A 72,089-nucleotide genomic window follows, 5' to 3' on the forward strand; every position below is an offset into this window, starting at 1 on the left:
TGGGTTGAATCTGGGACAGGAAATATAGGAAATGAGCCTGGAAGTTTCTTGCCTTTCCTGCATGGTACCTCAAGATGTAAAAAAAGTAGATGAAGAAAAGTTCTTTATGGAAAAATTCTAATAAATGAAAAAGGAATAATAGAATTAGATTATCACCATTTTGCAATTTCTCAATGGACTAATGGAACTAGACAAAGTACAAAGTCAAGTTCTTTTGTTTCATTTTGCCTATTTTACTAGTTATTCTAGAAGGGAGGGAGTATAATTTTGGGAGCCTCCTTGTGCCAGTCTTTAGGGTGATCTGTGCCTTTTTCTAACACCCCTCCATCTCAGGTACTAAGTGGTCAGGCATAAGGTAAACATTCTTTCTTTCTTTTTTTATTTATTTTTATTTTTTTATTTTTATTTTTTATTTTTTTTAAGATTTTATTTATTTATTTGAGACAGAGAATGAGAGAGAGAGAGCACATGAGAGGGGGGAGGGTCAGAGGCAGAAGCAGGCTCCCTGCCGAGCAGGGAGCCCAATGCGGGACTCGATCCAGGGACTCCAGGATCATGACCTGAGCCGAAGGCAGTCGCTTAACCAACTGAGCCACCCAGGCGCCCATTTCTTTCTTTTTTTAAAGATTTATTTATTTGTTATTTGAGAGAGAGAGAGCGAGCATGTAAGGGGGAGGGGGAGGAGCAGAGGGAGAGAGAGAATCCCAAGCAGACTCCCCACTGAGCACAGAGCCTAACTTGGGGCTAGATCCCACGACCCTGAGATCATGACCCAAGCAGAAACCAAGAGTTGGACGCCTAACCAACGGAGCCACCCAGGCACCCCAAGGTAAACATTCTTCAGTGATTATAGAAAGGTACTAGTATCAGGTGCTGGTTCAGCCTTCATTTCAATGGAGCCACTCCTTCCTCAGAAACTCTCTTGCCAGGTTATTACTAACAACAAAATAATTCTATTCCAAGAGGTCTTTACCCTCTGGGTCTTTTGTTGCTGAGGTTTCATGAGATTCCCACGTACAATTAGTGACTAACCATCCCAACAGCTGGCGATGCTACCTGAAGGAGATTTGTCCTACCCCCTAGTTGGACTTTGATTCCTGATCTGCTGATTATTTTCCAGAAAGTTATAGTGACTGCCTGGCCAGATGCCAGCTCATTGTACCAGCTGAGTGTAAAAATGGGCAAATGATCAAGTAGTGTGCATATCAGGCCTGCTAGCACAGGACTCACTAGGAAAAACTTACAGGATTAGTCTCTCCTTTTCTGTCCTAGGTGGATCTGAACCCCAGAGTCCCTTTCTTGTGCCATGGGGCATTTAAGTTAAAAGATGGAGGAAGCACTGACTCCTCCATCATCAGGACTGGATGCCATTGCAATATAGTGAGGCATCTCCTAGTTCCTGGTCTGATCCTGCCACATCAGTTTTTCAGGTTAGGAGAATCACCAGCCCTCCCACAGTGATCAGGGGGCTGAGGTCCAAGCCATGTAGTTATACCTCTTGGAGGTGGCTTTCTGGCAGGATTTTCCACAGAAGTGTTCAGGATTGAGTTCCAGCCCTGACCCTGGCATCATTAGGATGGGGGGGATGGGTGCTGAGATTTAAGCTGACTAGAATTGATCACCTGAAGCACAGGGCCACAGAGATTTCCAGGGAGAGTCACAGGAGGCCCACTACTTTTCTGGAAAACTAGCCTGCAAAGGTTCGGTCTTAACCATGTTAATCCTTTCTCTCTCAGCATTTGGGTTGTTTCCAGGCTTTTGCTACTGGAAATAGTGAGGCAATGAATAGCCTTGTACTCACCTTCTTTTCAAAATTTACCATCATATCTTTGAAATTGAGTCCTGGAAGTAGGGTTCCTGGGTCAGAAGCCACATGCAAATTTTCTAGAAATTACTTATTCCCTTCTCAGGGGTTGTACTATTTCATCAGAATTTTTAAAAAGTTCTCTTAGTGATTCTAAGATACAGGCAGTATTGAGAAACACTGATCTAGAATAGATTCCCCCAAATTTCTTATATCATTTGAAAATTACTTGGGCTCTTCCATTTCTTGGTAAATCTCTAATTCCAAATCTTGGTAAATCTTCAGGTAAAAAAATCCCTGCAAGGCGTTAGCACTACAATTATGGGCCCTTAAATCCTGGCTGAATGTAACCATAATACCTTATATTCAGACAGCAGTTTCACTAACATCATCTCGTTTGGTCCTCACAGTATTTCAGTGATGTAAAGGAAACTGATGTCCTTATCTCCATGTTATAGTTTTGGTGCATAGAAGGGAGCCAGATATCTATACCACAGAGTTCAGTCTGGGGTTCATAAGTGGGCTTTGGAGGAGGACCTCTCAGCCCCTTAAATTATATGTGGCATTAATGTGGGCATATTGCGGTGGTAGTAATGGAGGGAGACTTGGCCCATAGTGTTCCTCAGATTCTCAAAGGAATCTGTTGCCCCAAACAGGCTAAGTGGAAAGAACATGGGATTTGAAATCAGAAGAAAAATTCTCCTAGTATTTCCTGGCTGTGTGATTGGATTTGAGGGAGGGCTGAGTGCTGCCCACTGCTCAGCCCAGCTGATTGAATTGACAGGGCCGATCTGGCTTTCCCATGCAGGGTACTTTTACTTCTTTTAAGGGTGGGGAACAGTAGGATCTAAAGGCAGGGTGACCAAGGTAGAAAACAACTCAGGCACTTAGTTCTTATTCTTTTTTTTTTTTTTTTTTTTTTATTATTTAAGACCTTTATTAACGGGTGCTTGCTGTTTGTGAATTTTTTGAAAAAATCAAGTTGTAAACTTTTTATTACAAATTAAAAATGAGGTTCTTAAAAATCTCAACTTGACCAGATATGAAACAATTTAAAAAACCTTTAAAGGTGTATTGAGAAAAACCAGTTTTGTTTTTTTTTTAAACACGTTTGTCATTACCAAGAAGAGACGTCTTTAGGTAAAAATAATAAAAACCCCATGCTACATAGATAATGCAGATGGTTCTATTTATCTGGTCAGTGGGCAAAAAGCAAGCACTTAAGGTCTTCAGCTCCAATCTTTTGTTCATTTCTTATTGCTGGAATTTCATCTTCATTTCTTCCTGGTGGATGACTAAACCGGATGATGGTAGAGATGGTAAGCCGGCATTTACTCAGCCCCGCCCTGCTCAGCCTTGGGAGCGGACGAATTCTCAGCTGGTGGATCGGCTGCTTTTGTCTCTTTGCCATCTTGTGGTTTAGGGTTTTCTGGGCGTCTGGGTCGGTAATTGAAGTTGCCGTGGTACCTACGTTGAGGTGGCTGCTGACCTTGGGTCTCGTCTCCTTGATTTTCCTTATCTTCCTCATTGCCATCCTCTCCAGGCTGTCTTCGGCGAGGAGGACCCCTGCGGAGTCGTGGTCTCTAACCCCGATACATATTCGGTCTCACTGGTCTACCTTGTTCTCCTGCACCCTGGTTGTCAGCACCCTCCATCACTTCTCCCTGCACAGGAGGGTTGGAATACGGTGGTCCGCGCCCATAGGGTCTCCGCATGTAGTAAGGTGGGAACCGTCACCCGCGGGAGGGCTGGCGCTGTTGGGCCCGGCCTTCGGGAGCACTTTCCGATGCCTCGTTCTTTTCCCCACTCTCACTCTGCTGGTGATTCTGCTGGGAATTGCGTGGAGGACCCCTGCGACGCGGACAGCGTCTATAATGGTTACGGTCTGCTGCATGTTTGCTGCCTTGCACTGGAACTCCCCCAGGGCCTGGCACATTTGCTGCCCCCGCACCCTTTTCTCCTTCAGCCCCATCAGAGTCCGCAGTCTCTCCATCTCCTACACTGCGAAGGTACTTCCTGGGCCTATTCTTCTTTACGGTGGTCTGGTGTGCAAATACATCCTCCTTGGTGTCATTCCCGTTGGTGAAACCAGATCCGTGTCTTATATTGAACCACTTTACCGTTCCCAAAACCTTCGTTGCGATGAGGTTTTTGTCCCCGCCGGCAGGCGCCGCCGATGGGAGGCCCCCCGGGCCGCTGCGGGGCTTGGTGTCGGCTGCGCTGACGGCGGGGACGGCGGGCGGCTGCTGGGTCTCGGCCTCGCGGCTCATGGTTGCGGTGACGGTGACTGGGGCCGGCGGCGGCAGCTGCGACTCGTCCCGGGGTGTGAGGGTAACTAGCCCGGCGGCCGCGGCGGGCCTGCTCGGGGCTCTCTGGGGTCCGCTCTCCGCTCCCGCTACCCCTCGAACCTACTCACTTCTTGTTCTTCACGGTGTTTAAACATCTTGGATTTGAATGATTTGGGTGGGAAACACTCCTGTATTCCACCACTCCTTGTTGTTCGCCAAGGTCGAGAGTCACAGCCCATCTTATGTGAGTTTCCCCCACGGTTCCCTCTTCCTGGGGAAGCCCATCTCTCAGATCTTCTTATGGTTAACTCTCTCATCACTGAGGTCTCTGCTTCTGAAAGGCTTTCCTTGGTCCATCTGGATCAGCAACATTCAAAGGACGTATGACGGGAGTCACAAATATGAGCCACACATGTAATTTTACATTACATTAAAAACAAGTAAAAAGAACCAGGTGAAATTGATTTTAATAATATATTTTATTGCATCCAATGTGTTTAAAATATCATGTCAACTTGTAATAAATATACAAATTATGATCGGGATATTTTACGTTCTTTTTTTTTGTGCCAAGTCTTTGAAATCCAGTGTGATTTTATACTTATGACATATCTCCATGTGGAGTAGCCATATTTCAAATGCTTAATAGACACATGTAGGCTAGACGCTCTCATAGCAGACAACCATAGGCAAAGTGCCTCCCACTCCCACTCAGAATGATGTTTTATTGCTTTCATAGTACTTATCATATTCTAAAATTATCTTTTTCATTTGTTCTGTATGAGCTTGTTATTTTCCTCCTCGAATGTGACCTCCATGAAGGCAAGGGTTTTATACATTCACTACTGCATCCCTCATCATCAATGCTCAATAAGTACTTCTTAAATGGATAAATGAGTAAATGCTTACTTGTTAAAGAGATAAATTAATGAATCGGTGATTGAAAAAAAAATGGATGAAACTGCCTGGTCTGTAGAGGCATTTGAATGTGACCCCTGCCTTAGGCAATCACTTGACTTTTCTCCGCCTCTATAAAGTGGGGGTAATATTATCAACTTCATAGGATTGTAAGAATTAAATAATAGCGTGAAATTGTTTCATAAACTGTAAAATCCTCTGTAAAGGGCAGTTATTAAGTGACTTGCCCAAATGTATATAATTAGTAATTGTGTGTAAGAATGTGTAAGAGCAGGACTTTGAAATCAAAGAGTCCTGGCTCTGCCATTTACTGCTCACATGACCTGAGCACACTGTTTACCTTTCATGACCTACAGAAACAGAATCTCCAGGGGCGCCTGGGTGGCTTAGTCTTAAGTATCTGCCTTCGGCTCAGGTCATGGTCCCAGGGTCCTGGGATAGAGCCCCGCATTGGGCTCCCTGCTCGGTGGGAAGCCTACCTCTCCCTCTCCCACTCCCTCTGCTTGTGTTCCCTCTCGCTGTGCCTCTCTCTGTCAAAATAAATAAAATAAAAAAAAAAAGGAACAGAATCTCCAGGGAAGGGGCCTGGCAAATTGGATTTTTAACAAACACACCAAATGATTCTTATTATCAAACAAGTTTGAGGAACACTAGTTCTGACGTGACTGCTCTGTCAGGATTGTCTGTGATTCACATTAAGACATAGTTATCCTGTTAAGCCCCTGTGTCTGGTTTAGCATTTTTGAGTGCATAGCTTTGGAAAGATTGGTGAGCAGCCATGAGAAAGTTGATAACACCTAGAGACGCGGTATCACTCTGGTGATCAGTGGGATGACAGATATCACTGCCAACTCTTTCTTTCTCATCTGAAGGCTGATGTCAGCTCTGGCATCCATTACCTGGTCATGGTGTACTTTACAGACAAGAAACCAAAATCAAGACCAAAGACCCTAGGAAGGAGCAGCAGTCTCTCTCTCTCTGTCTCCCTCTCTCTCTCAGTAGAAGGGTTAGTCATCAAAAAGAGGGACCCTTGTGGCCACCAAGAAGGCACTTGCCACCTGATGACAGGCCCCCAAATAGAAAGGATCCAAAGTAATAGCCTTGTGAGTTGTGCTAGTCCTTTTGGGTTAGAGTGTAGAAATGTCAAGACAGCCTGCAAATGGGTGCTAGGCAGCTATGATACATATAATATCTTTACGCTCTAAGATGAATTTTAAAAAATAGCCCTCTCCTAATTTCTTTTGACTATTCCTTAATATTTAGTAAATATTTATTATTTCAAAGTGTCCCCATTTCCCACCTAAAACATACAATCCTCAACTTATAATAAAAGACTTATAGTACTATCTTTTTATCTTTATCTTTTTTTTTTTTAGATTTTATTTATTTGAGAGAGAGAGAGAATGAGATAGAGCATGAGGGGGGGAGGGTCAGAGGGAGAAGCAGACTCCCCGCTGAGCAGGGAGCCCAGTGTGGGACTCGATCCCTGGACTCCAGGATCATGACCTGAGCCGAAGGCAGTCGCTTAACCAACTGAGCCACCCGGGCGCCCTATCTTTTTCTTTTATTTATCCAATTGGCAGATATCTAAAAGTCAACATACTGTGTTAGCAAGGATATAGGAATTAGATACTCTCATAGATTGTTGATGGGAGTATAAATTGCTACAAAACCTTTACTGCATTGTGAGGGAGTGTGTAGTTCAGCAATAGACATAAAAATTATAAATGTATACATCCTTAGATCAAGTGATTCTATTTCTATCCCATGTATGTGACTATACATGCAAAATACCATATGTGCATACATACAAAGGAATGTATGTTGTTCAGCCTTAAAAAAGAATGAAATTCTGATCTATGCTACAACATGGATGCATTTTGTCTCAGTGAAATAGGTGAAATAAGCCACAAGCAGCTTGTAAATAAATGGCTAAATGAAATAACCCAGATACAACAGGACAAATACGCTCCCACTTATATGAGGTACCTAGAGTAGTCAAATACGTAAGGACAGAAAGCAGAATAGTGGTTACTAGGGCCTGGTGGGGAGCAATAAATGGGGAGTTATTGTTTAATGGGTGCAGAGTTTCAGTTTGGGAAGAGGAAACCGTCTGGAGATGGATGGTGGTGATGGTTGCATGGTAATGTCAATGTACTCAATGACATTGAATGGCATACTTAAAATGTAAATTTGGTACTTATGTCCTATCGTAAAAATATATGTGAAAGTTATTCATTATAATATAGTATTGATAACAGTATTGTTGACAACAACAAGATTGGAAACAGCCTAAATATCCGTGAGCAGAGGACTGTTACATATAACTTTCTGGTATATTCATACAATGAAATACTATGCAGTCATTAAAAATTAATGTTTATACATTGACATGTACACTGGATAGTGTTTATTTTCTTCTCCAAATTCACTGTTTACCTTCTTTGCCCTGTTTTGTTCTCTGGAAGGCTACCCTTTCTGGAATGAATCGACTGGGCTCCATTGGCCTCTGGCTTCCATTGGTAAGGTCAGGAGGAAACACCAACAGGAGTTAGTTCCTTGGTTCTCTCTCCTCTAGGCCTCAGGTTGGCAGTGGCAGTGTTTGTCTCCTGTTGGACAGAGTTCTGGCAATATTGCTCCCCATCCAAGCCTAGGGTAGAGGTAGGTAGCTCTGGGGAACTTCACTGTGCTGTGTTGTATGTGGAGATATTTTACTAAAGTCTGGACTTCGTATTGACATATAATCACTGAGAATGATATGTTATAAGTTCCCTGGAATACTGTACAGAGAGAAGTCCAAAGGCTTAGGGAGAGAAAAATGTTTTAATTAATTGTTTATGTGCAAATTGCTATGTCCCCCTAGAAGGTCTGGAGGAGACTCATTTCCTGAGACATTAGAAAGTACATTATCAGTGAAAGGAGCACCAGCATCTTTGAACAGTCCTGGGGCGGCCATACTCTTTGGGTTGGAAGTGAGGGTAGGAGATGCTGCAATGGAGTTTCAATGGGAATAATGGAATCCTGGTGTGGTGGAGGCCAAGTGGCAGCAAGGGGCAAGGAGTACATTACTACAATAAGCCATGAGGGTTTCTGAGTGGAAATTAGCGATTTTGATCTGTAGGGCTCTGTGATGGTGGCTAATTGATCACAGAGTCCTTAGGAATGAAGTAGATGGGCAGACTTCTAAGGTTGCTTGAACTAGTAGCTTGACCCGAAAAGCAGAAAAATATTCTAGGGAAGGTGGGCAGAAATCTGACCTGGTGTCTTGTTCGGTTTCCAGATCTAAGACAGTACACAGGCTTGGAGCCCATTGATTGAGGAAGAGGTAAGACCCATTGAGGAAGGACTCTGCAGGACGCCTGGGTGGCTCAGTTGGTTGGGCGACTGCCTTCGGCTCGGGTTATGATCCTGGCGTCCCGGGATCGAGTCCCATACCGGGCTCCCTGCTCAGCAGGGGGTCTGCTTCTCCCTCTGACTCTCTTCCCTCTCGTGCTCTCGGTCTCTCATTCTCTCTCTCTCAAATAAATAAATAAAATCTTAAAAAAAAAAAAAAAGAGGAAGGACTCTGCAGTGTGGCCACAAACCTCCCTTGGAGGAACCTGTATTCATTTAACAGGGTGACTATACAGTAGAAAAAATTTATACCCAGACCTCCCTGGAGTTACCAGTTACTGGTTCTAATGCGATGCTAATTTCTGGAGACCCCCAAATGCCATTGTAGTTTCCTCTATTGAGAAAGGACTTAGAGAATTTAGGTAATAGATGAAGTCTTGTTCCAAGCCTATTGCAAAGTGGATCCTGGACCCATCTGTGCTCATTTCCCTTGTCCCAGATGGTAGTGACAACAGATATACTGTGCAAATTGATGAACCCTCATACTGGCTCCCTGACCCATGAAATGGCATTAGGTAGCAAGAGGTCAAATAGAAGCCCCTGGCACTGCCCTCATCTGACCTCCAACCCAAGATAGTAAACAAAAAGCAACACCACATCTCTGGGGGAATTATAGACACCAATGACTCACTCAAAGACAACACAGAATGGGTAATTCCTACCATATCTCCATTTAACTCACCTGTTTGGACAATGCAAAAACCAGAGCATCTTGGAGAATGTAGATTATTTCAAATTTATTTGGGAGTAGTACCAAGCTCAGCTGAGGATCTGAATATAGCATCTTAAGTGGCACAAATTAGCGCAGCCCCTCACTACCCTCTACTAGTATTCTGCTATTGATTTATCATAGATTTTTAAAAAAGGTTTTTATTTATTTACTTGACAGAGAGAGAGCACAAGTAGGCAGAGCGGCAGGCAGAGGGAGAGGAAGAAGCAGGCTCTCTGCTGAGCAGGAAACCCGACGTGGGGCTCGATCCCAGGACCCTGGGTTCATGACCTGAGCTGAAGGCAGCCGCTTAACTGACTGAGCCATCCAGGCGCCCCTATCATAGATGTTTTTGTTCATCGCTATCAGCAAAGATACCAAAAGCTGTTTGCCTTCATGAAGCAGGGAGATTAGTATTGTTATTATTTTACTTAAGGGCTAAGTCCGTTCTATTTCTGTCACAACATAGGCTAGAGGGAACTCGATCGTCTGGATATCTCACAGAATGTCACATTGTTCTGTATTAATAAAGTTATATTAACACCCCTGGTGAGTGAGAAGTAGCCAGGACCCTATTTGCCACAGTAGAAAGCATGCACGCCAGAGGATGGGAAATAAACCCAGCAAGGGGCTTGGCCACAGTGGGGGATGTATCTATGGAAATCCAGGGGACTTGGGCATGTTTGGATAGCCCCCCTGAAGTGAGAGAGAAGATTCTTCACTTTGTACCTTGTACCATGAAGAAAGGGGCACAATTGGTGGGCCTCTTCTGCTTTTGGAGGCAACATATACTACATTTGGGCAAGATGCTCTGATCTACATGCTGGGTCAATTGTAGGTGATACCCAATGAAACGACTCTAGCAAGTCAAGGCAGTGATGCAAAATGTCTGCCACTTATGTCTTACAACCCAGTAGGCCCAGTGACCTCTGTGGTTGACACAAATGCTTTGTGGAGCCTCCTGTAAGACCCAGTAAAAGAATCAGAACCCAGACTCCTAGGATTTCAGAATAAGGTCATGTTCTCCTCTTCTGACAACTATGCCCTCTTGGAATAGCAACTCCTGGATTATTACTGGGTCCTGGTAATGACTGAATGAACGTCTGATTATGGCATACTAATCAACTCTGTCCCAAATGACCCATCATGAACTGGATGTTATTGGACCCACAAAATCATAAAATTGGACACATGCAGCAGCATTCCAATGTTAAATGGGGATAGACTATCCAAGACCAAGCTGAGTAGGTCTGGCAGACACAAGTGACTGCATGATCAGGCAGCTCAGACTCCTGTGGCGTCTGTGGCTAATGCATTGCTATGTCTCACTCAACTTAGACTACAGGCCATGTGGGGATTCCCTATAAACAGAGGAGGAAAAGGCACAAGCCTGCTTTACTTCTGGGTCTATTATTTATGGTATGCTGGTACCAGCAAATGCAGATGGCCACTGCTTTTCAGCCTTACTTAGAGATGGCCCAGAAAGTGTGGTAAAAGGAAAGTTTTCCCAGTGGATAGAACATCATATGGATTGGTTGTCCACATCGGGTTGTCCACTTTGCATGGAAGGAGAAATGACCTGATGTATGGATCAATCCTAATTTATAGGCAGTAACTAATGGACTAATCTGCTTATTGGGGAGAGAACAAGACTGGAGAGTTAAGGACAAAGAAATGTGGTGGCGGTGAAGTAGGTAGATTGAATGGTCACAGAATGTGAAACTATTTTTGACCCATGTGAACGTTCACCAAAGGTCATGCATTGCAGAGGAGTTTCTTCGTAATTTGAGGACAAGAGGATCAGTCAGCCCCTCTTAACAGATTTCTTTGCTTGCTTAATAAGACACCGTGCAATATGCCCTCCTTGGCAGCAGTGATTTAACCTCACCCAGGTGATCTGGTTGTCAACACGGTTTTTTTTTTTAACTTGTATTTAGTGTAACTTTATTTTTTTTTATTAAGTTCAGTTAGCCACCATACAGAACATCATTAGTTTTTGATGTAGTGTTCAATGATTCATTAGTTGCGTATAACACCCAGTGCTCACAGTTTGAATGCTCAACCTATCAATAGCAGTGATCAAGGGTGACCTCCTACTGTGGCACCATTCCCTGGAGGGATCAGCCAAGCACCTGGTGGCAGGTTGATTACATGAGATCCTTTTATCATGAAGGGGGCAGTAATTTGTTCTTAACAGATAAATACATATTCAAGTTATAGATTTGCTTTCCCTTCCCACAGTGCTGTTTCCAGAATTTGTTGACTTGAAGAAGGTTTTTATCCGTTAGCACGGTATTCGCTTTGGCACTGACCCTGACCAGAGTCACATTTTATGACAAAGATGTTGTAACAAAGGGCTCTTGTTCTCAGAATTTGTTGATCTTACCATATGCCCCATCACCCAGAAGCAGCTACCTTGAAAAAATGGTGGGAAAATCTACTGAAAGCTGAAGTGCTTTTCCACAGAATGCAGTATATGCTTTCACGTGGGGACCACCCTGTGGTGGTATCTGCCTTATAGTCAGGATCCAGGGGTCCAACAATCAAAGGGTAGAGGTGGGAATGGCCTCTCATTATTCTTTTTTTTAATTATTTACATTTTTCTTTTTAATTAATTTATTTTTTAATTTAATTTTTTATTATGTTATGTTAATCACTATACATTACATCATTAGTTTTTGATGATGTGTTCTATGATTCATTGTTTGCATATAACACCCAGTGCTCCATGCAGAACGTGCCCTTTTTAATACCCATCACCAGGCTAACCCATTCCCCCACCCCCCCTCCCCTCTAGAACCCTCAGTTTGTTTCTCAGAGTCCAGTCTCTCATGTTTCGTCTTTTCCTCCGATTTCCCCCCTTTCATTCTTCCCTTCCTACTATCTTCTTCTTTTTTTTTTTTTTTTTTTAACATATAATGTATTATTTGTTTCAGAGGTACAGGTCTGTGATTCAAGTCTTACACAATTCACAGTGCTCACCATAGCACATACCCTCCCCAATGTCTATCACCCAGCCACCCCATCCCTCCCACCCCCACCACTCCAGCAACCCTCAGTTTGTTTCCTGAGATTAAGAATTCCTCAAATCAGTGAGATCATATGATACATATCTTTCTCTGATTGACTTATTTTGCTTAGCATAATACCCTCCAGTTCCATCCACGTCGTTGCAAATGGCAAGATTTCATTTTTTTTTTTGATGGCTGCATAATATTCTATTGTATATATATATACCACATCTTCTTTATCCATTCATCTGTCGATGGACATCTTGGCTCTTTACACAGTTTGGCTATTGTGGACATTGCTGCTATAAACATCGGGGTGCACGTACCCCTTTGGACCACTACATTTGTATGTTTGGGGTAAATACCCAGTGGTGCAATTGCTGGGTCATACAGTAGCTCTATTTTCAACTTTTTGAGGAACCTCCATACGGTTTTCCAGAGTGGCTGCACCAGCTTGCATTCCCACCAACAGTGTAGGAGGGTTCCCCTTTCTCCACATCCCCGCCAACATCTGTCGTTTCCTGACTTGTTAATTTTAGCCATTCTGACTGGCATGAGGCGGTATCTCATTGAGGTTTTGATTTGGATTTCCCTGATGCCGAGCGATGTTGAGCACTTTTTCATGTGTCTGTTGACCATTTGGATGTCTTCTTTGGAAAAATGTCTGTTCATGTCTTCTGCCCATTTCTTGATTGGATTCTTTGTTCTTTGGGTGTTGAGTTTGAAAAGTTCTTTATAGATTGTGGATACTAGCCCTTTATCTGATATGTCATTTGCAAATATCTTCTCTCATTCTGTCGGTCATCTTTCAGTTTTGTTGACTGTTTGCTGTGCAAAAGCTTTTTTTCTTGATGAAGTCCCAATAGTTCATTTTTGTCCTTGCTTCCTTTGCCTTTGGCGATGTTTCTAGGAAAAAGTTTCTGTGGCTGAGGTCGAAGAGGTTGCTGCCTGTGTTCTCCTCAAGGATTTTGATGGACTCCTGTCTCACATTTAGTCTTTCATCCATTTTGAGTCTGTTTTTGTGTGTGGTGTAAGGAAATGGTCCAGTTTCATTCTTCTGCATGTGGCTGTCCAATTTTCCCAACACCATTTGTTGAAGAGACTCTCTTTTTTCCATTGGACATTCTTTCCTGCTTTGTCGAAGATGAGTTGACCATAGAGTTGAAGGTCCATTTCTGGGCTCTCTGTTCTGTTCCATTGATCTATGTGTCTGTTTTTGTGCCAGTACCATACTGTCTTGATGATTACAGCTTTGTAATAGAGCTTGAAGTCCAGAATTGTGATGCTGCCAGCTTTGCTTTTCTTTTTCAACATTCCTCTGCTATTCAGGGTCTTTTCTTGTTCCATACGAATTTTAGGATTATTTGTTCCATATCTTTGAAAAAAGTGGATGGTATTTTGTTAGGGATTGCATTAAATGCATAGATTGCTCCAGGTAGCATTGACATCTTCACAATATTTGTTCTTCCATTCCATGAGCATGGAACATTTTTTCATTTCTTTGTGTTTTCCTCAATTTCTTTCATGAGTATTTTATAGTTTTCTGAGTACAGATTCTTTGCCTCTTTGGTTAGATTTATTCCTAGGTATCTTATGGTTTTGGGTGCAATTGTAAATGGGATTGACTCCTTAATTTTCTTCATTCTTGTTGTTGGTGTATAGAAATGCAACCGATTTCTGTGCATTGATTTTATATCCTGCCACTTTACTGAATTCCTGTATGAGTTCTAGCAGTTTTGGGGTGGAATTTTTGGGGTTTTCCACATAAAGTATCATATCGTGTGCAAAGAGTGAGAGTTTGACTTCTTCTTTGCCACTTTGCTGTGGCTAGGACTTCTAGTACTATGTTGAATAGCAGTGGTGAGAGTGGACATCCCTGCCATGTTCCTGACCTTAGGGGGAAAGCTCTCAGTTTTTCCCCATTGAGAATGATATTCGCTGTGGGTTTTTCATAGATCACTTTTATGATATTGAGGTATGTACCCTCTATCCCTACACTGTGAAGAGTTTTAATCAAGAAAGGATGCTGTACTTTGTCAAATGCTTTTTCTGCATCTATTGAGAGGATCATATGGTTCTTGTTCTTTCTTTTATTAATGTATTGTATCACACTGATTGATTTGTGGATGTTGAACTAACCTTGCAGCTCAGGAATAAATCCCACTTGGTCGTGGTGAATAATCCTTTTAATGTACTGTTGGATCCTATTGGCTAGTATTTTGGTGAGAATTTTTGCATCCATGTTCATCAGGGATATTGGTCTGTAATTCTCCTTTTTGATGGGGTCTTTGTCTGATTTTGGGATCAAGGTAATGCTTGGCCTCTCATTATTCTTTATGACTCACTTTCCGAATTTTCCTTTTCTATTCCCGTAACCTTGAATACAGTGATTTGGAGGCCCAGGTTCCCAAAGGAGGAATGCTTTTCCAGGTAAGACAGTCAGGCAGTCTTGTTAAATTGAAAACTAAGACTTACTCTCTGGCCATTTTTGGCCCCCCCTGCTTTTTTTTTTAGATAAATAGTTCACTGAGTGAACTATCTATCCTTATGCTGATAGCACAGTGTTTTGATTATTGTTGCTTTGTAGTAAGTTTTAAAATCAGGAAATGGGAGCCTTTCAACTTCGCTCTTCATTCTCTGTGTGTGTGCATGTGTGTGTGTTTCCCTCTTTGGGGTCCTTTTCATTTCCTTTTGAATTTTAGGATCAGTGTGTCCATTTCCACAAGAAAGACAAGTGAAATTTTGATAGGGATTGCATTGAATTTATAGAACCTGCTGATAATTTAAATGAAGAGCAATGTAGCAAGTAAAGTTTAATGATTTTGAAATATGACTGAATGATATTCCCTTATGATGGTGTGGTAGCTGGTGGGACTTTATGTTCCCGTTTTGAAGACACATTTCTCATCTAGACAAAGGATAAAGTAGGTGCTGAGAAGTAACATGAGTGGACAATGCTGGATATTTTCTTCAGATAAACTCTCCACCTTTTCCCATATTGCTCTGGACTCTAGGAGGCTGACATTTATGGATTGTATCATCCAGGCTCTCTTGTTATCTGGCTTTTGGTTGGATTCAGGAGGCACCAACAGAAGATTGAAGAATGGGAAGAAAGAGGTTAGTACATGCCTTGGGCTTCCTCCCCGATGAGGTAAATGTTGGCAGTGGCTATGTTTTCTTCTGGTGGGTCACCCTGTTGTGCAGCAACAGATTTTTCTGGGTTCTGATAACCAATTCATCTACTTACCTTTTCAGGCCTGAGGGTACTAGTGGCTTCCTTCTCCCTTACTGGTTTCTCCTAAGCCTGCAAAAATCATCATAAATAGTCCTGTTATTTTTGTAAATAGTCTTGCTATTTTTCTCTTGATCACCTGTTTATAGTGTGCCATCTACTTCTTCCCATCCCTGACAATACGTAAAGGAAAGATCTATAAGATATATTAAGTCAAAGAAGCAAAATACAGAGCTATGTAATAATTTATTATTTTTTTGTAAAAATAAGGGTAGGGAGAATGTATCTATGTATTTTCTTAGATATTGTACAGTTGACCCTTGAACAACAGAGGTTTGAACTGTGTAGGTCTACTTATACGTGGATTTTGTTGGAAAAATAGTATAGTGCTGTAAATAAATTTTTTCTTATGATTTTTAAAAATTTTAGAGAGAGAGAGTGAGAGAGTGCATACATGCGAGTGGGTGGGAGGGGCAGAGGGAGAGGGAGAAAGAATGTGAAGCAGACTTAGTGCTGAGTGTGGAGTGTGACTTGGGGCTAAATCCCACCACCCTAAGATCATGAACTGAGCCAAAATCAAGAGTTGGACACTCAACTGACTGAACCACCCGGGCACCCCCTTATGATTTTCTCAATAACATTTTCTTTTCTCTGGCTTACTTTATTTTAAGAATATAGTATATAATATGTATAACATACAGAATATGTGTTAATCAAATGTTTATTTTATCGGTAAGGCTTCTGGTCAACAGTAGATTATTAGTAGTTAAATTTTTGGAAAGTCAGAAAAGTTATATATGGATTTTCAGTTGCATGGGGGAGGGTGCCCCTAACCCCCAGGGTGTTCAAGGGTAAGCTGTACTAGTTAGGAATTAGGTTTAGCTTCAAGAGATAATTCCCAAAAAGAACAGTGACTTGAAAAAAAAAAAAGATTACTTCCCTCCGTAAATGTCTGGGTGAAGGTAGTCCAGACCTGAGATGGGCTCTGTTGCATGGTACACCCAGGGAGCCAGGTTCCTTCTAGCTCACAAGCCCCTTATCCTTAGGGTATGGCCTTGTTCTCAGTCAATGGAAACATCCACCTTCCAGGCAGTGGGATGGAGAATGAGAAGAAGAGGCAAAGGGCCTACACCAGGGACGTTTCCTGGAAACTGCCACATAGCCCTTCTCTTTATACCCCTTCTAGTCACACCTAGCTATAAGGGAGCCTGGGAAATATAGTTTTTATTCCTAGTAGCCTTATGCCCAAATTAAAATTCTAATACTATTTAAGAAGAGGAGACTTGATATTGGAAGTAATTAGCAATCTTTGTTACATATGTGTATTTAAAATAACTCAGGAAGAATATCAAGAAACTAAAAGCTGTGGTTTCTAGGGAGAGGGTTGTCAGGTGAGAATAGGGCCAATGAAGGATAACAGTGGCAGGAAGAGTTTTCACTATATCTTGTTACATATTTTGATTTGTGAAACCTGTATCTGTATTTTCTATTTACAAACTCGAATAGATTAATTAAAAATTCTTCTCTAAAGATAAGTAAATAAAAGAAGAAAAATAAAAAAATAAAGAAAAAATGTTTTAGCCAACTAAAGTTAGCCAACTTTGGTGAGGATAAAGGAACCCCAGAGTCCAGTGGACAAATGACCCCAGCAATTAGATGACCTACTTGAAAGAGGAAGGTATAACTTTGGGTGCATTAGTTTTCTATTGCCGTGTAACAAATAAAATAAATTAATCAGCTCAAAATCACAAATTTATTACTTCACCATTTCTGTGTGTCAGAAGTCTGGCATGTTTTTACTGGGTTCTCTGTTCAGGGTCTCATAAGTTTGCAATCAAGGTATTGGATGGCTGTATCATCATCAGAAGTTTCAACTAGGGAAATATCCACTTCAAGCTTATTTAGATTTATTTCCTTAGTTGTTAGCTCTCAGGTCCTAGCCACATGTCTTCCTCCATCTCTGCAACATACTTTTGTCAAATATTGCTCATGTTACTTTGCCCATGTGGCCAGTCAGAGAAAACTCTCTGCTCTTAAATGGCTCATGTGATGAGGTTAGACACACCCAAATAATTTTTCTTTCTTAAAGTTTACTGTGCCAATATAGAGCAATGAAATAGAATAGAGAGCCCAGAAATAAATGTTCATATATGTGGTCACATGATTTTCCCTAAGACAACTCAATGGGGAAAAGACAATGTCTCCAAGAAATGGTGCTAGGAAAGCTATATATCCACATGCAAAAGAATGAAATTAGACCCTTATCTTCCACCATATACAAAAATTAACCCAAGATGGATTAAAGGTCTAAATGTAAGACCCCAAATTATAGAACTCCTAGAAGAAAACAGGAAAAACTTTATGAGATTGAATTTGGCAGTGATTTCTTAGATATGATACCAAACATACAAGCAACAAAAGCAAAAAAAAAAAAAAAAAATATGTACCATACCAAGCTTAAAAACTTCTATGTGTCAAATGAAAAAATCAGCAGTGAAAAACAATGTATAGAATTGGAGAAAATATCTGCAAATCATATATCTGGTAAGTAGATAATAGCCAGAATAAAGAACTCCTACAACTAAACAGCAAAAACAAATAACCTAATTAAACAATGAGTAAAGAACTTGAATAGACATTTCTCCAAAGATGATATAAATGGCCAACAAGCATATGAAAAGATGTTCAACATCACTAATCATTAGAGAAAAGCAAATAAAAACCACAATGAAATATCATCTCACACCCATAAAAACAGAAAACAACAGAAAATAAAAAACAGAAAATAACAAATGTCAGCAAGGATGTGGAAAAATTGGAACTGTTGTACACCTTTGGTGGGAATGTAAAATGGTGCAGCTGCTATGGGAAATAGTAACGATAGTTTCTCAAAAAATTTAAAGGCAAATTTTAAATCAGAACTACCATATAATCCAGCAATCCCACTTCTGGGTATATATCCAAAATAATTGAAAGCAGCGTCTCAAAGAGATATTTGCACACCCATGTTCATTGCAGCATTATTCACAACAGCCAAGAAATAGAAGCAACCCAAATGTCCACTGATGGAGAAATGGATAAATAAAATGTGGTATATATATATACAATGGAATATAACTCAGTCTCAAAAGGAAGGAAATCTTGTCCAATGCTACAAAACACATGAATCTTGAGGATATTAATTGAAATAAGTCAGGTACAAAAAGACAAACACTGTATGATTCTACTTATATGAGTTGTCCAAAGCACTCAAATTCACAGAAACAGAAAATAGAATGGAGATTGTCAGGATCTGGGGAGAGGGGGAAATGGAAGTTGCTATAGAGTTTTAATTTCACAAGATGAAAAAGTCCAGAGATCTGTTGTACAACAATGTGAATATGCTTAACTTGACTGAACTGTACACTTTAAAGTTAAGGTGATAAATTGTACATAATTTTTTTTTTTACTACAGTTAAAAAAAAAAGTCAACTGTGCCATATAATGTAACCTAATTCTGGGAATGAGATCTCATCTATTCATAGATTCTATCCATACTTCAAGGAAAGGGGGATTACACAAGGGTGAACGTTATTTGGGGGTCACCTTAGATAGAATTCTGCCTACCTCATAGTAGGACTGAAGCCACTTTTTCAGAGACCTTTCCTATCTGGATTTTTAAGTCCCAGCTATAAGCTTTGGAGGTTCTGGATTCTGTTTAAGAGAGACAGGATTTCCTTCTTTTATAATATTCAATGATATCTGTCTGAGTATACTTCTGTTGGTGGGAATTTATTTTTTAGAGTGAAATGGCTGTTCATTAATGGTGTGTCCTTCATGTTAGATTGACCTGCTTGTGGCAACTTTGGGTTTGTCTGCCTGAGGTGATCATCAAAACTTGTCTGGGAAAACCTTATTTGTAGTGAAGAAATATTTTCCTGAGAGTTAATAGTTTGAACACACCTAGGAAATAGGAAGAGGTTAAGGACTTGAAAGTATTGTTTTCATCACATTTAACTTTGTCCCAGATCTGATGGATTAAACCATACTTGTGGAAAATCTGAGTTTGAATAATTCAGTACCTAAGAAAATATTCTTAATGGTTAGAAGCTTGAGAGAATTGTGAATACAGTATTTACACAAATGATACACAAATGAAGGCAGGATGGCTGGTTTGCAAAGAGAACTTAATGTAGTCATAGTACATAAAACATAATTTAGTTATAAGAGAGGTAGATGATAAATTAAGCAGTTAAAAATGTATAGCATCTAGCATTCTAAAGCAAAGGAAAAACAATCTTGTATATTTTTCAATATATAACTTGTACGCAGAGAGAAGATCCCTCTAAACCTTCTTCCTCTTAAATTAGAACATGAACTTTACATTTTTTTTAAGATTTTATTTATTTATTTGAGAGAGAGAATGAGAGAGAGAGAGCACATGAGAGGGGGGAGGGTCAGAGGGAGAAGCAGACTCCCCACTGAGCAGGGAGTCCGATGTGGGACTCGATCCCGGGACTCCAGGATCATGACCTGAGCTGAAGGCAGTCGCTTAACCAACTGAGCCACCCAGGCGCCCTAGAACATGAACTTTAAAGAGCATGCAAGCTACCCCCAATTTTTCCCATCTCAACTTCTCTTTCCTTAGTGTCCTCGTTTTTAGAAGTCAAATGACTGACATTGTTCTTGTGGGAAGGAAGTTTAGTGTATCCCCTTTAATGATTTGGATCATTAACCTGTTAGATGACCCTGAATTTTACTCAGCTTAATGTTCCCAAAATATCACAAGGAGTCTGAAGGGCCATTTTTCTCAGCAAATCAAAGTCCAGAGAGATTGTATCTTGGTGGTCTGCCTCCTCAGCTAGTGAGCACCAGAAGAGAATACCTGAGCTAGAAAGTTGAGGTAATGCCTCTTTTCCAGACAAGATGCCTTCAATTTTTTAGGAACACTTGGTGATTTTTTTTTTTAAAGATTTTATTTATTTGACAGAGAGAGACACAGTGAGAGAGGGAACACAAGCAGGGGGAGTGGGAGAGGGAGAAGCAGGCTTCCTGCAGAGCAGGGAGCCCTATGCGGGGCTTGATCCTAGGACCCTGAGATCATGACCCAAGCCGAAGGCAGACGCTTAACGACTGAGCCACCCAGGCGCCCCCAGGAACACTTGGTGATTTGTTGCTGAGAGCGTAACCTAGTTTCAAAGCTATTCTTGCCAAAGAACCACTTCAGTGTTTCCAAGCAGTATGTTGATGGGGCTTGTCAATGATAGCCTGTCCCATTTCAGACCAGCCTTTCACACCGAGAAATGGAAATATACTAAGGACCTGTCTTAATTGGTCACAATCTTGGAAGCTGCTGATGTGAGTTTCTCTTGGCAGAATTGTCTGCCTACATAATAAGCAGCCAGACTGTATGGTCTGTGGATATGGACGTTACAGGATAAGCCCTCTTCTACTCTGAATCCATCTTGGATAATATCATCTCTCCTTTGGCTTAATCTGAGGGCTCTTTGAGCAACCTCCAGATTCCAGGGACACTGTCTAACCTGATAAGCCCCTTAATGTTTTCTTCCCTCCCTTGGCCAAGGTTATTGTATAAGAAAGCAATGAGTCATTCAGATCAGCCTGGAAATTTTTCTAAAAACCATTCTCTCCCAAGCATCATTTGAAGCTGTTATCTGATTTCTCTGATTCCTATCTTATTACTTTTGTATTTAATGTTTTTTCCTCTGTCCCAGGTCTTTTCTGTTTGTGTTTGTTTGTTTTAGTTAATAGTCTACCAGGTTTTGGGATTCGACTTCTCCCTGAGGTAGTGTTGGGTAGCTGGGGACCCAGAGCATCCAGGTGTGGGCTGGTCTGGGAGGGAGGCCTGACACTTGTGGGATTTGTTTCTGGTAAATTGCTTCTGGAGGCTGCACTTACATTCTGTCCCTACTTAGAGCTGTGTCGAAAGCAATTCTCCATGGCATTCCTACACTTTTTGGATTATCTGTTCAAGGATATATGAAGAATAAATGACCTTGGAAGCTAGAGATAATAAAGCCTAGAAATGTCACCCTCCCCAGACACATTCCAGGGTAGTAAAATCCTCCTCCTCCCTCTGGAAAGACTTGCTTACATTCCAGAGGAAAGATAACTCCTTTCTCTCCGGAGAAGAGAATGGGCAGGTCACCGGCAGCTCCAAATAAATCAGTTTTTCCTAATTTGGGGGTTCTTGTCTTATGAGGAACCCCAGTACATTGGGCCCTCACTGCGTCACCGTATGGGACTGGGGCTTTGGGAACCCGCACAAGATACTGCCTTGGCAGCTGATTTTGTCGTGATTAATCAACGGTCTTTGTTTCTGATCTAAAGTGTGTGTGTTCTGTCAGTATGCAGTATTTGTATAAAACTATATGTAGCAGTCTTACTTATTAGCTTTCAAGTAGGGCAAAATCTTCAACCTTTCAGTTTCTGACTTACTAGTCTCCTGTAGTATTCCAATGAGATTCCAAATTCTGGAATAGAAGAACACAGTGAATGAAATCTCAAATTCTGGAATAGAATACAATTCAGGCCCCAGTTGAGATTTTTAAGCTATGCATGTTGACATGAGGAAGACTTAGCTATAATTTAACTACTAGAACTCTGGAACGTTCTTATTATTCTACATTACAAGGTCCAAGCTGTTTATGTTTCTCATTATCTGTAATAAGAAAGAGGTTTTATGGGAAATAACATCCCAGAAATAAATATGGTGAATGAAACAATAAGAAGAGATTTTCATGTAAAGTATGGAGGAAAACAGTTTATTTGTTCATAGAAATAGGTTAAACACAACACTGCAGTTTTGGAGATACTGTTCAGGGGATTATGTGAAGCTGAATTTAGTGAGTCTATTGGAAAAAAAAGGAAGTAAAACAGAAACAAGCAATAATTTAATGTGAAAATATGTCCAATTAAAATATAGTATACAAACTATAGAAATACTGTTTTCCTTAGAATAAAATAATATCAAAATTCCTGGAAAGTGACCATTTCTAGTCATAGAAATGTATTTTATACCATCAAATGAGGTTTGGGAGTAAAATTAGGGATGATAAAAAACAAGCTTCCTCCCATCTTTTTTTTTCTTTTTTAAATTTTATTATGTTAGTCACCATACAATACATCATTAGTTTTTGATGATTCATTGTTTTCATATAACACCCAGTGCTCCATGCAGTGCGTACCCTCCTTAATACCCATCACTGGGCTAACCCATCCCCCCACCCCTCTCCCCTCTAAAACCCTGTTTGTTTCTCAGAGTCCATAGTCTCTCATGGTTCCTCCCACCTTCTTAAGAATTTATATGTTTTTTGTCATTTAACTTCTTTGCAAAGTTAGAGCTTTCATTTTGCCTCAAGGTTTTGCACTTTGGTCCAAAGTGAGCAGCATGATATTCATGAAGCATAATTTTTAAAGCTATCTATCTACTTGCATTTGTTGCTACATTCAAGGAGAACAAAGGAATGCTTAATAGGTTGTAGGATCAGTAGCTCAGAGCTACAAAAAGGGGTGTTTTAAATCAATACAGCCCACCATTGTGTTCAGATATTTTTGGTAGTCACGAGAAGTCTTTTGCATGCAAAATAAGTACTGCACATAATATTTAGAGGTGACCATGACCTTGAAGACCATGCAGAGGAACCAAATGTCCATGGTTTAGCAAAGTTCCACAGCAGGATAGTAGTGTGACAAGAAGGGAAGGGCACGTGCTTCCTACACTGCCTAGCATCCCTGTATTTAATCTGTCCCCACTAACCATTAGGTGAAACACCCAGGTGAATATCAGCACTTACCTATGAAGAGTTTACAGAAGAGTTTAAGAATTAATGTTTCTTTTTTCTTTTTTCTGAACATAAAACTATTTATTGACCACTGTTTACCAGTATTTACAATAAAGTAAACAATATACACTTGGATAACATTCTGACTACAAAGTTATTGTTTTTCCTGGTTTCTGCTGAACCAGTAACTCAAATACTGAGAAGACTGAGCCTACATGTCAGGAACGAGTTGGGGTAAAGAAAATACATGCAGGTTAAGAATTTGGATTATAAAAGTCTGTCCACCTATTTATTCCAGCAGGTGCTAAATTGCCAACATCTCTAACCATCTGATTATGATTAGGTTTCCATGAACAAAGTCTTAGACATTCCATGAATCATGACCTTTTAGTCAATACAGCACAGAGATTTCAACTTCTTGAAAAGGAATGGTTCACTAGAAGGAAACTTTAAATGTCCATTTAACTAAGTTTTGCTTACCTAATTAAAACACACCAGGACTTGTCTAGTTTTGTCATTTGGGTGGGGAGGCTGTTGGTGGTGATAAAGTTTTCCTTTCAGGGATCTTGCAAATGAACTTGCATTTATGACTGTAGATATGAGTATGGATTCTGATATGGCTGCTTTTAAATTGTCCAATTTAAAAATTTGAAAGGTTAAGGCTTCAGGAAAAACTTCAGTTTAACTTTAAGTGATTTATTTCTTAAGTTGCTGAAAATGATAACATCCCAGAAACACGGGCTTATCCATGGTTATAAATGCTGTTTTTGTTTTGGTGAGTGTTAAAATAACAAAAACCATTTATGTATGTATTTTAAGTATACACACAAAAACCCCCTAAATAAACAAAAAATCCAGAATGGTCCTTAGGCATATAGGAGTTAAACACAAATTCTGACTGAGTAACGACTATGAAGATTTCCCCCTTAGAAAAGGTGTTCTCTAATGCAGGGGGATAATATACCATGGTCTCAAATATTTTTTTCTGATAAAGGAAGCAGCTACAGAAAGCTTTTATTTGTTCAAAGTAACCAATGCTATAGATGTAAAAAAATCCAACAACTCCCCAATACTACTTCAAAACAAACATATCAAACGTGATTTTCATTAGAATATTATTTCTTCACACTAATAAATCAAAAAACAAAGACCCAGATTATATATATATATATATATATAAAGCAATGCAAACAATTATTGAGCTTCATCTTCTGGACAAGAATGCTAAGTTAGTCTCTCTTCATAAAAAGCAATTACAATCTGAGGACACTTCATATTTGCCTCTTTTGCCAGCACCAAGTCTGCCTCATCTGAATCTTTCCATTTCATGAGAAACATTAATTCATTAATTCTGTGGCACCAATTATTCGTTCAGGATCAAGACCTCTGGCAAAACCTCTTGGTTTATCAGCAGCATCTCTTTTCTCCTTTGATTTGCTATCATCAGATTCATTGTCAGATAAAGATTTTCTTTTTGTACCATCTTTTTCTTTACCAGCTTTTTGAGAATTAAGAAATGCTTCAATTAACTCTGGACAATCTAAATTTTTCTTCAGGTTCCCAAGTATTGTCAGCATCTGTAAATCCCTTCCACTTCAGGAACTACTCCACCTTCCCATTCACTACACGTCCGCCCAGTACTTTTTCCACCACAAATTCTTCAGGCTCTGCCTCTTCTACTTTTTTACTCTTTGCATTTTGTTTCTTTCCCATTTTTTGCAATGTAGTTTTATTGGAGGCCATTTTTTATTGCAGACTTGAAGAGCTATTATTCACCACCTCCGAGCTGCTCCAGGTCCGGGTTTGTGGCGTCTCAGGCCCTGCGCGCCTCAAGCTCCAGCCACATCCGAGGAGGAGAAGGGGGCTGGGGAGCTGCGCGCCGGGCCACAGCTCGAGGTGGCTGGGGAGGGGGGGGGGTCTCTCTCTCTCTCTCTCTTTTTTTTTTCTTTTTAACAGTCTTGAGGTCTTTTATTTTCTTTACATTTATCATGCCATGAACTCATAGGGAATGGGTTGCAGCAGTTTAGGCTCCTTTCCATTAGTTCTCACAAACTGTGCTTCTCTGCGTGGGGCAGGCTGGTGCTTCACTTGAACCCAAGTACCTTCTCTTTGGCTTCCTTCTTTTTCTGATCATTTTCCTTCACACGCTTCAGGAAGCTGTCTCGGCTCTTTGAGTGTTTAATATGCTCAGTGCGTACATTAATTCTCTTGGCAAGAATCTTGCCCTTAACATGTTTGTTTACAACAATGCCAACAGCATGCTGAGTAACATTGTAGACTCTTCTAGTTTTGCCATGGTAACATCTGTGGGGCCTTACTTTTTGAACAGTGCCCATTCCCTTGATGTCCACAACATCACCTTTCTTATAGATTCGCATGTATGTGGCCAAAGGAACAACTCCGTGTTTTCTAAAAGGTCTAGAGAACATATAGCGGGTACCTCTCCTCTTTCCCTTTGTATTGGTCATTTTGGTGAACTACTGGAAGATGGCGGTTCTGGCCTAAAGGAACAAGAATTAATGTTTCTTTGACTGTTTTCTCTACTTGACATCAGGATGTTATCATGCCTAGGAGCTTGGGCTTTCATGTCATTTAAACTGGGACTTAAATCTTGGCTCTTCCACATATTAGCTCGTGATGGCAGATGAGTTACTTAATCTAAGTCAGCATTCTTGTCTGCAAAGGGCACATTAGAAGAATCTTATTTATAAAGAGAAAATGAGATGATATATGTGAAGCATTTAACACAGAGCTTGGCATGCAGTAGGCATGATATGAGTGATATTATTACAATGATCAGACGCATAGCACTGGACTAGGGACATCCTTCATATTCAACCTGCCTTCAATGTATACCTCAATATGTGTTCTCTTTTCTTATGCTGTCAGTTCATTGTGCCCCACTTTGTGCTTCTCACCACCCTCAGAGACCTACTTTATGTTCAATCCTGACTCTGACAGTACACTGAATTATCTATTGCATCCATATGTCATTTAATTAATTGCTATGTGCCATCATATATGCTTGTTCAGTTTCCCCAGATAGTAGATAAGCTTCTGTAAGTTTCCAGCCCTTTGTTGGACTGTCCTAGCAGTGTGAAGCTATCCAAGGAACTTGATAAATGAGTAATAGGTGAGTTGATATATTTTGCCAACAATGACACAAGCCAAGTTCAAGAGCAATTCATGATTACAAAGGCCCATAATTTTTTTTTTTTAAAGATTTTTATTTATCTATTCAGCAGAGAGGGACACAGCGAGAGAGGGAACACAAGTGGGGGGAGTGGGAGAGGGAGAAGCAGGCTTCCCGCCGAGCAGGGAGCCCGATGTGGGGCTTGATCCCAGGACCCTGGGATCATGACCTGAGCTGAAGGCAGACGCTTAACGACTGAGCCACCCAGGCGCCTCAAATTTCCATAATTTCTAAACCAAAATCAAGACATGTGATTTGGCAAGTACAGGTTGATTTAGGGGAAAGTGGAGCAGACAATTTGAAATTGGGACTGTCCCAGAAAATACAGGAGTTCTCATTACGATTCAGCTAGGGAATACACATCAAAGTAGGAGATTATTTTTCTCAGTGATTCTTCCTGGAATTCAAAGTGTTTTTAAAACGCTAGTTTGTAATTCCTTTGTGGTCAGTGAAAACCAGATGACCTCTACTGATGTTTTTTATTCTTTTTTTTTTTTTTTTCCTTTTTCTTCTCCTCCTCCTTATTCTTTTTTTTAACGAATTGATTTCATGTAGAAGAATTGGGATAATAACACTGGGCAAGACAAACAGACAAGAAGAATCTTAAGGCAACAATTGATCAAATTTTAACTTTAAAATTTTAAAGAATATTCTGAGTGGTGAGTATAACTACTATGTATGCCATCAGAAATATGCTTCATATTTGTTGATAGTGTTTCAGAAATGTTCCTGAAAAGATTGAATGTAAGTTGATTTCTGAAAAAGCTTATACTATTTTCAATCCATAGGAAATTTTTATAGACATTCTACAGTGAATCCTTTTGCCAAGAGATGTGTATATTAGTTGTGCAATGTAATATAAAAAATTATACCAACATTAAGCAGCTGAAAACAACATTTATTATCTTGCAGTTTCTATGAGTCAGGAATCTGGTGCTGCTTATCTGGGTCTTGGGGTTTAGGGTCTTTTATGAGGCTGCCATCAAGGTGTCAGCAGAGCTGAAGTCATTTCCAGGCTCAATTGGAGATGGATCCATTTCCAAGTTCACACACATGGCTGTTCCTTGCTCATGGGCCTCTCCATAGGACGGCTTACAACACGGCCTCTTGCTTTACCCAGAGCAAGCAAGTGACTTAATCTCAGAAGTGACATTCGTTACTTTTTTTGCATTTCAAGATTATGTGACATAGCTCCATGAAAAGTGGAGTTGAGAACTTACTAATTCATGTCTCATCCTTTAAGAAAATCCCTGTGGAGACAACTGATTCAGTCATTTAGTTATCTTCCTCTTTCTCCATGTTCATTTATAAAATTATAGTTTAAGTCAGAAAGTACACCCCACCCCATCATAAAAGGAAGGCAGCTGGGAAAAAAAAATTTTTTTTTAAATTTTATTATGTTATGTTAGTCACCATAATATACATCATTAGTTTTTGATGTGGTGATCCACAATCCATTGTTTTCTTATAACACCTAGTGCTCCATGCAATATGTGCCCTCCTTAATCCCCGGGCTAACCAATCCCCCCTTCCCCCTCCCCTCTAAAACCCTGTTTGTTTCTCAGCGTCCACAGTCTCTCATGGTTCATCTCTCCCTCTGATTCCCCCCCTTCATTTTTCCTTTCCTTCTCCTAATGTCCTCCATGCTATTCCTTATGTTCCACAAATAAGTGAAACCATATGATAATTGACTTTCTCTGCTTGACTTATTTCACTTAGCATAATCTCCTCCAGTCCCATCCATGTTGATGTAAAAGTTGGGTATTCATCCTTTCTGGTGGTTGAGTAATATTCCATTGTATATATGGACCACATCTTCTTTATCCATTCGTCTGTTGAAGGGCATCTCGGCTCTTTCCACAGTTTGGCTATTGTGCTCGCTTCGGCAGCACATATACCACAGTTTGGCTATTGCGGACATTGCTGCTATGAACATTGGGGTGCATGTGGCCCTTCTTTTCACTACATCTGTGTCTTTGGGGTAAATACCCAGTGGTGCAATTGCTGGGTCATAGGGTAGCTCTATTTGTAACTTTTTGAGGAACCTCCACACTGTTTTCCAAAGTGGCTGTACCAACTTGCATTCCCACCAACAGTGTAAGAGGGTTCCCCTTTCTCCACAACCTCTCCAACATTTGTTCTTTCTTTCCCTGTCCATTTTTGCCATTCTAACTAGTGTAAGGTGGTATCTCAATGTGGTTTTGATTTGCATTTCCCTGATGGCTAATGATGATGAACATTTTTTCATGTGTCTGTTAGCCATTTGTATGTCTTCTTCAGAGAAGTGTCTGTTCATCTCTTCTGCCCACTTTTTGACTTGATTATTTGTTTTTTGGGTGTTGAGTTTAAGAAGTTCTTTATAGATCTTGGATACCAGCCCTTTATCTGTAGTGTCATTTGCAAATACCTTCTCCCATTCTGTGGGTTGCCTCTTTGTTTTGTTGACTGTTTCCTTTGCTGTGCAGAAGCTTTTTATCTTGATGAAGTCCCAGAAGTTCATTTTTGCTTTTGTTTCACTAGCTTTTGGAGATGTATCTTGAAAGAAGTTGCTGTGGGCGATGTCAAAGGGGTTACTGCCTATGTTCTGCTCTAGGATTTTGATGGATTCATGTCTCACATTGAGGTCTTTCATCCACTTTGAGTTTATCTTTGTGAATGGTGTTAGAGGATGGTCGAGTTTCATTCTTCTGCATGTGGTTGTCCAATTTTCCCAGCACCATTTATTGAAGAGACTGTCTTTTTTCCATTGCATATTTTTTCTTGCTTTGTCAAAGATTATTTGACCATAGAGTTGAGGGTCCATATCTGGGTTCTCTATTCTGTTCCATTGGTCTATATGTCTGTTTTTGTGCCAGTACCATGCTGTCTTGGTGATCACAGCTTTGTAATATAGCTTGAAATCGGGCAACATGTTGCCCCCAGCTTTTTCTTTTTCAACATTTCCTTGGCGATTAAGGGTCTTTTCTGATTCCATACAAATTTTAGGATTTTTTTTCCAGCACTTTGAAAAATGTCATTGGAGTTTTGATCGGGATGGCATTGGGTAGCATAGACATTTTAACAATGTTTATTCTTCCAATCCATGAGCATTGAATGTTTTTCCATCTTTTTGTGTCTTCTTCAATTTCTTTCATGAGTGTTTTGTATTTCCTAGAGTATAGATCCTTTACCTCTTTGGTTAGGTTTATTCCGAGGTATCTTATGGTTTTTGGTGCTATTGTAAATGGAATCGTTTCTTTAATTTCTCTTTCTACAGTTGTGTTGTTAGTGTATAAGAAAGCAACTGATTTCTGTGCATTGATTTTATATCCTGCCACATTACTGAATTGCTGTAGAAGTTCTAGTAATTTGGGGGTGGAGTCTTTTGGGTTTTCCACATAAAGTATCATGTCGTCTGCGAAAAGAGAGAGTTTGACTTCTTCTTTGCCAATTTGAATACCTTTTATTTCTTTTTGTTATCTGATTGTTGTTGCTAGGACTTCTAGTACTATGTTGAACAATAGTGGCGAGAGTGGGCATCCTTGACGTGTTCCTGATCTTAAGGGAAAGGCTCTCAGCTTTTCCCCATTGAGGATGATATTTGCTGTGGGTTTTTCATAGATGGATTTTATGAACTTGAGGAATGTTCTCTCTATCCCTATACTCTGAAGAGTTTTAATCAGGAAAGGATGTTGTATTTTGTCAAATGCTTTTTCTGCATCAGTTGAGAGGACCATATGGTTCTTCTCCCTCCTCTTATTAATGTGTTCTATCACATTGATTGATTTATGAATGTTGAACCACCCTTGCATCCCAGGGATAAATCCCACTTGGTCGTGGTGGATGATCCTTTTAATGTATTGTTGGATCCTATTAGCTAGGATTTTGTTGAGAATTTTGGAATCCATATTCATCAGGGATATTGGTCTGAAATTCTCCTTTTTGATGGGGTCTTTGCCTGGTTTGGGGATTAAGGTAATGCTGGCCTCATAGTATGAGCTTGGAAGTTTTCCTTCTGTTTCTATTTTTTGAAACAACTTCAGTAGAATAGGTATTATTTCTTCTTTGAATGTTTGGTAGAATTCCCCAGGGAATCCATCAGGCCCTAGACTCTTGTTTTTTGGGAGGTTTTGGATCACTGCTTCAATCTCGTTACTGGTTATTGGCCTATTCAGGTTGTCAATTTCTTCCTGTTTCAGTCTGGGCAGCTTATAGGTTTCCAGGAAGGCCTCCATTTCATCCAGATTGCTCAGTTTATTGGCATATAGTTGTTGATAATAATTTCTAATAATTGTTTCTATTTCCTTGGTGTTAGTTGTGATCTCTCCCCATTCATTCATAATTTTATTAATTTGGGTCCTTTCTCTTTTCTTTTGGATAAGTCTGGCCAATGGTTTATCGATCTTATTCTTTCAAAGAACCAACTTCTAGTTTTGTTGGTCTGTTCTCCTATGTTCCTGGTTTCTAATTCATTGATCTCTGCTTTAATTTTAATTATTTCTCTTCTAATGCATGGCTTAGGCATCGTTTGTTGCTTTTTCTCTAGTTTTTTTTTTTTTTTTAAAGATTTTATTTATTTGACAGAGAGAGACACAGCAAGAGAAGGAACACAAGCAGGGGGAATGGGAGAGGGAGAAGCAGGCTTCCCGCCAAGCAGGGAGCCTGATGCAGGGTTCGATCCCAGGACCCTGGGATCATGACCTGAGCCGAAGGCAGACGCTTAACGGCTGAGCCACCCAGGCGCCCCTTCTCTATCTAGTTCTTTAAGGTGTAGAGTTAGTTGGTGAATTCGGGATTTTTCTATTTTTCTGAGTGAGGCTTGGATGGCTATGTATTTCCCCCTTAGGACTGCTTTTGCAGTATCCCATAGGTTTTGGACCGATGTGTTTTCATTCTCATTGATTTCCATGAATTGTTTAAGTTCTTCTTTGATTTCCTGGTTGACCCAAACATTCTTGAGCAGAGTGGTCTTCAGCTTCCAAGTGTTTGAATTTCTGCCAAATTTTTTCTTGTGATTGAGTTCCAGTTTTAAAGCATTGTGGTCTGGGAATATGCAGGGAATAATCTCAATCTTTTGGTATTTTTTGAGACCTGATTTGTGACCCAGTATGTGGTCTATTCTGGAGAAGGTTCCATGTGTGCTCGAGAAGAATGAGTATTCTGTTGCTTTAGGGTGGAATGTTCTGTATATATCTATGAGGTCCATCTGGTCCAATGTATCATTCAAAGCTCTTGTTTCCTTGTTGATTTTCTGCTTAGATGATCTGTCCATTGCAGAGAGTGGAGTATTGAGGTCTCCTACAATTAACGTATTGTTATCAATATGACTCTTTATTTTGGTTAACAGTTGGCTTATGTTGATGGCTGCTCCCATGTTGGGGGCATAGATATTTACAATTGTTAGATCTTCTTGTTGGATAGACCCTTTAAGAATGACATAGTGTCCTTCTGTGTCTCTAATTACAGACTTTAGTTTAAAATCTAATTTGTCTGATATAAGAATTGCTACCCCAGCTTTCTTTTGAAGTCAGCTGGCATGGAAGATGGATCTCCATCCCTTCACTTTCAGTCTGGACGTATCTTTAGGTTCAAAATGAGTCTCTTGTAGGCAGCATATGGATGGGTCCTGTCTTTTTATCCAATCTGCAACCCTGTGCCGTTTTATGGGAGCATTTAGGCCATTCACGTTGAGAGTGATTATTGAAAGATATGAATTAATTGTCATCATGTTGCCTGTGAAGATGTTGTTTTTATAGATTGTCCCTGTGAATTTCTGTTGTATATCACTCTTGGGGTCTTCCTCCTTTTATAGAACCCCCCCTTAATATTTCTTGCAGGGCCAACTTAGTGGTCACATATTCTTTCAGTTTCTGCCGGTCGTGGAAGCTCTGCATCTCTCCATCCATTCTAAATGAAAGCCTTGCTGGATAAAGTATTCTTGGCTGCATGTTCTTCTCATTTAGTACCCTGAATATGTCTTGCCAGGCCTTTCTGGCTTGCCAGGTCTCTGTGGATAGATCTGACGTTATTCTGATGTTCCTCCCTCTGTATGTAAGGAATCTCTTCCCCCAACTGCCCTTAAGATGGTTTCCTTGGTTCTAAGATTTGCGAGTTTTACTGTTACATGCCGGGGTTTTGGCCTGTTTTCCTTGATCTTGGGAGGAGTCCTCTCTGTCTCTAGGACATGAATGTTTGTTTCATTCCCCAGATTAGGGAAGTTCTCAGCTACGATTTGCTCAAATACATCTTCTAGTCCTCTCTCTCTCTCTCCACTCCATCCGGGATTCCAATTATTCTGACATTGAAATGCTCCATGGTGTCACTTATTTCTCTCATTCTATTTTCATGGATTCTGAGTTGTTTTTCCCTGGCCTCCTCTTTTCCCTTTTTATCTATTATATTGTCTTCCAGGTCACTTATTCGTTCTTCTGCCTCGCTTACCCTAGCTGTTACATTATCTAGATTAGACTGGATCTCACTGATAGCATTTTTAAGTTCTGCCAATTCAGCTTTCATTTCTGCCCTTAGAGACTCTATGTTGCCATTAATTGATTTCTCCTTTCTAGCCATTGTATTCACAATTGCTAGCCTGAATTCCATCTCTGACATCTTGGTTATATCTGCATCCATTTGTAAATCTGCAGCTTAAGTCATAATCTCTGAGTCTTTTCTGTTTTGGGGGCTCCTCCTCGTAGTCATTCTGTTGATGGGTGGTTGAGGGAATGTATAGAATCCAAATTATTGACCAGAACCCAAGCAAGATGCACCTGTTTTCTAGGGACCTTAGGGTTGCTGGCCACTTGTTTTTCCAGCCTGTCTTCTGCGGAGGGGCCTGCCGCGCTGTGACTCAGGCAACCCTGTTTGGGCAGAGTTGCCCTGCGCCCCTGTGGTGGGGGATGGGCTCAGTGGGAATCAGTCTTTGGGGCTTTTGTTCTCTGGCGCCTTTCCCTGGCGGCTTTCCATGTCTCTTCTGCAAGTCAGAGCAGAAGAGACCATTTCCAACCCTCTGCCTCAGAGCAGAGAGAACTCAGTCTGTTCTTCAGTGAGCTCTCCAGGCCACACCGTCTCCATTTCTGTCCGTGCTGCTATAAACTGCAGCATCCTGGGTTGTGCACCCCTCCACAGCGCTCCCCATCCTGCCTCAGGTCAGAGCATGTCTCTGTCCTTTGTGCTTCCAAAACCGCCAGCCGCTCCCAGTTTGCCCGTTCGACCCGTTGTTCTGGGTTTCCGCCCCGGGGGCTGCCCTAAAGTACTTTCCCTGCTGCTACTGGTCTGGGAGTCTGTGCCTGTCCCTGGCACACGAGGCTGTCGCTCACCGGCGGTATAGGATCCCCATGTCCAGGCTCCCTCCCGCTGCCGTTTATCCTCTGATATCTGCTCACAGAATCACGGCTCCCCGCTTCCTACCTCAAAACCAACCGCCTGCGATATTCTGTTTGTAGAGATCCAGATCTTCTTACATCTCAGGCTGGTTTTGTGGGTGCTCAGAGTGGTCTGGTAGATATCCAGCTCAATTCCGGGGACCAGTTGAAATAAGGTCCCCTACTCCTCTGACATCTTTCCTTCCTCGAAAAAAGATTTTTTTTTAACTATAAACAGTTTTCAGGAGACAGAAAAGTAGAGAAAATAGTATAATAAACTGCCTGGTAACCCACTACCCAGAAGAGGCTGTTCTAGCATTTATTGAGTACCTGTGCAAATCATTGTACAAAATGTTTCCAGAACACTGTTTTCACTTAATCCTCTCAACAACTTTGTAAAATAAATGTTTTACTTACGAATAAGATAAATATTATACTCTGTGTATGGAGAACATTGAGACTCAGGTTTGGTAAAAAAGAGATTGTTCATGGTTATACAATTGGCAGAGCTGGGATTATTTTCTCTATTTTGAAATTTAACTTTATTTTTTTAATTTATCTTTTTTGAAGTTTATTTTTAAAATAAACTCTACCCCCATCATGGGGCTCAAACTCACAACCCCAAGATCAAGAGTCGAATGCTCTACCAGCTTAGCCAAACAACTCCCAATATTTTTTTGTATTCCATTATCATGCTTCCCCCACTCTTTTTGCTATGATTGTGCTGCAATTACATCTTTACACATTTTAAGTCCATCAACAGTTTTGTAGATATTGCTTTATGCAATTGTCTTTTAAATTAGATAGAAGATGAAAAGTTCCTAACTCAAATATATATATGCTATCTTTTATATTTACCTATGTAGTTACCCTTACTGGTACTCTTTGTTTCTTTTCTTTTTTTTTTTTTTAAAGATTTTATTTATTTATTTGACGGAGAGAGACAGCGAGAGAAGGAGCACAAGCAGGAGGAGTGGGAGGGGGAGAAGCAGGCTTCCTGCCAAGCAGGGAGCCCGATGTGGGGCTTGATCCCAGAACCCTGGGATCATGACCTGAGCCGAAGGCAGACGCTTAACGACTGAGCCATCCAGGTGCCCCTCTTTGCTTCTTAATAAGGATTGGAGTTGTCAGGATTTCTTGTATGGGAAGTCTGCTACTGCAGAGCTAGGATTTGAATCTCCATCTTCAAACTCCACGTTCAAGACTATTTTTATCACACCTCTGGGACAGTGACAATCCTAAACTACTTTCCCATGAGGAGCTCAATTTATCATCCTGGATGTTGATCTGGATAGAATTTCTCAGTGCTTTTATGAATATTATTCACCCTTCATTGCCATAGAAACTTTAATGAGCAAGTGAGTTTTACTACTTCCTTAGTCTATGTTGTCCAGTATCACATTATGCCAGGAGCAGTGAGGGAAGGGAGAGGTGGGAACTGAAAACCACAGTGTGATGTAAATTCAGATTGCCAAAGATAAGTGGATAATCTAATCAGAAATCTATTTGTAAGAAAACTAGTGAGTTCTTGATGAAGTCAAGTAGTAAGATTAGGTATTCAGTTATCAGAGCAGAGCAGAGCAAAGGTAAGCCACAGTGAAGCCAAAATCGAAGTAATCAGCTACAAGCATTCTAGCTTACAAAGAAGACCTTTGCATTGGTTATCCTTTTATTCAGTGCTGGAATCTGTGGTGTCAGGGTTGCCTGGTATTTGCCTGATAGAAATCTCTAAGCTGGGTATTATCTAAGAAGGAGAAGGGAGCCTAGAGGAGTTCTCCTAGGGGCCGTATCCTTCCCAGTGTGTTAATCAGAATTTCTTAACTTTGGATAATATATGCAAAGTTGTAAAAGAGACATGGACATCTCAATCATCCAGGTGTGACTTTTAAAAAAAGAAAATGTACTGAAGCGTATGCCTTCAGCTCAGGTCATGATCCCGGGGTCTTGGGATTGGCCCTGCGTTGGGCTCCCTGCTCAGTGGGAAGTCTGCTTCTCCCTCTCCCCCTGTGCTCTCTTGCACTCTCTCTCAAATAAATAAATAAAATCTTAAAAAAAAATGTGCTGTGTTTTAAATGTTTAATGTTGCTAGCGTATCTCAGTTACGGTACATGTGTCTTTATTTGGAGAGAACCCCCCATAATCTAAGTTTCTGATCTTTGTGAATGTGAGATCCATGATCAGTGGGCCTTCTGGTCAACTACCCTCTCCCCAGCCATCCCTTGTGATAATTCAGAAGGCAGGAACCATTTAAAAACTACTGGTTTTGTAAAACTGATTCATACCTAACACAAGAAATTAAGTACTATGGAAAAGTTAGAGAAAAGAAGCAAAATAAAACATAAAAAACCCCAAGCAAAACACTCACCATCAACTACCCAGAAATAATTATCATTAATACTTGGCAGACATCATCTTAGTCATCTCTTTATATATCTATTATGTATATAGATATAATTCATGAAAATAGGATCTAAGTGCTTTTCAAAGTAAGAAGTATTAAATTTATCTTTAGTTGAATTTAACAGAAAAGCAAATGAAATTGCAGAATTGCTCAACCTCAGATTAATAATAATTTGTTCATATAAGCACTTTTATTTATTAAAAGATAACTCTAAAATTTTGAGTTTCTCACTTAAAAAAACACGAAAATGCTTCCATTTATTTTTATTTTATTTTATTTTTTAAAGATTTTATTTATTTACTTGACAGAGAGAGACACAGCGAGAGAGGGAACACAAGCAGGGGGAGTGGGAGAAGCAGGCTTCCCGCTGAGCAGGGAGCCTGATGCGGGGCTTGATCCCAGGACCCTGGGATCATGACCTGAGCTGAAGGCAGATGCTTAATGCCTGAGCCACCCAGGCACCCCTATTTTTATTTTCTTTAAAGATTCTGTTTACTTATTTGAGATAGAGGTAGAATGAGAGAGCACGAGTGGAGAATAGAGGGAGAGGGAGAAGCAGTCTCCCCACTGAACAGGGAGCCCAATGTGGGGCTTGATCCCAGGGCCCTGGGATCATGACTGAAGCCGGAGGCAGACACTCAGCCAATGGAGCCACCCAGGCATCCCCAAAATGCTTCAATTTAAACAATATCTATGAACTTCCTGCTCTGAAGATGAAAAACTTGACATTTTTCCAATCTCATCCCTTTAAGACCATATTTCTGTTAATCCTATTACTATTTTTACATTAAGATTCATGCATTTGTTCTTTCCTATAATTCTCACAGTGTTGTTTTTAATTATCCACCATTCATTGGCCATAGAACCTCCATTTCTAGGTTCTTTATTTTCACTTATTTGTTGGTTTGCTGGATTTTATAGTTGGATGACTTTTTCAGAGAACTCCTGAGTACTAAATTTCATGTACTGTTGCTTACTTGAGAAAGTCTGTTTCTGTCCTTTATGTGTAAAGGACAGAATTGTTGGGCCCCAAATTATCCCTTCCTTCCTTAGAATTTTATAAATAGAGCTCCACTGTCTCCTGGCATTAAATGTTGCTGCAGAGAAGTCTGAGGTTAGTCTGATTCTGCACTTCCTAGTCAGCCCTCACATTTGGAAATTTTCTTTTTCTCCATGGATGTCCTTAAAGTTTTTAGTTTAGTTCATGATATGTCTAGGCATTAAATATTCCTTATCAAATTTTCCTGGGAAAAGTTTTCTAATGGTTTCAGTCTTTATTTTTTGTTATTAAATCTTTCAGATCTTTTTATTTTGCTATTTGCCTCCTTTCTTTAGGAATACCAATCGTTTTTATATTGCATCTCCCTTGTCTGTATTCCATATCAGTAATCATCTCTAATAATGTCCATCTTTTTTCATTTCATATGATATGTATCTTCAAGCTGTCTTTTATATTCTTGTTTTCAGTCATACATATTTTATTTTGGTTGCTGCAATATGGCCATTATCTGTGAAAAGAGTTGGTGGCACCCCCCCACCAGACTTGCCTTTTTGCACTTTGAACAACAGCATCATGGACTTACCTAGTTTTGGCCTTGTTCATTTTCTTTCCTCCTTAGATTAAAGATCCTTGCAACACTTTTTGAATGGATCATTCCATTCCATTCACAGTCCTACCAATTTACATTCCTATCAGTAATATGAAAATGCCATTTCCTTCATAACCTCATCAACACCGACATTATTTATTTTTTGACCTTTGCTAATCTGATGAGTGAAAAATAGTAGTTTGGGATAATTTTAATTTGTATTCTTCATGAGTGAGATTGACATATTTTCATATTTAAGAGTCATTTATATTTCCTTTTTGGGGAGTTGTCCATTTTTTAAAATTGGGGTATTGGTTTTTTTTCTTAGCATATTGTATACCCCACCTGTTAGGAAAAGTAGCCCTTTGTTTCCAAGATGCTATTGCAGATACATTTTCCTAATTTATTGTCTTTGAAATTTGTTCTTGCTGGCTCTTCCCTTGCAGAAGTGTTGATTTTTACATTGTCAAATTTGTAAATCTTTTTGTTTATGGTCCTTGAGTTTTGTATCATAGTTAGGGAGGCTTTTCCTACTCTGAGTTTATTAAAAAATTCTCTCATAATTTCTTTTTTTACATTGAAGTATAATTGACAAACAGTGATATATTAATTTCAGGTGTACAACATAGTGATTCAACAAGTTTATAAGTTATGCTGTACTCATTACAAATGTATCTACTATCTGTCAACATATAATGCTATTGGGGCACCTGGGTGGCTCAGTTGGCTAAGTGGCTGCCTTCAGCTCAGGTCATGGTCCCAGGGTTCTGGGATCGAGCCCCACATCGGGCTCCCTGTTCAGCGGGAAGCCTGCTTCTCCCTCTCCCACTCCCCCTGCTTGTGTTCTCTCTCTCGCTGTGTCTCTCTCTGTGTCAAAAAATAAATAAAAAAATCTTAAACAAACAAACAAACATGCTATTACAATGCCATTGGCTATATTCCTTATGCTGTAACTTTTACTCCTGTGAGTTATTCTTTTCATAACTGAAAGCTTGTATCTTTCTTTCCCCTTCACTCATTTGCCCATCAGCCCACTCCTCTCCCCTCTGGCAGCCATCTGACAGCCTGACAGTTTGTTCTCTGTCTTTATGGGTCTGTTTCTGCTTTTTGTTTGTTTATTCTTTTTTTGTTTGTTTTATAGATTCCACATATAAGTGAAATCATGTGGCATTTGTCTTTCTTTGTCTGACTTATTTCACTTAACATAATACCTTCTAAGTCCATCCATGTTGTTGCAAATGGCAAGATCTCATCCTTTTTTTTTTTTTTTTTTTTTCTGGCCAAGCACTATTCCATTGTTTACGTATACCACCTCTTCTCTATCCATTCATCCAGAAATGGACACTTGGGTTGCTTCCATATCTTAGCTATTGTAAAAAATGCTGTAATAAACATAGGGATGCATATATCTTTTTGAATTAGTGCTTTCATTTTCTTTGGGTAAATACCCAGTATTGGAATTACTGGATCATATGGTATTTCTATTTTTTATTTTTTGTGAACTTTCATACTCGTTTCCAGAGTAGCTGTACCAATATACATTCCCACTAACAGTGCACAAGGTTTCCTTTGTCTCCACATCCTTGCCAACACTTGTTATTTATTGTCTTTTTGATTGTAGCCATTCTGATGGGTATAAGGTCACATCTCATTTTGGTTTTGATTTGCATTTCCTTTGATGATTAGCAAGGTTGAATGTTTTTTCACATGACTATTTGCCATCTGTATGTCTTCTTTGGAAAAATATCTATTCAGATCCTTTGCCATTTTTTTTCTTGGATTATTTTTCTTTTTTTGGTATTGAGTTGTAGAAGTTCTTTATATATTTTGGATATTAACCCTTATTGGATATATCATTTGCAAATATCTTCTCCCATTCAGTAGACTGCCTTTTTGTTTTGTTGGTTTCTTTTGCCTTACAAAAGCATTTTATTTTAGTATAGTCCCAATGGTATATTTTTACTTTTATATTCCCTTGCCTTAGGAGACATATCTAGAAAAATGTTGCTATGGCTGAAGTCAAAGAGATTACTATCTATGTTTTCTTCTAGAAGTTTTATGGTTTCAGGTCTCACATTTAGGACTTTAATGCATTTAGAGTTTATTTTTGTGTAAGGTGTGAGAAAGCACTCCAGTTTCATTCTTTTAAATATAGCTGTCCAGTTTTCCCAGCACCATTTATTGGAGAGATTGTCTTTTCCCCATTGTATATTCTTGCCTCCTTTGTCGTAGATTAATTGAAGATATAGGTGTGGGTTTATTTCTGGACTCTCACACTGATCTGTGTGTCTACTTTCGTGCAGATACCATACTGTTTTGTAGTATATCTTGAAATCTGAAACTGTGATGTCTCCAGCTTTGTTCCTCTTTTAAAAAATTGCTTTGGCTATTTGGGGTCTTTGTGGTTTCATAAAAATTTTAGTAATATTTGTTCTAGTTCTGTGAAAAATGCTGTCAGTGTTTTGACAGGGATTACATTGAATCTGTAGATTGCTTTGGGTAGTCTGAACATTTTAATAATCTTCATATACACAAGCATACTATATCTTTCCATTTGTATCATCTTCAATTTCTTTTATCAATGTCTTACAGTTTTTAGAGTACAAGTCTTTCCCCTCCTTGGTTATGTTTATTCCTAGGTATTACATTCTTCTTGGTGCAATTGTAAATGAAATTGTTTTCTTAAATTATCTTTCTGCTACTTTGTTATTAGTGTATAGAAATGCAATAGATTTCTGTGTGTTAATTTTGTATCCTGCAACTTTACTGAATTCACTTTCTTTTTTTTTTTTTTTTTAAAGATTTTATTTATTTATTTGACAGAGAGAGAGACAGCAAGAGAGGGAACACAAGCAGGGGGGAGTGGGAGAAGGAGAAGCAGGTTTCCTGCTGAGCAGGGAGCCCTATGCAGGGCTCGATCCCAGGACCCTGGGATCATGACCCAAGCCAAAGGCAGCCGCTTAATGACTGAGCCACCCAGGATCCCCATGGATGTTGAATTTTGTCCAATGTTTTTTCTGCATCTGTTGACGTAATCATATGATTTTTTATTCTTCATTTTGTTAATGTAGTGTATCATGTTGATTGTTATGTGAATACTGAACCACATCCTTGCATCCCAGGGATTAATCCCATTTGATCATGATGAATAATCCTTAATGTATTGTTGAATGCATTGTGCTACTATTTTGTTAAGGATTTTGCATTTATGTTCATCAGAGATACTGGTCTGTAGCTTTCTCTCTTTTTTTTTTTTGTAATATCCTCGTCTGGTTTTAATGTCAGGGTAATGCTGACTTCATTGATTGTATTTGGAAGCTCTCTGTCCTTTTCTATTTTTTGGAATATTTTCAAAATGGGTGTTAATTTTTCTTTAAATGTTTGGTAAAATTTACCTGTGAACCATCTTGTCCTAGACTTTTTTTTGTTGGGAGTTTGATTACCAAATTAATTTTTTTTTTTTTACTAATAATCTATCTTTAGATTTTCTGTTTCTTCCCCATTCAATTTTGGAATATTTTATGTTTTTAGGAATTTATACATTTCTTCTTGGTTGCCCAATTTGTTGGCATATAATTTTTCATAGTAGTCTCTTTGTATTTCTGTGGTATTGGTCATTACTTCTACTCTTTTGTTTCTGATTTTATTTATTTGGGTCCTCTCTTTTTTTCTTGATAAATTTGGCTAAGGGTTTATCAATTTTCTTTACCTTTAAAGAACCAAAGTCTTGCTTTCACTGATCTTTTCTATTGTTTTTTTTAGTCTCCACTTCATTTATTTCTGTTTTGATCTTTATTGTTTCCTTTTTTCTACTCATCTTGGGCTTTGTTTGTTCTTTTTCTAGTTCCTTTAAGTGTAATGTTAGATTGTTTATTTGAGCCTTTTCTTTTTCTCTTGAGACCTGTATTACTATAAATTTCCATGTTAGAGCTGCTTTTGGTGAGTTCCAAAGATTTTGGACCGTTCTGTTTTCATTTTCATTCTTCTCCATTTATTTTTTAAATTGCTTCTTTGATTTCTTCATTGACCCATTGGTTGTTTAGTAGTATGTTGTTTAACCTTCACATGTTTTGGTTTTCTCCAGTTTTAAAAAATTTTGGGGGAATTGATTTTTAGTTTCATACCATTGCCATAAAAGATGCATGGCTTAGCATTAGATTCATATATGACATCCTCAGTATATAGCAGTTTATATTAATTTGATTGTCATTTAATTTTGAACACATTATTTAAAATATTTTCTAACTATGGCCTTTTCCTTTCCACTTAAAGAAATCCCTTTAACATTTCTTGTAACCTTACAAGTTAGTTCTTTTTTTTTTTTTTTCGCTCCTTCAGTAAACATGTTTCAATTCTTGAGGCTTGCTATTTCCACTCCTGTTATTATAACTCTTGCAAATCTGTTATGGTCCTCCCAATTTAAAGTACATAAAACACTCAAAATACTAACCAGATTTTTAAACTATAAATCCCTTGACCTTTCTTAAGACATGAAGCAGAATTTCTTTAAAAAAAAAAAAAAAGATACTTTTAGAGTCACTGTTGGAAAAAATGGACTCCAGATATGCCATTTTAAGTAAAATAATATCTCACCAAAACCAAAAGTAAAAACTATTCAGACATTCTCTTTGTAAAAAGGTCCCACTTTCTCACACAATAAATAATATAGTCTATGTATAGTTAAAATAATGTTACTTCATTCATTCAAAGGACATTTAATAAGTACTTATTTATTATGAAAGATTGTGTCCTGGATTAAAAAATAATAAGTCTTTCTGCAAAAAAACCCTCCAAACTCAAAACCAACCAAACAAAAAAATACCCAAAACCAAAAACCAAAAACCAAAACAAAAACATATCTTGTAAGACTGATTTAATGGTAATGAACTCCTTTAACTTTTGTTTGTCTGGAAACTATCTCTCCTTCAATTCTGACTGATAATAAGTAGAGTATTATTGGTTTAAGTTTTTCTTTTCAGCTCTTGGAATACATCATGCCACTCCCTTCTGTCCTGCAAATTTCTGCTGAAAAATGAGTTGATAGCCTCATGGATTTTCTCTTGTACATAACTTTTTGCATCTTCCTGGCTGCTTTTAAAATTCTCTTTTAATATTTGACCCTTAACATTTCAATTATTATGTGTCATTGTATGAAATTCCTTGGGTTCATTTTGTTTGGAACTCTTTATGCTCCTGAACTTGGATGTCTATTCCTTTCCTTTGTTAGGGAAGTTTTCAGCTATTTATTCAAATAAATTTTCTGCCCCTTTCCCTTTCTCCTCCTTCTGAGACCCCTATCACCTATAATGTGAATGTTTATGTGCTTGATGTTGCCTAAAAAGTTAACCTACGCTCATTTTTTAAGTTCTTTTTTTTTTTTTTTACTTTGCTGCTCAGCATGAGTTCTTTGTATATTCTGTCTTCCAATTCACTGATTCATTCCTTTGCATCATCTAATCTACCATTTCCTCTAGTGTATTTTCTATTTCAGTTATTGTATTCTTCAACTCTGACTGGTTCTTTTTATATTTACTATCTCTTTGTTGAGTTCTTCCACTCTTCTATCCAGTCCAGTGAGCATCTTTATAATCATTACTTTAAAGTCTTTATTAGGTGTATTGCTTATCTCTGTTTCACTTAGTTCTTTTTCTGAGATTTTTGTTTTGTTCTTTTGTTTGGAGCATATTCCTTTGTCTCTCCATTTTGCTTGACTTTCTGTGTTTGTTTTTATGAATTAGGTGGAATAGATACTTCTAAACTTGAAGAATGGTCTTATGTATAGTCATTCCCTGTGTGTACTGTGTGTATCTGGTGGACTTTTGCTGGCTGGCTGAGCTGTGGCTGACATGACTGGGGGTTATGGGGCACTCCATACTCTTTCTGCCCTGATGGGATGGCAAGAGCTGAAGTGTTCATGAGCCAGTGTGGTCCTGAGGTTCTATGAGGAAAATGCCCTGGCAGGACAGCTGAAGCTGAAGTGTTAGCAAGCCAGGGAGCTGAGGCTCTCCACAGAGTAGGCAGCCTGCCTGAACAGCTAAAGCCGAAGTAGGTGCAAGCCCAGGGATCTCGGGCCTGTTTGCACTGAGGACACCTTGACAGGATAGCTGAAGCTGAAGTGGATTGGGTGTAAACTAAGGTATTCTGGGGCCCTCCACACAGAGCATGTCCTGGCAGAGCTGCTGGAGCTGAGGCAGGGTATGAGCTGAAAGGCCTTGGGGCTCTCTGCTCAGCAGGTGCCCTGGCAGGATACCTAAAATTTTTCATGATTTCTGATAGCACATTTATAGTATTATTATTTCAACCGAAATCTTTGATACAATAGGAAATTTTCCTGCTATAAATTAGGAAGTATTGATACAACTTTAGTTTTATTTTTAGATTGCTACTTGGTTTCCCAAAGTCATTTATAAAATAAATCTCTTTTCATCATTGAATTTAAGGTTCCATCTTTTCTTTACTAAGTGAAAGAGAGGGCTTTTGTATAAAGGTTCTAGAATATATTTGAATGTTGTCAGGAATGATCCAGTAGAGAGGGAGTGAGTTGAAAATTCATGAGTAAAATCCCTGAGATGGTGAAAGATAATATGATTCACAACATTTTAGTAATAAATAATAAAAGTTAATATTTATTGAGGGTTTATTATATGCCAGGCAGTGTTCTAAATGCTTTACATGGATTAAATAATTTAATCTTCCAAATAAAGATATATTCCCCCCTTATAACATCACTTATTTAGGAAATACCAAAACTGGTTCACCATAGCTGGTTCTAACCAACTGAAGCTGGAAAAATGACAAAGAGCTCTGTGTGAGAGATGAACCATGAGAGACTATGGACTCTGAGAAACAAACTGAGGGCTTTAGAGGGGAGGGGATTGGGGGGATGGGTTAGCCCGGTGATGGGTATTAAGGAGGGCACGTACTGCATGGAGCACGGGGTGTTATACGAAAACAATGGATCATGGATCACTACCACAAAAACTAATGATGTATTGTATGGTGACTAACATAATATAATAAAATAAAATTAAAAAAAAAAAAGGAACTCTATGTGAACTTGAATGGCAGAGCCCCATTAAAACTAACTGAAGATTTTTTCTTGGCCAATGAAAAATGGGACTAATATAGACCTATGGATTCATTCTTCCTTATCCAGAGGGCAAACTTTTTATCCTTAATTAGTTTACCACTGGGAAACCCAACTGTTCCTTTATTTATTTATATACCCCCTTCCCTGTGACCTTCTTCACAGATGCATGTGGCCTTGCCTGGCAAATAAATAAACTTAGAGCTTGTTTTATTGATCACAGTAATGGCCAATGGCTTTCCTTTACAAGCTCACAACAACCCAATGAAGTGGGTTCTAAAATTACCCCTATTTTATTCTTGAGGAAACTGAGGGCAACAGAGGCTAAAAAACTTATAGACAAGCTAAGATCACATTGCTGGTAAGCGGTGGAGCTGGGCTTTGAACCTAGTCTAACCTGCTCTTAATCACAATTCTATGTTGAAAAGGTAGGAAAGATATTAACAAACGTGAATATACAGGTAGGTATAAATTGCATTGTAGGAAGAGAGTATGACTTCTATTTTCCTGTTGAAGTAGATTATGATGAATACAAGAAAACCAACCTGCTGAATTGTATGATTTTCTCTAGTAATGATGACATGCCTTCATGTGTGCAAAAGAAAAGTCCACCCATGTTGGGAAAGGGGCTCTGGAAAGCCTGTGGCTGATCTGAAGAAAAAAATAAATGGACAGAGAAAGAGCCACTAAAAGAGAACTAAAGGAGAGGGTAATAGGGCACTGAAGATCAAAAATCCATTTCACAACATTCTCTGGAGCTGCTCCTGCATTAGAATGGATGTGAGCCTAAGCTGTCAGGGTTCAGGGTGGGGAGAGGAGTATGATTCTATTTGTTTACATTTAGTTTTGGCTGACAGGTCACTGTCCCTATATTCTCCCAGGAGGTAGTGCCCTCACTGCCAGATGACAGTGATATTTGGTTGCTCTAAATTATGATCACCCTTTACGTTGCTCTTGGGCAGTTTTGCTTTTGAGTCCTTCATTGCTGAACTTCAACCCACGCATCTTGGCCGAGTTTCTACTAGCTGGTCCTAGTGACCTCCTAACTGTGGGCTGAGAGAGCAGCAGGTGAAAAGCAGTCCCGTGACAGATATGAGAATATGGGTGAAATGAATAGAGGGTATTAAAAAATACATGCATGGGGAAAGTAGTGGAAACCTCAACTTTTTTATTTTTTTTAAATTTTATTTTATTTATTTATTTGAGAGAGAGAGAATGAGAGAGAGCACATGAGAGGGGGGAGGGTCAGAGGGAGAAGCAGACTCCCCACCGAGCAGGGAACCCGATGCAGGACTTGATCCAGGGACTCCAGGATCATGACCTGAGCCGAAGGCAGTCGCTTAACCAACTGAGCCACCCAGGTGCCCGGAAACCTCAACTTTTTAATTAATATTTAACAAAAGCTGATTACAGAGTAGATGTTCTGTTAGAAGATTGAATGACTCCTAAGCCATTCCTATAAAGGTGAGGAGCATGATTTCACCTTTCAGCTAATCTTTGAAGATACTGATTACTGGTCCTGGTGTGAACTAAGTACTTATTAAATGATTATTGAATGGATTAATAGAGGAAGGAGGGAATGCCTTGGTGTCTTTGCTTGTGCCATTCTCTTTATCTGGAATACTTTCTCTTTTTTTAATACAACTCATATATCCCACCCTTGTTTGAAGCCTCTCTGTCCTCCATGAATCTTTCTCTGACTAACTTCTGTCTAGTTAACGTCTCCTTTTCTAATGTCTGTAGTACAAATATTATCTATATTTTGCTTCCATTTCTCTTTCTCACTCTTACTCTTTCTCATACTATATAGATACACAAATATACTTTCCAACAATTGTGTACATTTCCTAAATGCAGAGACTACATCTTTTCCCTTTTCCCTAATGCCCAGTGTTATTGATATAATGCAAGGTACAAAGTATTGCCCTTGGAATACTTACCAATTTAACTTTTTGTTGTCTCAAAAGCAACACTGTCTACGTCCTTGCAAACAGGGAAAGGGAGGGAAAACTGAATGGGAAGAAATCAGAGAGGGAGAAAAACCATGAAAGACTCTAGACTCCAGGAAACAAACTGAGGGTTACAGAAGGGAAGGGGTGAGGGGATGGGGTAACTGGGTGATGGGTATTAAGAAGGGCACATGTGGTGATGAGCACTGGGTGTTATATGTGACTAATGAGTTGTTGAACACTACATCAAAAACTAATGATGTACTATGTTGGCTAACTGAACAATAAAAAAGAGAAAAAAAGAAAAAAATGTATAATTAATAAAAACCAAACCAAACAAACAAACAAAAAAAGCAACACTGTCAGAAAAAAGCTAAAGGCTTCTTGCCAACCCAGCCTGGATGCAGACTTGTAATGACTTTTTACCTAATCCTCCAGCCCTGAAAATGTATGCACCCTTGATCTATAAGGCATGCTATGGCATGCTACTCTATTAAGCAGTGGAAATTGAAAGATACGTTAAAGTATCTTTATTTGGAAGTATCATGAAACTATTGAGGTCTGTAGACACAACCTTCATGTGAATGTTAAGTGTAAATACTTATTATCAGTTGAGGTTCAAGTCCAATGTTACAGAGCCATGACAGTATCAACTCACTAATCTTTTTTGAACATACTCTATTTACTTTGTCAACTCTGAGTTTTAATCAGTGGTTTTCTTCTCTCTAGTGAATATTACAATGATTTTTCTTTATATGAGTCAGTCTAAAACTTCTGAGGTTTTTAAAGGCTAGAGGCAGTTTGTGAATGTTCAAATAGACAAAATTCCAAAGTACACATTTATTATTGACTAAGGTTAGCTTCCAAGACAAGCAGAAGTTAGTTCATACTAACATGAAAGTAGATTACATACTTGAATTAGAAGGACAGAGGAGCACCAGAGATACTATGGGATGGATAATAGAAGACACTGTAACAGATAATCTAGACAGTTTCTCTTCAAAGCTTATCTGTTATTTTGTATTTTTATTACTGGCTGAGCCATAACCTGAAGATTTACACCAGAATTTTGTGGCTCCTCAAGGTTGGGGTCTCATTACCAAACTACATTTAAGGTTTAGCAGGAAGGCCTGAAGTTGAAAGAGTACTTTTTTGGCTATAAAATAATTTGATAAGCTTGTGGAAACTCAGTTTTGGACTAAATGACCTCTAATATCTCTTTCTGCTCTAAGATTCTTAATTTATTTTCATAGACCTAAATGCCCTTCCTGACCATTTTCACCTATTCAAGCCTTACTCCATTCAAATATGATATCTTTTGTGATTTGTCCTCCTGGAGTGGTCATCCATTCTTTTGAACTCTTCATAGATATTAGCTTGCAACTCTTATATTGCACTTAACACTTTCTGGCTGGTGTCTTAGATATAGATGTATGTGATATCTTCCTTAATTAACTAAAAACTTAAAAGCCAGGAGAGTAACTCAGTCATATTTGTACTAATTGCAGCAGAGTATTGGACCTTACATATTTTTTTAATGCTCACTGAATGCTTATTGAATATGAATAAGGTCCTACAATGTATTAATGTTAAGATACAAATTCATTCATTCATTCATTCATTCATTCATTCATTCAACCATTCATTAATAGAAGAGGTTATACTTAGGGAAAAAGAATAGACTATGGTGCAGAGAACTTGTGCTGGTAAGTAAAAAACTAGTTGAGAGTAGGTGGAGACGTTTGAATGGGTAAGAGCAAAACATCCTGTCTTCCTGCCTCTAGGTGTGTGGCTACTGTCTACACATAAACATGAACAATTATTTTATAACTTAAATCAGATAATGTTGCCTCCTGTTTATTTTTTAAATTTAATTTATTATGTTATGTCACCATACAGTACATCGTTAGTTTTTGATGTAGTGTTCCATGATTCATTGTTTTCATATAACACCCAGTGCTCCATGCAATACGTGCCTTCTTTAATACCCATGACCAGGCTAACCCATCCCCCCACCCACCTCCCCTCTGAAACCCTCAGTTTGTTTCCTGGAGTCCATGGTCTCTCATGGCTCATCTCCCCCTCTGATATCCCCCCTTTCATTTTTCCCTTCCTTCTCCTAATGTCCTCCATGATATTCCTTACATTCCACAAATAAGTGAAACCATATGATAATTGACTTTCTCTGCTTGACTTATTTCACTTAGCATAATCTCCTCCAGTTCCATCCATGTTGATGTAAAAGTCGGGTATTCATCCTTTCTGAAGGCTGAATAATGTTCCATTGTATATATGGACCACATCTTCTTTATCCATTCATCTGTTGAAGGGCATCTCGGCTCTTTCCACAGTTTGGCTATTGCAAACATTGCTGCTATGAACATTGGGGTGCATGTGCCCCTTCTTTTTCCTACATCTGTGTCTTTGGGGTAAATACCCAGGAGTGCAATTGCTGGGTTATAGGGTAGCTCTATTTGTAACTTTTTGAGGAACCTCCACACTGTTTTCCAAAGTGGCTGTACCAACTTGCATTCCCACCAACAGTGTAAGAGGGTTCCCCTTTCTCTACAACCTCTCCAACATTTGTTGTTTCTTTCCCTGTCCATTTTTGCCATTCTAACTGGTGTACGGTGGTATCTCAATGTGGTTTTGATTTGAATTTCCCTGATGGCTAATGATGATGAACCTTTTTTCATGTGTCTGTTAGCCATCTGTATGTCTTCTTTGGAGAAGTGTCTTTTCCTATCTTCTGCCCACTTTTTGACTTGATTATTTGTTTTTTGGGTGTTGAGTTTGAGAAGTTCTTTATAGATCTTGGATACCAGCCCTTTATCTGTAGTATCATTTGCAAATATCTTCTCCCATTCTATGGGTTACCCCTTTGTTTTGTTGACTGTTTCCTTTGCTGTGCAGAAGATTTTTATCTTGATGAAGTCCCAAAAATTCATTTTCACTTTTGTTTCACTTGCCTTTGGGGATGTATCTTGAAAGAAGTTGCTGTGGCCAATATCGAAGAAGTTAACTGCCTATGTTCTCCTCTAGAATTTTGATGGATTCCTGTCTCACATTTAGGTCTTTCATCCATTTTGAGTTTATCTTTGTGTATGGTGTTAGAGAATGGTCGAGTTTCATTCTTCTGTATATAGCTGTCCAATTTTCCCAGCACTATTTATTGAAGAGACTGTCTTTTTTCCATTGCATATTTTTTCCTGCTTTGTTGAAGATTATTTGACCATAGAGTTGAAGGTCCATATCTGGGCTCTCTATTCTGTTCCATTGGTCTGTGTGTCTGTTTTTGTGCCAGTACCATGCTGTCTTGGTGACCACGGCTTTGTAATACATTCTCCTGTTTAAAAACCTTCAGGTACTTCCCATCATTGTGTTCTGGTAAAATTCAGACTCCTTACCCTGCCTACAAAGCCCTACAGGACCAGCCCATGCCAATTCTACATTCTTGCCACCTACTGCCTTCTCCACTATTTTATACTTGCTATGTCCGCATTGAACATCTTTGGTTCATTGGACATATCAGTCTCACTTTCACCCTTATTGTTCTAGACCTTCCCTCTGCCTGCAATACTCTTTGTCTTGAGTTTATTTTGCTGGCTTCTTGTTATAACAGCAGATGCAAAGGGTCAGAGGTGGTAGCTTGCTTGACCTGCTTAAGAAAGAGCAAAATGACCACTGTGACTGGAGCAAGAGTAAGCATGGGAAGAAAGGAAAAATGAAGCCTGAGCAGTGGTCATAAGCAACATTGGGTGGGGCTTGTCAGAAATGATAAGGAGTTTGGATTTTGTTTTAGATCAGAAGAGAAGCCATAGAGATTTTGAGCAATCTGACATATTCATAATGAATTACTCTGACTTTGTGTGAGGAATGCAATACAGAGATTTTAGAGTGGAAGTAGGGATATCACGTAATTAGTCCAAATGAGAGATGAGGGTTTCTTGGGTGAAAGGGACAGTTTCCTAATATTAATTTCATCAGAGACTGTCCATAAAAATCCATTCTTCACCTTTTCTATACTGATGGTATTATAGTCAGGCATAGAGCTATCTCACTTCACCTTCTTTTCCAGGATCACTTGCAGTTAAGTGTGGCCATGTGACTCAGTGGAATTGGAAAAAAAATGTGTGTCCCTTCCCGGCTGAGGTCTTCAGACAGTAAGCATGCCTTCTCTAGGCTCTTTTTGTCTTTCCCACAAAACAGTTTTGAGCCCGCAGATGAGGGCAAAGTACTAGGAGATGGTAAAGAAATAAATTGCAAGGAACTGGGTTTCTGAATGACCACATGAAACAAAGTTGCCTGCCAACCTGTTATGCTGACTCTAGACTATAATGTGAGAAATAAACCCCTGAATTATTACTGGGTCTTCGTTGGGTCTCTAGCTTTTACCCCTGCTAATACATTTATTAAGTTACTTAACCTCTTTGAGTCTCATTTACCTCATCTTTAAAGTGGGAATAATTTTTTTTCAAATTTTAATTTAAATTCTAGTTAACATATAGTATAATATTGGTTTCAGGAATAGAATTTAGTGATTCATCACTTACATATAACACCTAGTGCCCAACACAAGTGCCCTCCTTAATATCCATCACCCATTTAGCCCATCCCCTGCTCACCTCCCCTCCAGCAACCCTCAGTTATTCTCTATAGTTAAGAATCTCTTAACTGTTTGCCTCCCTCTCTTTTTCCCTCTTCCCCTATGTTCATCTGTTTTGTTTCTTAAATTTCACATATGAGTTAAATCATATGGTATTTTCTCTGGCTGATTTATTTTACTTAGCATAATACACTGTAGCTCCATGCACATTGTTGCAAGTGGCAAATGGCAAAATTTCATTCTCTTTGATGGCTGTAATATTCATACACGCACACACACACACACACACACTACATCTTCTTTATCCATTCTTCAGTTGATGAACATTTGGGCTCTCTCCATAGTTTGGCTATTGTTGATAATGCTGCTATATACATTGGAGTGCATGTACCCCTTTGAATCTGTATTTTTGTATCTTTTGGGTAAATACCTAGTAGTGCAATTGCTTGGTAATAGGGTAGTTCTATTTTTAACTGTTTGAGGAACCTCCATACTGTTCTCCAGGCTGGCTACACCAGTTTGCATTCCCATCAACAGTGTAAGAGTGTTCCCCTTTCTCCACATCCTCACCAATACCTGTTGTTACCTGTGTTGTTAATTTTAACCATTTTGACAGGTGTGAGGTGGTATTTCATCGTGGTTTTGATTTGTATTTCCCTGATGATGCGTGATATTGAGCATCTTTTCATATGTCTATTGACCATCTGGGTGTCTTCTTTGGAAAAATGTCTATTTATGCCTTCTGCCCATTTCTTAACTGGATTATTTGTTTTTTGGGTGTTGAGTTTGATAAGCTCTTTATAGATTTTGGATACTAACCCTTTATCAGATATGTCATTTGCAGATATCTTCTCCCATTCCATAAGCTGCCTCTTAGTTTGTGCAGAAGTCTTTTATCTTGATGAAATCCCAATAGCTCATTTTTGCTTTTGTTTCTCTTGCCTTTGGAGATGTGTCTAGCAAGAGTTGCTGCCACCAAGGTCAAAGAGGTTGCTGCTTGTATTCTCCTCTAGGACTTTGATGGTTTCCTGTTTCACATTTGGGTCTTTCGTTCATTTTGAATTTATTTTTGTGTATGATGTAAGAAAGTGGTCCAGTTTCATTCTTCTACATGTGGCTGTCTAGTTTTCCCAACACCTTTTGTTGAAGAGACTCTTTTTTCCCATTGGATATTCTTTCCTGCTTTGTCAAAGATTTGTTGACCATATAGTTGTGGGTCCATGTAAAGTAGGAATAATATTGATACATCCCTTGTAAGACTGTGGTGATAAATACATGAGATAATCCAAGTAAAGTACTTATGCAATATCTTTCTCATGGTAATCTTTTGATAAATGTTTTCTACGAGAACTAATAATGAAGATAATTCCACCTTTGGTTTGGATGATGGGTATCTGGCTAGCAAAGCAGATGGGGTTGGTGAACTAGTGGAAAGACCTATTGAAACAAACTTGCCATGAGTCATATAGCATCTGTTAATTAAATGCCTTAATGCTTTCCTTTGGAAGGAAGACAAGTATAGAATTCTTGATATTCATAAGTGCTAGAATAAAAAGGGAGGAATAATGGGTCAAGTTAATCATATTCAATGAAACGATTTTCCTGTGAATACTGATGCTAAAAAAAAAAAAAAAAAAAAAAAAGAATAACCCTGCATGAGAGACTTCCATTTTGGGCAATATGGTCATCTACATTCTACAAAGACCCCTACTGTAAAACAATTAGATCCTGCATTAGACTTAAGTTTTATTGCATTTCTGGCCTTAGAAGATAAGGAAAATGTCCAGGCCCACAAACCCAACCCAAATAAATAAATTTGAGAGAAGTGAATTATGAGCAGACACACAAAGTGAGGCTGCATTAAATGCTAACATCAGCACTGAAACTAGACCAAATCTTGGGTCTGCATAGAATGGGGCAGATAAACTTAAGACTCCTGGATTAAGCAGGAGATCCTAAAGGGAGTCAAATTTGTCCCAGGTTAATAGTGTCGTTGGACCACTGGAAGAAACAAATGGAAATCATCTCTGGAAGAAAGCATGCCTCATTTAATGGCCTAGGATTTCTAGGTATAAAGATCAACCTAATATGAGCCAATGAATGAAGGCCAACAAATAGACAAGAAAACATACTTTTATGAATGAAGAAAGAAACTGCAAAGACATCAGATACTATAATTATCATATTCAAAACAAAACTGTATAAAGTTTTTTAAAAAAGCTTTATGGAGATATAATTAACATACTGTACAACTTAGCCACTTAATCCATTTAAAGTGTGAAATGTAATGATTTTTAGTATATTCACAGATACATACAAACATCACCAGAGTCAATTTTAAAATATTTTCATCGCCTTAAAAAGAAACTCTGTACCCTTTAGCTATCATCCCCATCTCCCATTTCCCTCTCCCCCAGCTCTAGCAATCACTAATCTACTTTCTATTTTTGTAGATTTCCCTATTCTGGACTTTAATATGAATGAAATCATATAGTATGTAGTTGTGTGTGTGTGTGTGTATGTGTGAGACTGCCTTCTTTCACACAGCATGTTTTCAAGATTCATCTATGTTGTAGCATGTATTAACACTTTATTCCTTTTTATGGCTGAATAATATTCCATACATTTCATTATATGAATATACCATATTTTGTTTATCCATTTGCCCATTGATAGACTTTCGAGTTGTTTCCATCTTTTGGCTATTGTAAATAGTGCTGCTGTAAACAGTCATTTATAAATTTCTGTGTGGATGTAAGTTTTCATTTTTCTTGGTATTTACCTAGAGGTAGAATTGCTGGGTCATATGGTAAATCTATGTTTAATCATTTGAGGAACTGCTAGGCTGTTTACCAAAGTGGCTGCACTATTTTACATTCCCACCAGCAGGTGTATGAAGGTACTGATTTCTTCACATCCTTGCCAACACTTATTATCTGATTGATTCTAGCCATCTTATGGGACAAAGTGGTGTTTCATTATGGTTTTGATTTGCATGTCCCAAATGCTGTCAAGAACCTCTTCATGGACTTATTTGTCATCTGCATATTTTTTTGAGAAATGCTTATTTAGATCTATTATGGACCAAATGTGTGTCCCTGCCTAGTTTCATATGTTAGAGCCCTAACCCTCATTGTAATGGTATTTGGAGCCAAGGCCTTTGGGAGGTAACTAGGTTTAGATAAGGTCATGGGGCGTGGGCGGGTGGGATCCTATGATGGGATTAGTGTTCTTATTAAAAGAGGAAGAAAGCCTAGCTTTCTCTTTCTCTCTGTGAGGACAAAGTGAGAAGGCTGCTGTCTGCAGGCTAAGGAAGAGGGCCTACATCAGGAACTCAATCTGGTATCACCTTGATCTTGGACTTTCCAGCCTCCAGAAATGTGAGAAATAAATATCTGTTGTTTAAACTACACAGTCCATGATATTTTTTTATGGCGGCTTGAGATGACTAATACAAGATCTTTTGTCCATTTTTCATTGGGGTATTTATCTTTTTATTATTGAGTTGTAAGAGTTCTTTATGTATTCCAGACACATATCCCTTTTGAGATATATGAATGCCAATATTTTCTCCCATCCTGTGGGTTGTCTTTTACTTTCTTGATGCTGTCCTTTGAAGCACAAAAATTTCTAATTTTGATGAAGTCCAACATACGTATTTCTTTGATTGCTTGTGCTTTTGATATCAAATTTAAGAATCCTTTGGCAAGTCCAAAGTCATGAAGATTTACCTTTATGTTTTCTTCTAAGGGTTTTAGTTTTTGTTCCTTTTTAAGTTGAAGTATAGTTGACATACAATGTTATATTAGTTTCAGGTATACAACGTAGTGATTCAACAGTTCTATTTTTATGTTATGCTCACTACAGTAAGTGTAGTTACCATCTGTCACTGTACAACATTATTATCAAATACATTCCCTATGCTCTACTTTTAATTCTGTAACTTATTTATTTTATAACTGGAAACTTGTACCTCTTAATCCTCTTTACCTGTTTCAACCATACCTCCAACCTCCTCCCCTCTGTCAACCACCAGTTTGCTATCTGTATTTTTGGTTTCTTGTGTGTCCATTTGTGTTGTTTTTTAGGTTCCACATATAAGGGAAATCATATAGTATTTGTTTTTCACCATTGGACTTATTTCACTTAGCATAATGCCCTCTAGGTTCATCCATGTTATTGCAGATGTCAAGATCTCATTCATTTTTTATAGCTGAGAGATATTCAAACACTAATTTGAAAACAGATACCCAATCTTATATTGCAGGATTTTTAACAACAGCTAAGTAATAGAAGCAACCTAAGTCCATTAATAGATAATGAATAAAGAAAATGCAGTACACACACACACACATACATTCTTATTTTTAAAAAACTTTGACTGCAGTTGATACAAAATGTTACTTTAGTTTCAGATGTAAACATAGTGATTTGACAAGTTTATATGTTATGTTCGCCGGAAGTTTAGCTACCATCTGTTATCAGACAATGCTATTTCAATACCATTGAGTGTATTCCTTATACTGTAACTTTTATTCCTGTGACTTATTTATTCCATGACTGGAAGCCTGTATTTCCAACCCCCTTTATCAGATGTGGGTCTCAATCTTATTACCCTGAGATCATGACCTGAGCTGAAACTAAGAGTTGGATGCTTAACTGACTGCACCTCATATAGTATTTCTATCTTTAATTTTTTGAGGACCTCCATACTGTTTTCCACAGTGGAAATATACCAGTTTGCATTCTCATCAACAGTGCACAAGGGTGCCATTTTCTTCACATCCTTACCAACACTTGTTATTTCTTGTCTTTTTGATTCTAGCCATTCTGACAGGTATAAGTTTATATCTCATTTTGGTTTTGATTTGTGTTTCCCTGATGCTTAATTATGTTGATGTATGTTTTTATGTGTCGGCCATCTGTATGTCTTCTTTGGAAAAATGTCTATTCAGGTCCTCTGCCCATTTGTTTAATTGGATTATTTGTGGGGTTTATCTGTGAGATATATAGATTCTTTATATGTTTTGGTTATTCCTTTTGGATATGTAATTTGCAAATATATTCTCCCATTCAGTAGATTGCCTTTTAATTTTTTTTTAAAGATTTTATTTATTTATTTAACAGAGAGAAAAGACAGCGAGAGAGGGAACACAAGCTGGGGGAGTGGGAGTGGGAGAAGAAGGCTTCCTGCTGAGCAGGGAGCCTGATGCGGGACTCGATCTCAGGACCCTGGGATCATGACCTGAGCCGAAGGCAGATGCTTAATGACTGAGCCACCTAGGCACCCCAGCCTTTGAATTTTGTTGATTTTCCTTTACTGTGCAAAAGCTTTTTATTTTAATGTAGTCCCAATATCTATTTTTGCTTTTGTTTCCCTTGCTTTAGGAGACATATCTAGAAAAATGTGGCTATAGCTGATGTGAAGGAGATTGCTGCCTATGTTATTTTCTAGGAGTTTTATGGTTTCAGGTCTCACATTTAGGTCATTAATCCATTTGCAGTTTATTTTTATGTATGATGTAAGGAAGTGGTCCAGTTCCTTTCTTTTGCATGTAGCTATCCAGTTTTCACAGCACCATTTATTTGAAGAAAGATTCATGCTTTTCCCCATTGTATAATCTTGCTTCCTTTGTCATAGATTGACCATATAGGTGTGGGTGACAGTACCACACTGTTTGATTACTATAGCTTTGTAGTATATCTTAAAATCTGGAATTGTGATACTGCCAGGTTTGTTCTTTCTCAAGATTGCTTTGACTACTCAGGGTCTTTTGTGGTTCCATACAAATTTTAGTAATATTTGTTCTAGTTCTGTGAAAAATGCTGTTGGTGTTTTGATAGGGACTGCATTGAATATGTAGATTGCTTTGGGTAGTATGAACATTTTAACAATATTCTTTTACTCCATGAGCATGGTATATCCTTTTGTTTGTGTCACTTCAATTTCTTTCATCAATGTTTTATAGTTCTCAGAGTAGAAGTCTTTCACTTCCTTAGTTAAATTTATTCCTGGGTATCTTATTGGTTTTGATGCAATTGTAAATGGAATTGTTTTCTTAATTTCTCTTTCTGCTATTTTGTTATTAGTGTATAAAAGCACTACCAATTTCTGTGAATTAATTTTGTGTCCTGCAACTTGACAGAATTCACCTATTGCTTTGAATAGTTCTTTGATGGAATCTTTAGGATTTTCTATGTATAGTATTATGTCCTCTACAAAGAGTGACAGTTTTACTTCTTCCTTACCAATCTTTATCCCTTCTATTTCTTCTTCTTGTCTGATTGAAATGGCTAGGACTCCCAGTACTATTGGAAGTTGGAGAAAGTGATGAGAATGTATATCCTTGTCTTGTTTCTGATCTTAAAGGAAATGCTTTCAATTTTTCACCTTTGAGTATGATGTTAGCTGTGGATTTGTCATAAATAGCCTTTATTATGTGTTGAGGTAGGTTTCCTCTAAACCCACTTTGTTGAGAGTTTTTATCATGAACAAATGTTGAATTTTGTCAAATGCTTTTTCTGCAACTATTGAGATGATCATATAATTTTATACTTGGTTTTCTTGATTTATGTTTCACACTGATTTGTCTGTGAATATTGAACTATCCTTGAGTCTCTGGAATAAATCCCACTTCATTGCATGTATAATCCTTTTAATGTATTGCTGAATGCAGTTTGGTAATATTATGTTAAGGATTTTTACATTTATGTTCATCATGGATATTGGCCTATAGTTTTCTTTCTTTTTTTTTTTTTTTTGTATCTTTGTCTGGTTTTGATATTAGGGTAATGCTGGCATCATAGAATGTAGTTGGAAACTTTCCGTCCCTCTTTTTTCCTCCAAATTTTAATTTAAATTCTAGCTAGTTAACATACAGTATAATATTAGTTTCAGGTGTAGAATTTAGTGATTCATCACTTACATGCAATACCCAGGGCCCACAACAGTGCCCTCCTTGGTACCCATCCCTTCCATTTTTTGGAATAGTTTGACAAGTATAGTTGTTAAATCTTTTAAAAATATTTGGTAGAAGACTTTTGTGAGTCCATCTGGTCCTGGCATTTTATTTATTTTTTTGGTAGTTTTTTGATTACTGATTTAATTTAGTTACTAAAAATAAGTCTTCAGATTTGCTATTTTTTTGTAATTCAGTTTTAGAAGATTATAGGTTTCTGGAAATTTATCCATTTCTTCTGTTTTCCAATTTGTTGATATAGAATTTTTCACAATATCCTCTTATAATCTTTTGTGTCTTTGTAGTGTCAGTCATTATTTCTCCCTGTTCATTTTTTATAGTACTTATTTGTGTCCTCTTTGTTTTTTCTTGATGAATCTGACCAAAGGTTTATCAATTTGTTTATCTTTTCAGAGAATCAGATCCTGGTTTCATCGATCTTCTCTATTGAATTTTTAGTGTCTGTCATTTGTTTCTCCTCTAATCTTCATTATTCTGTCCTTTTACTCACCCTGGACTTTGTTTCTCTTTTTCTAGTTACTTTAAGTGTGAAGTTAGATAGTTTATTTGAGCCTTTTCTTGTTTTTTGAGTTAGACCAATATCACTATAAATTTCCCTGTCAGAACTACTTTTGCCATATCCAAAAGATTTTGGACCACTGTATTTCATTTTCATTTGTCTCCATGTATTCTTTAATTTCTTATTGATTTCTTTGTTGACCCATTGGTTGGTTAGTAGTATGTTGTTTAGCCTCCATGTGTTTGTGTGTTTTCCAATTTTTTTCTTGTTACAGATTTCTAGTTTCATTTTCATTCATATCATTCAACCATTGTGGTTGGTAAAGATGCATGATACTATTTTAATCCTCTTCAACATATTGAGACTTTTTTTTGCAGCCTAATGTGATCTATCCTGGAGAATTTTCCATGTGTACTTGAAAAAAATGTGTATTCTGTTTTTGAATGAACTATTCTGTATGTATCTGTTAAGTCCATCTGGTCTGTCCTGTTGTTCAAAGACACTGTTTCCTTATTGATTATCTGCCTAGATAATCTATCCATTGATGTAAATGGGGTGTTAAAGTCCCCTACTATTATTGTTTTACTGTCAGTTTCTCCCTTTATATCTCTTAATATTTGCTTTATGTATTTAGGTGCTCCCATGTTGTGTGCATAGATATTTACAATTATTACAATTATAATATTTACAAACTTCTTTTCACATTGATCCCTTTATCATTATGTATTGCCCTTCTTTGTCTCTTGTTACAGTTTTTGTTTTAAAGTATATCTTGTCTGATATATATATATATTGCTACTATGGATTTTCTTTTTCTTTTTACTTCCATTTGCATGGAATACTTTTTCTTTGCTTTCACTTTCAGTCTATATTTGTCTTTAAATCTGAAGTGAGTCTCTTGTTGGCAGCATGTTGATGGGTCTTTATTTTTAATCTCTTCTGCCACTCTATGTCTTTTGATGGAGCATTTAGACCACTTATGTTTAAAGTAATTATTGATAGGTATGTACTTATTGCCGTTTTGTTAGTTGTTTTCTGGTTATTTTGTAGTGCTTTTCTGTTTCTTTCTTCCTTTCTTGCTCTGTTTCTTTGTGATTGATTACTTTCTGTAGTGTTAGTTTTGGTTTTCTTTTTCTATATTATTTGCATATCTATTATAGGTCTTGGGTTTGTGGTTGCCCTGAGATTTATATATAACCTCCTTTATGGGAATGGGAGAAGATATTTGCAAATGACATATCTGATAAAGGGCTGGTATCCAAGATCTATAAAGAACTTATCAAACTCAACACCCAAAAAAACAAATAATCCAGTTAAGAAATAGGGCAGAAGGCATGAATAGACATTTTTCCAAAGAAGACATCCAGATGGGCCACATGAAAAGATGCTCAATATCACATATCATTAGAGAAATACAAATCAAAACCACAATGAGATACTACCTCACACCTGTCAAAATGGCTAAAATTAACAACACAGGTAATAACATGTTGTTGAGGATTCAGAGAAAAGGGAAACCTCTTACACTGTTGGTGGGAATGCAAGCTGGTACAGACACTTTGGAAAACAGTATGGAGGTTCCTCAAGAAGTTAAAAATAGAGCTACCCTATGACCCAGCAATTGCACTACTGGGTATTTACCCCAAAGATACAGATGTAGGAAAAAGAAGGGGCACATGCACCCTAATGTTCATAGCAGCAATGTCCACAATAGCCAAACCGTGGAAGGGGTAAAGATGTCCTTCAGATGAATGGATAAAGAAGATGTGGTTCAGGGCGCCTGGGTGGCTCAGTTGGTTGAGCGACTGCCTTCGGCTCAGGTCATGATCCTGGAGTCCCGGGATCAAGTCCCGCATTGGGCTCCCTGCTCAGCGGGGGTCTGCTTCTCCCTCTGACCCTCTTCCCTCTTGTGCTCTCTGTCTCTCATTCTCTCTCTCTCAAATAAATAAATAAAATCTTTAAAAAAAAAAAAAAAGATGTGGTCCATATATACAATGTAATATTACTCAGCCATCAGAAAGGATGAATACCCACCATGTGCATTGACATGGATGGAACTGGAAGGTATTATGCTAAGTGAAATAAGTCAAGCAGAGAATGACAATTATTGTATGGTTTCACTCATAGGTGGAACATAAGAAATACAGGGAGGACCATAGAGGAAGGGAGGGAAATCCGAAGGGGGAGAAATCAGAGAGGGAGACAAACCATGAGAGACTCTTGACTCTGGGAACAAACTGAGCGTCACGGAAGGAGAGGTGGGTGGAGGGATCGGGTAACTGCATTATGGGCATTAAGGAGGGCACATGATGTGATGAGCACTGGGTGTTATACACAACTAGTGAGTCATTGAACACTACATCAAAAACTAATGATGTACTCTATGTTGGGTAATTGAATTCAAATTTAAAAATATATAAAAAATAAAATTCTTTTTATCTTTAATCTTCAATATTTTAATTATTATGTGTCATGGTGTGAACTTCCTTTGGTTTTTCTTGCTTGGAACTTTGTGCCTCCTCAACTTGGATATCTAATTCCTTCCATAGGTTAGGGAGGTTTTCAGCTTATTTCCTCAAATAAGTTTTCTTCCCCTCTCTCTCTCTCTCTCTCTCTCTCTTATCCTTTGAGATCCTGATAATCCAAATGTTTTTGGGCTTGATGTTGTCCAAGAGATCCCTTAATCTATCTTCATTTATTAAAATTCTTTTTATTTTTGCTGTTCAGCTTGAGTACTTTCCATAATCCTGTCTTCCAAGTTGGTGATCTGTTCTTCTGCATCTTTTAATCTATTGATTCCCTGTAATGTATTTATTTTAATTATTGTATTCTTCAACTCTGATTAGTTCTTTTTAATATTTTCTTTTTCTTTCTTTCATTCATTCATTCATTTAAATTTAATTAGCCAACATATAGTACATCTTAACTTGAGATGTAAAGTTCAATAATTCATCAGTTGCATATAACACTCAGTGCTCATTACATCATGTGCCCTCCTTAGTGCCCATCACCCAATTGCCCCATTCCCCCACCCATCCCCCTTCCAGCAACCCTCAGTTTGTTTCCCATAGTTTAGAGTCAAGTCAATCAGAGAAAGATAATTATCATATGGTTTCACTCATATGTGGAATATAAGAAACAGCTCAGAGGATCATAGGGGAAGGAAGGGAAAACTGAATGGAAAGTCATCAGAGAGGGAGAAAAACCATGAGAGACTCTTAGTCCTTTCTAATATTTTCTATTTCTTTGTTGAAGGCCTCTCTGATTTTTTTTCACTCTTCTCTCCAGTCTGATGAACATGTTTATGATCATTACTTTAAACTATTTATCAGGCATATTGTTTGTCCTCATTTCTTCTTTTTCTGAGGGTTTTGTCTTGTTCTTTCTTTTGGAGCATATTCTTCTGTCACCCCATTTTGTTTGATTTTCTGTGGTTTTTTTTTTTTTTTTAATGAATTAGACGGAACAGCTGCTTCCCCTAAACTTGAAAAATGGTCTTGTGTTTGTTCATCCCCTGTGTAGACTGTGTGTTTGGTGGCCTTTGCTGGTTGGGTGGAGCTGTAGTTGGTTTGGGTTGGGGGTCACAGGGCACTCTGTGCTGGCACTGCCCTGGTGGGATGGCTGGAGCTGAATGGGCATAAGTTAGGCTGTCTTGGGGCTCTTCATACAGAGGGTTCCCTGGCAGTACAGCTGAAGCTGCAGTGGGCACAAGCTGAGGGGTCGCAGTGTGATCTGTGCAGTGGGCACACTGGTGGGATAGAGCTGAAGTGGACACAGGCTAGTGTTATTCCTGTGCTCTTTGCATAGAGAGCATATGACAGGACAGCTAAAGCTGAAGTTGGTGAGGCCGGTGGGGCCCTGAGGTGCTATGTACAGAAAGCATCCTGGTAGGACAGGTGAAGTTGAAGTAAGTGCGAGCTGGGGGTTCCCAGGGCTCCCTGCATAGAGGGTGCCCTGGTAGGACATCTGAAGCTGAAGTGGATATATACTTGGATGTTCCAAGCCTCTCTGCACAGTAGGTACCCTGGTAAAGTTGCTAGAGCTGAGGTGACGTGTCAGCCAGGCGGTCCAGGGGCTCTCCATGAAGTGGGCAGCTAAAGTTGAAGTGGGCACAGGCAAGGAGGGTCTCAAGAATATGCAGAGAGGACACCCTAACAGGACAGCTGAAGCCAAAGTGGGTGTCCTGGGGTACTCAGTACCAGGGGTCCCTGGTGGGGCAACAGGAGCTGAGGCCAGCACAGCCTGGGAGAATCCCAGGGTGTTTCATGCAATGGGGCCCTCGCATAAAAACTAAAGCTTAAGAGGTAGAAGGGGTCCTGGGACTCTATGTGTAGAAGGCATCTTGACAGGACAGCTAAAGATGAGGTGGGTACAAGATGGGGAGTCTTGGAGCTCTTCACACAGAGGGCACCCTGGCAGAACAGCTAAAGCCAAAGTGAGTGCAGGACAGGGGATGCAAGTCAGGGTGTCTTTGGCTTCCCTGGGGTGCTGAGAACAGGGGGTGCCCCGTTAGGGTGACTGGAGCCAAGGCCCTTGCTGGCCAGTGTGTCCTGGGGGTATTTGCTCAGAGGGTGTCTTGGCCAAGTGGCCACAACTGAAGCAGATTGGGCCAGAATTTCTTGGGGTGCTCCATGCCAGGGACACTGGTGAGGTGGCTGGAGCTGAAGCAGGTGCCAGCCAGGAGAACCTGGAGCATTCTGTGCCAGGGGTGCCCTAGCAATCTGTATGAAGCCAGAGTGGTGCAGGCCTGGAGTGTTCCAGGGTTCTCTGCATCTGTGTCATCTTTGCGTGACAGCTGGAGCTGTAGTGAGCACTGACCAGGGGTGTCCTGTTGTGTACCAGGAGCTACTAGGGTGGGATGGTTGGAGTTGGTGTGGTGTGAGGTGGCAAGCCAGTTAGGGCACCTGGACAGTATGCCCATTCATGTTATCAAGGCGGAGAGGAAGTGTAAACTGTGACAAGTTCCAATGGCTTCATTTGGCAGAGTTCTAGGGTTGCTATTTTATATACTAGTTGCTATTTTAAACCATAGCTATTTTTCTGTGTCCCAGAGCATCTGGGGCTGGTGTGGACTAGGGACCCAGTGTTCCTGATGTGGCAGGCTGGCTATGACATCCAGACAGTGCTCCCATCTGCACCCTAGAGGTGGACAGGGAGTGTAAACCATAGCATTCAACATCCCCTCTAACACAGAGAAAGTTCTAGCAGCTCCCCTGCAGTTTGTCAGGGTTCTAAGGCTGAATCTTTTATGTAATAGTTTATCTTTGAAACTGTGGCTATTTGTTTTCCATGAAATGATGAATCTACTCTTGGTCCCTCTGTACTCTCCCTTCCCTCTACAGTATGCAGCATTGAGGTAGGGGTTCCCTTTGCTACTGTGCTTTCCTCTCTCTTGCCATTCCCTCTGTCTTTTATTGTACAGAAGCTCTTCAGTTAGCCCTCAGTTCTTTCTTTCTTTCTTTCTTTCTTTCTTTCTTTCTTTCTTTCTTTCTTTCTTTCTTTCTTTCTTTCTTTCTTCCTTCCTTCCTTCCTTCCTTCCTTCCTTCCTTCCTTCCTTCCTTCCTTCCTTCCTTCCTTCCTTCCAAGATTTTATTTATTTATTTGACAGGGAGAGAGAGACAGTGAGAGAGGGAACACAAGCAGGGGGAGTGGGAGAGGGAGAAGTGGGCTTCCCGCAGAGCAGGGAGCCCAATGCGGGGCTCAATCCCAGGACCCCGGGGTCATGACCTGAGCCAAAGGCAGACGCCACCCAGGCGCCCCAGCCCTGTTTTTCTTAAGGTGGAATTGCTTTATAATTAGGGATAGATTTGGTATGTCTGTGGAGGTGAATTCAGAGTCTTCCTACATTGCCATCTTGGACTGGATCTTCTCCATTTTTAATTTTCTGAGAAATCTTCATACTGCTTTCCACAGTGATTGCATCAATTTACATTCCCATCAATAGTGTACAAGAGTTGCTTTTTCTCTACATTCATGCCAACACTGGTTATTTATTGTCTTTTTGATCCACGATATTAGTCATTCTGACTGGTATAAGGTGATATCTCATTGTGGTTTTGATTTGCATTTTCCTGATGATGAATGGTGTTGAGCATCTTTTCATGTGTCTGTTGGCCATCTGGATGTCTTCTTTGGAAAAATGTCTCTTCAGGTCTTCTGCCCATTTAAAAATCAGATTATTTGCTTTTTTGGTGCGGAGTTGTATAAGTTCTTTATGTATTTTGGAGGTTAACTCCTTTGGATATATCATTTGCAAATATCTTCCCCCATTCAGTAAGTTGTATTTTCATTTTGTTGATGGTTTTCTTTGGCATGCAAGGCATGCAACAAGAATATTTCCACAATGATTGTAAAGAAGCCACTCAAAGTACCAATGACATCCTCAACAGACATATCTTGCCACTCCTTCAAAAGAATAGCTGAACAAGTTAAAACCAATGTTGTAAAGAATACATAATATATTGGGAGTCACAATGGAAGGGTTGACTATATCCAGGGTAATTTAGATAATTAATCTGTGTGCTCACACAGACTATAAAGCTCAGCAGCCGGATCCAGGCCAGGGGATGTCACAGCACAGTCTTTCCAGCAAACAGCTCTTTGACAGCAATGTCCAGGCCCTTAACACAGGAGGCTGAAAACACTCCGATTACAGATCAGGTTGTTATGGACAGAAGAATGTTTGTCTATCCATGGTGAGGTCCCACAATGAAGATTAAGATCAATGACATAATGATCACAAAACTTGGATCACTTAGCTTGTGAGACATTTCACTTAAAGTCTCTATCTCCTCTTCTTTTGGAGCATGAATGACCGTAACTGTAGACCCTAGAATACTTAGCAAACATCCATTTCTTCCCATGAAGACTGAGTCATTCAGCAAGTATGATGAAAGAATGGCACTTACTAGGACGCTGAGAGCTTCTAACGGAGTCACTAGGGTGGTTGGTGCAAAGGCATATGCAGCAAAGTTGGCTGCCTCATCTGCTCCCATTGATAGCAATTCAGCCCAGCACAACCATTCTTTTTTCTTAAATTTAATTTTATTATGTTATGTTAGTCACCATACAGTACATTATTAGTTTTTGAGGTAGTGATCCATGATCCATTGTTTTCAGATAACACCTATTCTTTAAAATATGCATGGCCACCTTGACCTGTTCTCATGGACCCTTTTCTGGCAAGTCACAGAAGACCCTCTTCCCCCCCCCCCAAAATAAAACTCCCACCAATGAAAATGCTGGAGCTTATAGCCAATCCCAGACCAATGTAAAAGTCATATTTTCCACACCCCTGGGTCATTTTGTTTGTTACTAAAGAAGTTCTTGTGAGTCACACTGATCACAAAACAGAGAAACCGCTGGTGCTGGAAGCAGGATTGTGCAATCCTCAAATACATAAGTTTAATACAGTCTCTCGTGAAAAAAAGGTTGGAAGCAGTGAGAGATGACTTATTCACTCTCATTTCCTTGTAAATAATACTCTTTATTCTCATTTAAAGTTTCAAACCCTGGCAGAGTAGCTCCAGCCCAGTTGGAGGCCAGCCATGTGACTTCTGCTCCATGATCTGGCCCTGGTCACCTCCGCTTACACACCCACCCAGGCTGCACTGGCCACTGCTTCTTGAGCTGCAGGGCCAGGGCCTTCATTGGCCTTCATTACTATTGCCATAGAGATGGAGGTGAGAGCATCAGGGGCTGCAGCCTTCGGCACTGCCTTCTCCATGGGGGAGAGGCAAGGGGAACCTTCTCCAGTTGACCTGCAACCCAGCTGCCACTGGGACCAAGGGCCATCACCTAGTGATTGCTATAGCTTTGTAGAATATCCTGAAATCTGGGATTGTGATGTCTTTAACTCTGTTTTCCTTAAGATTGCTTTGGTTATTTGGGATCTTTGTGGCTCCATATAAATTTTAGGATTATTTGTTCTAGTTCTGTGAAAAATGCTATTGGTATTTTGATAGGGACTGCATTGAATCTGTAGATGACCTTGGGTAGTATGGACATTTTATTTTATTTTTTTCAAGTTTTTATTTAAATCCCAGTTAGTTAACATACAGTGTAATATCAGTTTCAGGTGTCGAATTTAATGATTCATCACATACAAACACCACCTAGTGTTCATCACAAGCACCCTCCTTAATACACATCACCTATTATTTTTTTCTCTATAGCTGAGAGTCTGTTTCCTGATTTGCCTCTCTTTCTCCCCTCTATGTTCATCTGTTTTGTTTCTTAAATTCCACATATGAATGAAATCAAATGGTATTTGTCTTTCTCTGACCAATGTATTTCACTGAGCATGATACTCTTTAGCTCCATCCACATTGTTGCAAATGGCAAGATTTCATTCTTTTTGATGGTGGAGTAATATTCCAGTGTGTGTGTGTGTGTGTGTGTGTATGTATGCTATATCTTCTTCATTTATCAGTTAATGGAAATTTGGGCTTTTAGTACAGACATTTTAACAATATTGGTTCTTCTAATCCATGAGCATGGAAAATCTTTCCATCTGTTTGCATCACCTTCCATTTCCTTCACCAGTGTTTCATAGTTTTCAGAGTGCAGATTCCTTAGTTAAATTTATTCCTAGGTATTTTATTCTTTTTAGTGCAATTATAAATGGAGTTGTTGTCTTAATTTCTCTTTCTTCTACTTTGTTATTAGTGTATAGAAATGCTGAGTGAAATAAGTCAATCAGAGAAAGACAATTATCATATGGTTTCACTCATATGTGGAAAATGAGAAAAGGGCAGAGAACCTTAGGGGAAGGAGGGAAAACAGAATGGGAAGGGAAGTCATCAGAGAGGGAGAAAATCCATGAGAGACTCTTTTTTTTAAATAAAAAAAAATTTTTATTATGTTCAGTTAGCCACTGTATAGTACATTATTAGTTTTTGATGTAGTGTTCAATGATTCATTAGTTGTGTATAACACCCAGTGCTCATCACAACACATGCCCTCCTTAATACCCATCACCCATCCCCCCTACCCCCTTCCCTCTGAAACCCTCAGTTTGTTTCCCAGGGTCCGTAGTCTCTCATGGTGCATCTCCCTCTCTGATTTCTCCCCCTTCAGATTTCCCTCCCTTCCCCTATGGTCCTCCCCGTGCTATTGCTTACGTCCCACCTATGAGTGAAACCATATGATAATTGTCTTTCTCTGCTTGACTTACTTCACTTAGTATAATCCCCTCCAGTTCCATTCATGTCGATGCACATGGTGGGTATTCATCCTTTCTGATGGCTGAGTAATATTACATTGTATATATGGACCACATCTTCTTTATCCATTCATCTGTTGAAGGACATCTTGACTCCTTCCACGGTTTGGCTATTGTGGACATTGCTGCTATGAACACTGGGGAAGATGTGCCCCTTCTTTTCCCTACATCTGCATCTTTGGGGTAAATACCCAGTAGTGCAATTGCTGGGTCATAGGGTAGCTCTATCTTTAACTTCTTGAGGAACCTCCATACTGTTTTCCAAAGCATCTGTACCAGCTTGCATTCCCACCAACAGTGTAAGAGGGTTCCCCTTTCTCTGAATCCTCAACATGTTATTACCTGTGTTGTTAATTTTAGCCATTTTGACAGGTGTGAGGTAGTATCTCATTGTGGTTTTGATTTGTATTTCTCTGATGGCTAGTGATGTTGAGCATTTTTCATGTGTCTGTTAGCCATTTGTGTGTCTTCTTTGGAGAAGTGAGAGACTCTTAACTATAGGAAACAAACTGAGGGTTGCTGGAGGTGAGGTGGGTTTGGGGATAGGGTGATGAGCATTAAGGAGGGCTCATGATGTGATGAGCACTGGGTGTTACATGAAACTAATAAATTATTGAGCACTACATCTGAAACTAATGATGTACTATAAGTTGGCTAATTGAATTTAAATTAAAAAAAGATATCTGTTTAGAATGGATAGTGAAGATGTATATATATATAAAATGGAAGATTACTCAGGCATCAAAAAAAATGAAATCTTGCCATTTGTAATGACATGGAAAGAACTAGAGGGTATTATGCTAAGTGAAATAAATCAATCATAGTTAGGCAATTATCATATGATTTCACTCATATGTGGAATTTAAGAAACAAAACAGAGGAACATAGATGAAGGAAGGGAAAAATAAAATAAGACATAATCAGAGAGGGAGACAAACCATAAGAGACTCTTAATCATAGGAAACAAACTGAGGGTTGCTGGAGTGGAGAAGGGTGGGGGGATGGGGTAACTGGTTCATGGGTATTGAGGGCACATGATGCAATGAGCACTGGGTGTTATATAACTGATGAATCACTGAATACTACCTCTGAAACTAATAATACATTAGATGTTAATTAGTTGAATTTAAATAAAATAAAATTAAGTTTAAAAAAAGAAATGCAAAAGACTTCTGCATATTAATTTTGTGTCCTGTGAACTTACTGAATTCATTTATCATTTTTAATGATTTTCTGGTAAAACATTTAGGGTTTTCTATAAATAGTATCATGTCATCTGCAAATAGTGACAGTTTTACTTCTTCCTTAGCAATATGGATGCCTCCTGTTTCTTTTTCTTGTCTGGTTGTTATAGGTAGAACTTCCAGTACTATGCAGAAAGAAAGTGGTGACAGTGAACATCCTCATCTTGTTCCTGATCTTAGAGGAAAAATTCCCATTTTTTTCACAGTTGAGTTTGATGTTAGTTATGGGTCTTTCACATGTCATCCTCATTATGTTGAGGTGTGTTCCCTTTAAACACTCTTCATTGAATTTTTATGAAAAAATGTTGAATTTTGTCAAATGCTTTTTTTTTTTTTTTGCATCTATTGAGGTGATTTTGTTTTTTGTTTTGTTAATGTGGTGTATCATGTTGATTGATTTGTGAATATTAAACCATCCTTGCTTCCCTGAAATAAATTCCACTTGATCATGGTGAATAATCCTTTTAATGTATTGTTGAATGCAGTTGCTGATATTTTATTGAGGACTTTTGCATCTATGTTCATCAGAGATATTGGCCTGTAGTTTTCTTTTTTTGTAGTGTCTTTGGGTTTAATATCAGGATAATGCTGGCCTTTTCAAATGAATTTGAAAGTTTTACTTCCTCTTCTGGTTTTTTTTTTTTTTTTTTTTGGAATAGTTTAAGGAGACTAGGTATTAATTCTTCTTTAAATGTTTGGTAGGATTCACCTGTGAATCCCATTTAATTCTGTTACTAGTACTTGGTCGGTTTAGATTTTCTATTTCTTCCTGATTCACTTTTGAGAGATCGTGTTTCTAGAAATTTTCCCATTTATTCTAGGTTGCTTAATTTGTTGACATATAATTTTTGTTGTCATCTCTTATACCCCATGCATAAGTACCCCGGCCTTGTGGTAGAACTGAGGAGTGCACAGTCCGGGGGTTCCCAGGGCACTCCACACAGGGGGCTTCCCAGTGGATGTTTTGTGGATACTTGTCTCAGATCAGGAACTTCTTGGAGAATTTTTCTAAAGACTGGGAGGATGGTTGTTTCCACCCACTCCAACTATTTGAAGTTTTAATTCTTTTGAGGCTTTTCAATTAGTGAAATATGATGCATAATTACCTCAGTTCTCTCTGAGTAAATGAGAACACCACGGAGGCTCCTAAATTGATTACACATCTAGGAGTTTCCATTGAGAAGTCCAAAGAGGCCCTGTTATTGCCAACCTCATGTTTACTGTGATAGGATCTACAATTATAAGCTGTCTGGAAGGTGCAGGTTCCTATTTACATTAAGTTATAGAGAATATGAGAAATATTTCCCTGTCCTCTGTTAATAAATTTTTAAGAAGTGTGCTTGGAAGTTGGTAAGAGAGTGGATCTTAAATGTTCTCACCATAAAAAAGAAATGGTAATTATGTGATGTGATAGAGATGTTACTTAAAACTACAGTGGTAGTCACATTACAGTAAATAAGGGCATCAAATTGATACATTTTGTGCCTTAAAGTTACACAATGTTATATGTCAATTGTATCTCAATAAAGTATGGGGGGGAGATGTGACTATTACAAAAATGGACAGAGACAAGATTCAGAATATGCTTACTGAGTTATATTTTAGTCAGTTTGGTAGCTATGTTATCAGTTCTGGAGAAGAGAGTGAAAGAGACAGGTTAAGGCAGAGATAAGAGGCCTGGATTCTGGCTTTGATTGTTTCCCTTCTGACAATGGGAGCTTGACTAAGTCACTTACCTTGTCTGAACTTCAGTTTCTTCTATAAAGGAGAATATTAAGAACACTTAGAGGCACTGATCACATGTCAGGCACTAGGATGAACACTTTATGAACCCTTGAAGCAAACCAATGTGTAATTGTCATCATTTCCATTTTAAAGATGAGGAAATTGAGGCACCTGGAGATGGGTTAGTATTCCTGAGATCACACACTTTCTAAGTGGCTCACCTAAGATTTAAAATGGGGCACTATGCTTTAACCCACCCCGACTAGGTCACCTGGTTTGCCTATCCTCCATTCTCCATTCTGTTCTGTGTTTTGGGACGATGACCCATGTGTGTGGCTTTGGTGGGGTTTCAGCAGTGGCAAGAGATTGGAGGATGGGAGGAGAGAGGTTGGACACCTTCTTCCCCCAGGATACAGGATACCTTTATCAAAGGTAATATCTTTTGTCAGGTGCCCTCTCCATACAGTTTATCCATTCAGATTCCTGAAACTGCTCTTTTCCCATCTCTCTCCTGAACTGCACATGAAAGCAGCTCTTGATTCTTGCCAGCCTGGTGTACTGTACCATCCTTTGCTGCTAAGATCCTCACTGATTACACTTCATAATCTATAAAGTTGCATACAATGTACTATACCAGAAGTAAGTTCATTTTATGGTCACCATGTTGTCTGGCTGGGACCTTGGAGGTTCTACTTCTGTAAAGCCTCCTAGGTGGGACTCTTGGAAGGGAGAACACTGGAACATGTTACAAGGGACAGCTCCAGAAATGAGATACTAGAGAAAGTGGGGAGGGTGGTGAATGGCTTTGTGCCTACACATCCTGGCCAGAATTTTGTAGAATTTAGGCACCCTCTAACCTTCCAAATTTATGTAACTCCAGTATACCAAAATTCTTTCATTCACTGAACATATCATGAATTGTCACAACCTTTTCCTTCTGCCTGGCACACTCCTTTTTGCGTAGAAAACTCCTTTGGATATCAGCATGAATGTTATTTGCTTAGAGAAGCAAGTGGACTGTTACTTGCTTAGGAAAGCCTTCCCTGGAACATGCCTTCTGTCTGCCAAAATAGATCATTATCTTCATTATATGCTCTATTAGCTTTTTGGAATG

General features: G+C 39.0%; 4 pseudogenes; all 4 read right to left on the minus strand.

The window, feature by feature from the left end:
* Positions 1–2,916: 2,916 nt before the first annotated feature.
* LOC123836989 (Y-box-binding protein 1-like) lies at positions 2,917–4,074 on the minus strand (annotated as a pseudogene).
* A 20,259-nt stretch (positions 4,075–24,333) lies between these two features.
* Positions 24,334–24,957, minus strand: LOC123841054 (chromobox protein homolog 3-like; annotated as a pseudogene).
* A 158-nt stretch (positions 24,958–25,115) lies between these two features.
* LOC123841055 (large ribosomal subunit protein eL21-like) lies at positions 25,116–25,607 on the minus strand (annotated as a pseudogene).
* Positions 25,608–65,053: 39,446 nt separating this feature from the next.
* Positions 65,054–66,086, minus strand: LOC123836414 (magnesium transporter NIPA2-like; annotated as a pseudogene).
* Between the last annotated feature and the right edge of the window lie 6,003 nt (positions 66,087–72,089).

Source organism: Mirounga angustirostris, unplaced genomic scaffold (assembly GCF_029215605.1).
Source record: "Mirounga angustirostris isolate CCGP_5_RB_7025 unplaced genomic scaffold, mMirAng1.0.hap1 SCAF_8, whole genome shotgun sequence".
In the NCBI taxonomy this organism is placed as follows: domain Eukaryota; kingdom Metazoa; phylum Chordata; class Mammalia; order Carnivora; family Phocidae; genus Mirounga; species Mirounga angustirostris.